General features: G+C 29.3%; 1 protein-coding gene across 1 annotated transcript; it reads left to right on the top strand.

Annotated features, from left to right (window-relative positions):
* The first annotated feature begins 29,532 nt into the window (after positions 1-29,532).
* On the top strand, positions 29,533-58,619 carry LOC107456153 (FMRFamide receptor). The gene is made up of 2 exons (XM_016073937.3): positions 29,533-31,902; positions 58,461-58,619. Exon 1 carries the CDS (start codon positions 30,729-30,731, stop codon positions 31,824-31,826), a length of 1,098 nt encoding a protein of 365 aa, XP_015929423.1. The 5' UTR covers positions 29,533-30,728; the 3' UTR covers positions 31,827-31,902; positions 58,461-58,619.
* Positions 58,620-72,089: the final 13,470 nt, after the last annotated feature.

Raw genomic sequence — 72,089 nt, 5'->3', positions numbered from 1 at the left:
TATCAGAGATTCAGGAATCAATACCAGAGGACATATCTTTCATAAGTCTGTCCAAATTTTCGCTTTTGCCGATGACATTGACATCATAGCGCGAACATAATCTGACTTAAAGCAAGCTTTTCTATCCATGGAAAAAGAGGCAGAAAAAATGCATCTCACTATTAACCAGGAGAAAACCAAGTATATGCAATGCACCAAAATAACTGATTCTACAACTCACTTGCAAATTGGTGAATACAAGTTTGAAAAAGTAAACAGTTTTGTTTATCTTGGTTCTGAAGTCAACGTTAATGGCAATATCGCACCCGAAATACAAAGAAGAATCAATAGTGCAAGTAAATGTTTTTATGGATTAAAGAAATATTTAAAATCAAAAGTACTAAAAAGAGATACTAAACTGTTAATTTATAAATGCTCAATCAGACCTATCCTAACATATGCCTCAGAAACTTGGACTACAACACAGAAAGATGAGAATTCCTTGGGAATCTTCGAACGTCGGATCCTAAGATCCATTTTTGGGGGCAAACAAGTTGATGGTACTTGGTACAGACGTTCAAACTCAGAACTCTATCGGGCCCTTAGAGAGCCTGATGTTGTCAAGTATGTAAAAATTCAAAGAATTAAATGGGCTGGTCACATCATTCGAATGAACAGAGAGCGTTCGACAAACATAATCTTTTCGGCTCAGCCCATCGGATCAAGATCCAGAGGTCGACCAAAGCTGAGATGGGCCGACTGCGTGGAAAGAGAAATTTCAGCCTTAAAAGTCTCAAACTGGAAGACAACTGCCAGGCAGAGGCAGGCCTGGAGGAAGTTGATTGAGAAGGCCAGGGCCCACCCGGTGCTGTCGTGCCATTGAGGAAGGAAGGAAGTTTTATAAAGAGGAATTAGAAAAACTAATAGTTGTAATTTTTAATGTAATGACAAATAATAGGAGGTTCATCTGAGTAAACAAATGATTTAAATTTGAAACATTATAAATGGCCCGAACAACTTTTTGTTTTTGATTGGTTTGAAATTTTTATTTCAAAACATTTAAAATGTTTTTCTTATTGTTTGATCAAACTCAAATGACAGTTTAAAAAATTGCGTTTGTGTTCTTGGAAAAACAATTATGAAAAATTTCTTCAACAAAATCAACTTTGTGAATATGAAAATAAATATGTATTGTTTATTATTTTTTATTTTAAAAATACATTTCCTTTCGCACGCAAAAACAAAATGTAATAAAGCTTTGCGAGTAAATTCCATCAAAATTATCCAATATCAATATCTAATTTATGTCTTATAGTATTAAAAATGCAGGCATATTTAAAATTTACGATATAAATTTGCTCATTTTATGCATTGTTTGTCTTTGTTTAGTTTAAAACATTACAAACTGATAACCACACCAAGTTATGTTTGGTTTATCTAAAACAACAAAAAACAAATAATAAATATTTTAGAATTTTGATCATATAATTGTAATTTGTAATTGAATGTAATTGATTTTTGATCATTGAATTTGTACTAAAAATTATAGGCATATAATCTTTATTTATTTGTTGAAAGATTGATTTGCTCTTCTAAAAACTTGCGATCAACTAACATTGCGGTAAAAATGAACTTCATAAATGAATAAAGTTCACAAGTGGCTAAATGTTTAACGTACCTCACTGCTTTTCCCTTTATTTTGTTCTCTCATTCACTCGCTACATCCAGAATAATTTGCATTTACCGTTGCTATTGAGAAAGAGATAATAAAAGACAATTGCTATAGGCTCACAATCGATAAATATCTCGATAACTATCTATCCGTATTTCCGTATCAATATTTTTTTTCCTTAAATTCTTATTATATTGCTCAACTTTAATTTACTAATTCATTAATTTAGTATAAATACTAAATTTTAATGCTTGATGATTCATTTGAAAGAAATCCGAATTATCGATAAAAATATTGTGCCATAAATCTCAAGTTAATTTTATACAAAAAATTCAGATTTAAGTGTATTATGAGGTTAAGAATAATGTGACAAAAAATATTTTCATATTAAGCTACAATTACTTGTTTAGAGAAAAACGCGTTCCTATTTGATGAAGGTTTAATATATAATTTTGTTTTTCTAAAAGTAAAAGTACTTGGTTAAATAAAATTGTTTATTTCTTTTTTCTAACGACACTTGAACAGGCCATGTTTGCCAGCAAATTAAGCAATTCGCTAATTAAGTCGAGAAGGTGCACCTACCGTTTGACAAGAATAAAAGGTGAAAGTCCGTCCCAGCTCTGAAATTGAAGGGAACATGGCGGATCTTCTCATTCAAGAGGCCATTTCCTCAGTTTAGACATTTATGTGCAAGGGAAGAAAAAATTTTATAGATACATGTACGCATAGTACTGCTCAGCGACCGACCACAGGACTTTCAATTCAACAGCATGTATATTGCATGTACTCAGTGGATCTTTGTAGAGCCAAGGATCGAACCCCAGTCTGATTCTCCAACCACTGGGCTACCACGACCCATTACTTCTTATTATTTATATAGGTAACCTACAAAGGGCTAATACAGACGAAAACTACAGAAGAACATTAAATGAATATTCTTAAGAAACTGAAGCGGTAAGATTTTAATTGAACAAAAAAGTTCATTGGCTTAAAATATATGTCGATAGAAATAAAAGTCAGCATGTTTCAAGAGCAGAAAAATACAGGGTAACAAAAAAATATAGGGATCATTTTTGAATGTTTATATTTCCAAAATTTATTACATAAATTCAGCGATGCTTCTCAATATTTTGACCTCCGGCATAATAGATTTGTCTACAACGTTTCGGCCAGGATTTTAAAGCCCGCAAAATGATTTCCTGGTGGATTTTCTTCACCTCTTCTCTAATAGCTCTTTGAAGGCCTCTCAATGTAGAAATTCTTCGCTTATTCAGTTTGTTTTTCAGATGTCCCCATTGGAAATAGTCGCATGGTGCAGCATCAGGACTGTTTGGAATCCATTGTTCTGGTCTCAGGAATTGCACTTGCTGATCTGTTAGGAATTTCTGGGTGACCTTAGATGCATGCGATGGGGCAGAGTCCTGATGGAACACAGCATCACCATTAGGGTACAATCTGCAGTAATCATCCTTAAGAAAGGGCTTTAATGTCTTCTGTATATAATACTCAGAATTTATTTTGGCCCCAGGTTTCACAAACCGAGGTTTGGTCACACCATGGGTGGATATGCCCATCCAAACCATTACGCCTTTGAGATGAGCCACAGTGGTTGATGGTGTCAAGTCTCACCTGTTCTGCCCGCGACTAAGATATTGAACTTTAGATTTGGCATTGGTATCAGAAAGATAGATCCAAGCTTCATCAGTTGTAATGAACATTCGCCACCTGTCCTTACGGAGAAGCTTGTAGAGGGACCATGAACGTTGCCTCCTAATCTGCACCGATCTCTCACTTAAATGATGACATTTAGGTTTTTTATGGCATTTTTTCTTTAACTTTAGTTTTAGTTGATAGCTTACAACTTGCTGACTCACGTTAAGAGCTTTAGCCATGCTTGCCTGTGTTGGTGGATCCGGTTTTGATGTCATCTTATCAAGCTTCTGCAAATCTGATTTCTTCAATTTGCTTGGCCGTCCACTTCTTTTTGGTTTTGCATTATTTTGCATCGATCCGTGTTTTGAATTCTTGATACGACTGATATGGCTGAGTGAAATCGCAATACAATTTAAAATGGGTTTGTATAATCCTGTGGCTGCAGCGAAGTTCTAAAAATGCTGATACTTGACCAATTAGCTTTTTGTCAAATTTCTTCAAAGGCGTTTTTGTGATTTTATGAAATAGTATTGAAATTGAAAGTCTAATAGCAGAGCTTTAGATCAGTAAGCTATATATGTAAAAAGGCTTTAAAATTTTGGTAGTAGATAGCCACAAAAGTGATCCCTATACTTTTTTGTTACCCTGTAAACACCTATTCTGAAGACTTGAAAGACGTAAATGAGAAGCAGCAAGATAGATTAAAAATATGAAGCGTAAAGTTGCCAACAACAAAAATAAAGGTTAGAAACACAAATACAAAAACCGTAGTAGCCGAGAGTAATTCAAAAATATAGATGTAAAAACAGAGCAAGTAAAACCACTGTCGTCGGAGGAGCAAATCAGGGTCAAATGCAAATGAAAAATGATTTTTTCTCCTCCTTGACTAAATCATTTTTTCAGGTGAATGTGGATTTAAAATATAAGTCCGTAATTCATCTACTCAATTTTCTCTGAAAACCCATTTTATTCTTAATTGCCCCTCTTGGCCGGCCGCAGTAGTTTATCTTGTTTTATTTTTGTCATCTTTGTTTTTGCTTCATTCGCGTATACTGTGATTTTTCAAGTTTTATTTTTCAGATTATTTTTTTAATTGTAACTTTACGTTTTATGTTCCTTACACTTGTGTTTCTTTTCATTCATATCTGGTAAGTCTTGAGAATGGGCGCTTATTTATGAGCACTTGAAACATGTCAACTTTTATTTTCATCTGCATATTTTTGAAGCCAATGAAGTAATTTAATCAAGTAATGTACTTTCGAAAGACAATTTTTCTATTCTTATAAGCCTAAGTTTAAATCATTCTTATAGTTTAAGTTTCTTAAAGTTTAAGTTTAAATCACTTTATTCTGAAAGTTTTTTACCATATATTTTATAGAATATACCTTAGATTAAAGTTTATTTCATTATTTATATATTTGTTTAAGTTATCCATGTAGATTTCAAGTACTTCCAGTATATAATAAAGTATATAATAAAGATTTTTTTTATCTATCTTGCCTAAAGGCCTTTGTTGCGGTGAATTTGAATTAAAATACAAGTCAATAATTTATCTATTCAATTTTCCCTACACTTTCTTTTTTCCGGCAACATAATACTCAGATAAGCCAAAATGTGAAAGAAAGCTCCTTAAAGTTGCCTATGATGAAAAACTTCTTTCGCTTCAAAAATATATAAATAATTAATAACAGTGGACAGGCTTCAAGAGCTCAAAAACAGGTGCCAATATTCAAGACTTGCCTGACTTGAATAAGAAGAAACAAAGTGATTTGAAATATTCCATTTTTCATTAACAGTTTCTTCGTTTTTTATTTCAAATCACTTTTTTTTCTTTTCATTCAAGTCTGGCAAATAGAAGCCTGTTTCTGAGAGCTTAAAACAAGTCGACTATTATCTCTTATTGACATAATTTGGAAGACAATGAGGTTTCTTATCATAGGAAATATCCTATCGCTTCGATTTCCGGGGGCTATTTACTATTCTTAAAGTTATTTGAAAAAATACTATTTTTTTAATATTTACATCTCCCTTTTAATTTGAATTCTATTGTTAAATAAATTATGTGATAATATTTCCCTTCGTCTGCTTGATTTGCGAATTCAAAATTGAAAACGAAGAATTTTAAGTTTATTTTTCCTTCGAAAAAATTACTTTAATTAGCATTGTAAGTAGCTGGAAGTTTGATCCTTAAAATTTAATCATCAGAGAAAACTATGTTGGTTTAATGAAATTTTTTTTAATCAGAATTTAAATTTTTTTTTTGTAATAACTGAAACTAAACTAACAGTTTGATTCATTAAATACTTTAAATATCAGCATTGACTTTTTTTAGCGTGCAAATTTATACACTTTAACTAACTCCTATTAATTTTAATCAGGCTGTGAAACTAATGAAAAAATTCAGTTAAAGCATTTCTTTCTTTAAATGCAAGTTTGACTTTCAAATTCGATACTCCTTAAGGACTTGAATTTTTTAGATAAATGTGATCTTAACAATTACGTTTGAACCTTACAGTTTAATTGAAAACATTTTAGTTCTTTTTCTTTAATTTAAAATAACGTTTCTCATTAGACTTAATCAAATAAAATTTGTTTAATTTATTCATTACTTGCACTGTAATTCTAGTGAAACTTTCAATTCTTTTTGAAATCTAAGTGCTTTTTCAAATTAATTCATTATTAACGCTGTATTAATTAGTTTATTAATATAACCCAAATTGTTGTGTATCAGCTTTGTTCATACTAAATTTTTGATTCAAATTGCAATTAATATTAATTTTGTTTTAAACTTGCAAAGATCACGTTTTCAGCAGATTGCTGACATTGCATATAAAAATTTCCTGTTAAAAATGGAGTACAAAATTGAATATAAAGACAAATTCATTCAGTTTCCAGAGCAGTAAAATATATGCAAAAACATTTCCTTTTTCCCTAAAAGAGGCATTATATCAATATGGCTCGTAATTCATGATGGTATATTATTAAACAAAAAAGACTGAACATAGACTTACCTAAAAAGTCTGAGGGAACCAGTCTGGTCCATCCCAGATCGTTTGGATGTAGATTGTTAGTATGTTAGTAAGTAGACATACAAAATCTTAAAATATAATCATGACTAATTTAATAAGAAATATATATATATATATATATATATATATATATATATATATATATATATATATATATATATAGAAATATATATATATATATATATATATATATATATATATATATATATATATATATATATATATATATATATATATATATATATATATATATATAGAAATATATATATATATATATATATATATATATATATATATATATATATATATATATATATATATATATATATATATATATATATATATATATATATATATATATGAATTAAAAATTGGAAAATCAGCAATGAAAATATGACTTGTTTTATCAACCCACACGAATAATATATCAGAAAAAATAACAAAAGTTCATTTGAATTCAGTTTTTCTGCTCATGGTTTAATATAAAAAGTTTTAAAGAGTAACTTTTTGAGAGTCTATTTATTTTTTTTTGCCGAAAGTCTGCTTCAAATTAAATTTGTTTAAAAAAAATTTGTTGCGCGATGCTTTTCCGTTACAGCTATTTAATTTCCTGTCAGCCTGGTGAAATTAATCATCTTTTAGACTGTTTAACTTTTTCCTCTACTTTAGTCTTTAAATAGATTTCATTTTCATTTTATACAACTGGAAACTCTAATTAGTTCTAATGTCAATATCCCGTAAAAATAACAGAATAAGACGAGATAAATTTTCCCCTGTACGACCTGTTTGAAATTATTTCTTTGGTTTTCTCGATTGATACCGTCGGCTGTAACTTATAGTTAGCTATAAATAGTATCATAGGGAAGCAGATGCTTATAAACCAAGCTAATTTTTTTTATTTCACTCAACAAAAAATGATTAAAAATTTAAATTTTTTAACTGCAATTATTTTATTGAAACTTTTAAACTCTATTTTAAATTTCTTATATTGATTCATTAGTCTCGTTTCTCTTTAATATACAACCTGCTTTTAGATATCTTTTCCTTTTAGATATCTTTTCCTTTAAGAAATTAATTTGTGTTATAATTTCCTTCTACACAATGTTGCAAATTGTCCCCAGAAAAATTAGTAGGAGAGATAAAAGCAAAGTTAGACTACTATCTCACGTTGCTCCACGCCACTTGCCAAACAGAATGTATGAAATCTCTTTCTCCAATAATTAAATGTCTTTAAATAACACTTCTTGATTTAGCTTTTATGGACTCGTACAGCCAATCGAGCCAACTTGTTAGACCAATTTGAGTAAGCAACATCAAAATATTGTAAGCAGAGTCTAAATAATGTGAAATGCAACGATCCGAGACTATTTCCTAAAATATCATATTTTTAAAATACTTATTTTTGTTTTTCCAGGAATCATTTTTTATATAGTTTAAACATAAGAGACTGATTTTCAATTTAATTTTAACACTTAATATAACTGTGGCAGTGTTCCTGCATTTCAAATATATTAGGTGTATAGATAACTTAAATAACATCAATTAATATTTGTCAAATATCTGTCTTAAGAATTGAGCAAAAAAATGTTTATGAATAAATTTAAAGACCTTTATCTGCATTTGTTTGTAAAAACTTGAATGCGGTAAACTAAATATCTGTAAAAGGAAGCGAAATTAATGTGATTTTTGTTTCATAGTCGTGGAAGATTACGAGATTGCTGGCTATCTTTTTTTATTATCTGATCCAGTTCGTACATTTTGACATTCCTTACTTGAGTGTTTCTACAACAAGAGCAAAGCTGAGCTGTAAATCCTTTACACGTGTTTAACTACTCCTTAATTTGCATGGTTTTTTGTTGCTTCCAGGTAATGTTCACGATAATTTCAAATTAAAATGTTTGAACTTGAATATTTTTAGACAATGGTTTAAGATAAACTAATGGTAAGCTGCAAACATTTTTTCGTAAGTGAAGAAAAAAGCTTTTCGATCACTGCTATTAACCTCAAATACGTTATTACATTAAAGTACAATTTTTTACAAATTTAAAAATTGACAACTTAGATGGAACCAAGTGAACAATATACCAATTAAATCATCTAGGCCCTGACGATTTTTTTTATCTAGTTAACTGAAATGTTTTTATAATGAATTTGTTCAAGTTCTCTATAAGAGATCTAGCATGGACCTGTTTTTACCCAGTTTGTTGCTATACTAGTAGATCGTTGATATTTATTTTAAAAATTTAAGTTAATTTTAGAATTATTTAAATAATAAAAATAATTATTTGTATCAAAAAAGAATAGAAAAAGTTATACCAAATTTTGTTCGAAAATTTAATGACATGATGAACTGTTACGTGATTTCTACATAAATTATTACATACATACGTAATTTTATATATAATTTATTACATAAAATTTTGATAAATTTTATATCAGTTTTAAATTAATATAAATTTTATAATAATTTTGATAACATTATGAAAATACATGTTGAGGACAATCTTTTTGGAGCACTATATATACTCAATGCATGCAATTTGCATTTGCACTTTGCTTAAAAACAATAAAGTTTTTTTTTATCTCAATTTATATGTCGGAATTGGGATTTTAATGTAGATGTAAAAATACAGAAATATGCTTGGGAAATACACACATGGAAAAGATATCGGAAGACATTAGAGGAAATCAATTATTATTTTTCCTAGAACCAACTGAAAGTTGAGAGGGAACTTATTTTTCCCTCGAAAAATATTTGTCTTTGTCGTTATGAATATCAATGCAAATAGAACAATCAAAAGCAAATGTTAGAAGCAGTGAATGATATATAAAATCTATCAAAGAATATTATTAAATTACTCAAACTGGCCTATAAGTTAGATGGTTTATAAAATGTTTTATACAAAAACTATGTTGTCGAGCGTATTTTCTTATACCATAAGGCAATATATATAATGTTTACTAGTAAACAATCCTTCTCAACTCTTTCAATATTGTATTCATAAATGTGTTATCCTATAATGCTCTATTTAAAGCCAAATTTCATTTCAAATAATTAAATATTCATTTTTTATGAAAATTGAAAAATTTGTTGCGTATCCGCATTTTTTAGCATCTTATAGTACGCTAATACTAAATTTTACTGTTTCCAATGTTTAAATTTTTCTTCATGATTAATTTTAAATAGAAAGTTGATGAAGATGAATATTTAAAGTTGATTAATATGCAACACATCTTAATTTAATAAAGAAAATTATTCCTATACAGTGAAATAAATTGCTTAATTTCATGGTTTAAATCTATTCACTCAAATTTATGCTAATTCTTTAAAATTTTTAAAGATCGTGAAGGCTAAATTTTAATCAGCAGTGCTGATGTGCAATGTTGATTGCGTTTCAATAATCATACCGTTAGTTATGTAATTTCGGAGATTTAACTTCTGTAACACCTTTGGCTCGAAACGGACTGTTGCAAGAACACTTTACATTTCCAAACAATCAATATTTCATTCCATGAGCAGCTTCAAGAACAGAAGTCTCATACGCCAGGCATTGATACTCATCGAAGTGACAGAAAATACCACAGCAACAAGAGCAGCCCAAATAGTACGCATATCTGTCAGTGCAAGGCCCCGAGTCATGCACAAATAGAGTGCAACATATTGGGTCGATGATTATAGGAAATCCGCGAGCATTTCAGCGATGAAATAAAAATTCACAAGATTACAGAAAGAAAAGGCTGCAGACTGGAAAAACTACCAGCCTACAGCAAGTTGAGCGCCACATGTTGATTCATGAACCAACTCGAACCGGAGGGCAGCAAGCATCGCATCTCACCAAACATTTATATAATTAAAATTATGAGCAATAAAACTAAAACGTAAGTCGCATACACGTGAAAAACTGCACAATTAAAATCAATAATACAAAGTGCATTACATAATGTCAGGAAAAGTTTCAATACAGTCTGAATTCGGAGCTAGCTTAAAACTAGACTGGGTATTTATACTCAGTTATCAACGAATTAACTTTGGAGTTGCTTTTGAATTCGCTTGACAGAGTAGCTAGTCAAACAATGGTTAATCTAAAACTTAGTTCCATATTTTATTGGTTTCCTTGCAATTGATACAAAAACTTTTCTGATTACACTCATTTTTCAAAGACTCTGAGTTTTCAGAATTGGTGCTATCATCTAGGTACTTAAAGTCCTAAGCATTGAGGCCGAGTCGGTCTATATTTCCTAAAGCAATGTAATAATTATTAAGGTAAGGAAATATTCTTAACTATTCTCTTATTTTTACTATTTTCTATCAAATTTTTTAATACTCTTAATAAAAATCAACTCTTTGACTCTTTTATTGAGTTCTTAGTATTTCTATAAAGGTTTAGAAGATAATTTAATTTAAAAATCATTCCACAGATATTATTGATGAGAATATTTAATATATAGATTTTAATTCGAAATACGCAATTGAGTTATATTATTATCTTAGAGATTTAACACGTCACTCAATAAGTAACTGGTCTGACACATAAATGGCAACACTGCTAATAGAACCATGTGGTTTCTGAATAGTAGCAATATTTAAATGATAACTGAAATTTCAAGACAGTCTGATAATTAGTTTAGAAATTACAAGTTGTTTTAGAGACCCTAATTTTGTATTTTTCAAAACAATTGATAAAAAAATGAATTTCGTGTTTTAATTAAGCATTGCTTTTTTATGGGGAAAAATACTTTCGAAACAAAGCAGCGGCAAAGTGTTGTGGAGACTCTGCACTAAGGAAATCAAATATTATTGAATTATATGTTGAGTTTGAACTCGGTCCTGACGACGCTGATGATGGTGAACTCTCTGGCTGCCCAAAATCAAGCGTTACTCCAGAAAATATTAAAAAAAATTCATAAAATAGTTGACCATTGGGTGAGATAACTGAAACCTTAAGTATATATCAGAATGTAGTGTGTTTACAATTTTACATAAGAATCTGAGCATGCGTAAGTTGTTTTCGAAATGGGTGTCACATTTACTCACAGCGAATCAAAAAAACAGCGCGGCAGCGATTCAGAACGCTGTTTAGAACTTTTAAATCGAAATAAAAAATGGTTTCTTTCATCGGCATGCGACCATGGATGAAACACGAACCCACTACTACGATCCTGAATCAAAACGATCTTCAATTGAATAGACAGCAGCCGATGAAATTCGTCCGAAGCAACCAAAATTTCAAAAGTCAAACGGCAAGCTTACGATATCCGTACTTTTGGGCACGCATGATAATTTATTCATCGACATTCATGAAAAAATTAAATTATCAATGGAGAATGTTACATGGCATTATTGGATCGACTGAAGAAGTAAATAAAAAAACTGTCTCGCAAGTAGAGAAAAAAAAGTCTGTTTCACCAAGAGAATGCCCCTTGTAACAAGTCGGAGACAACAGTGGTTAAATTGAATGTATTAAGCTTTGTATTACTTCCTCGCCCACCATACTCTCCAGATCTGGGACCTAGTGACTATTGGCTCTTCGCAGATCTTAAAAACATGATCCAGTGAAAGTTACTTTGAGAACGAAAATAAATCGTTCTACAGCAAAAAACATGGAAAAGTTTAAAGAGCGTTGGAATGAATGTCTTGAAGGAAAGTATGTTGACAAATTTCTAATAGAAGTCGAATTTCTAAAAAAAAATTGTTTTTCTAAGCTAAACCGGAGACTTATTGAATGAGTGTTACACATAACAGAAAAGGTATGGAAAAAAGTATTATTATTCTCAACTACAGGATTAGAATATATTGCTTTCGTATTTTTAAGGATATTTTAAATTGTTTTTGTAAGAAGGTTATTAAAATGCTTGAAAACTTATTGATTTATAGATGAAGCAAAGTGGTATTTGCAGAATAAAACCTATTTATATGCATATCGCATAAATGCCAAATCCAAGGATCTAATATTCATCAGAAATATTTGATATTCAAAAGATCAAAATGCAAATTACCCAGGCAAAACAATTGTTATTGAAAATCGACATTTTGGTTTGTTGGATTGAAAACAATTTTTTTTCTTTCTTTGTCTTAAATTTTGCGGTGGTGTTTTTACTTTTTGTTCAATTTCTTATCGCTTTTTCAAATTGCTTCTCCTTATTTTAAATGTAGTTTCATTTTTAATAAATGTGCATATATGAGAAAAAACCTTTTTAGTGGGTGTTGGATGTTGTAAATTTTTGTTTTGTATGTGCTTATGGGTGTTGTAAAGTGCTATAAAGTTCAATTGTTAGTCTGGGTGTCGTGAATCACTATAGAGCGTGATTTTTTTTTTAATTTTTGAGAAATTAAAAGCGAAAACGTTGAAGTTCTAGTGATGACTTTGAAACTTAACTGCAATGTTGGAGTTTTAAATTTTTATTTTTAATTGCAGTAAAGTAATGTTAAAAAGAAATTCATTTCATGCTATGACATATAATAATAAAAAGAGTTTGCTTCTGTGTCTCTTTTATAAATCCAGAACTATTTGTGTTATCATTTAGAAATTCAGACAGTTTTTTTAAGGACAATTTCAACCACAGATCCTTTAAACCCCTTAAAATTTTAATTAGATCATTTAGGAGAGATGTTTGAAATTTTTTTTTCTACTTTGGTTCGAATTAGCCATTGTTATGAATTAAACTATAGACAATTTCATTTTTAATATTATATTTACTAGTGATGTGTGATAGTGTGCAGCTTTGTATAATAAAACAAGAAGTTAATCACATTTTTTTAGTATGTAATAATTAATTATGTCAGTTAATATGTAATTATATCAGGCAATATTTAAATTAATTCAGGTTATCACAAGAATCAACATTTACAGTATATGATGACTGCTTCATCAAAATAGCATTTCTAAATTTGTCTCATACCACAAAATTATTTTGTTTACAGTTATGTCTTTGAAAAGTGCTTTTTTTAAAAAATAAATATTTCAAAATAAATGTTGTTTGAAATAAGAAAGATAAACTTAAACTAAAAACCAATATTAATGGAGAAAATATATTTATATATTTCTAGAGACTCTAAAGGAGCAATAAACCATTAATGACACCATTTTTGCTCAATCAGTTTTGGCAGTTATTGATGTCAGTATTGTGGTAATAGGTAATAAATAATAGGACATCTGTTGACAGGCTTCATAATCTATTTTTTTTAACTAAGTGAAAATGAAAATCTACTTTTTTAAGCAGAACGCAGCAAATCATACATATATATTTCATCAATATTAAATGCACTATTATTAAATGTTAGCAATATTAAATGTACGGTGTATTTATTTTATGTATGTACTGTGATAATATATAGAAATTATATGTAGAATCAAGAAATTATAGAAAATAATTTCTTGATCGTGCTAATTTTTACTAGCTGGCTTCTTGCAACCACATCGTGCCAAATTTAATGTAGTTAATTGTCTGAATGAAGCTTTCAAAAATTAGTTTTTCTTAATCTGATAATGTAAAGTTACTGGAATGCTTATCTAATAAAAAATTGGTTAGAAACATTGGAATTACATTGCGAAAAATTCCGGATTAAATTACGGTATAACTTTGAGTACAATATCAATAAAATCCATTTTTCGTAAAATCCATTTTACCATAAAATCCAATTTACAGCAAAATCAAATTGTACTGTAAAATCCATTTTACTGCAAAATCAAATTTAACAGTAAAATATTATACTATAAATTGTACAGTAATATATATTTAATTAAAGCGATTCAGTGATTATATGGTAATTATGATTGTAAAAATTAGTACTTGTTAGATTTTTCGTTCCGTAACATGCTCCTATTCAAATGGATTTTACTGTAAAATGTATTGGTTGCCGGCATTTTTTACTATAAGTTCATCCAAAACTTTAACACTGTGTTAAATTTTATTAGTTGTGATAGTACATGTCATTTTACTTTGTGCATGATTTCGTAGTGTTGAATAATACCAATTTATGATGATTTTATTTTATTTTATTTTACTTTACTTTCGAGTATTCAACTAGTATACAAATAAAATATCCACTTTCATTTTAAACTCAAAATAATCTTTCCAGGTGTCAGAAACAATTAATAAAAAGTGAACGAAAATGTAACAGACATGTCACATATTCAGCATTCTGCAAAAGAAATGAGATTTTTTGTACTTGTTTCAAAACTATTTTAAAGTTTAATAACATATGTCCCTACTAACTATGAAAAATCTATAAAGCTATATTTTTGAAATAATTGCCAATTTCAGCAATTGACGCAGTCTGAGAATAAAATTATCTGACGCTTTTGCAAATGTCCGAATTTAAATGATCCGAAAGGCTGCAAAAAGCATTTCCTTATAGCTTTTACAGTCAGCTTCACCATTTTTTAATAGGCTTCGTAACCTATTTTTTAACTAAGTGAAAATGAAATTCTCCTTTTTATGCAGAAAACAGAAAATCCTACAATTCAATTTTATTTGGTTTTTCTCCAACATATTCTTCGAAACATCCCCTGTTTTTAGAACACACGATAACTGCTATATTTTCATTTCTAAAATTTACTCATATATTTTGCTTTGTAATAATTCTCCTGTCAATAGAAAACATTATATAATCATAAATAAACGATAGATATTATATGAATAACTGTAAATTTATGAATATATTATATAATACATATCTTCACATGAATATATGAAGATAGATGTTATAGAATTAGGGTGAGAAAGAAAAATATAAATTGTGCCACAAAATTTTTGAACGTTCCTAGTGGTGCCTCAAAAAATTTTATGATCTTAAGTCTACAGAGACTGGGAAAAATTCTTACTCTTAACCCCTTAACGATTGGTTAATTTTCAAGGAAAGGTCATAAAAGTGTCTATTTTTCTGACTTTTGTATTTGTATTACGTATTTGATTAGTGCTGACATCCAGTTTAAAATAAACTATCTACAATTACCTTAAAAATATCCTGGTACTGCCATCAAGTGTGTAAAATGAGGAAATAAAATATTTTCCGGGCAAAAGAAAGGAAGTAGTTTTGTTCTTATTGCCTCCTTACTACTGAACACTCCAACCCGGAAATATCACGGGAGTGAGAAATAGAGGGTGAAATCTCACCCCGCCATTTTCGCGGGAGCAAGAAGGACTTAAATAGCGTAGATAGACATAAATTTCATCGTTCATTGGACCACAATATACTGTAAAAATTGTGATGCTCATCTTAAATTGATGTTTTAACGCACTGACGGTTCTGCACGTAAAATGTACTTTAAATTGCAGTCTTTTCTGCATAGCAAAACTGGCTTTTCTGTTTTATTAGATAAAGAAATAGTGTATTGGAGCAAAGCAGACTTCTAATTTTGCCCATTTGCTCAGCCGCCAATAGCTTAAAAATGGTAAAAATATAACTAAAATTTTTAAATTTCAGTGTTTAAAGACACAACAGTTAAACAGATTAAGGGCGCAACAGCTGTCCAGTGTTTAAAGAAAACTTTATTCTTACATGAATTTGTAAAATGCATAAAGAGGAAAGAAAAGATTAGAAAATGAAAACGTGCATGATAACAAATGAGGTAATCAAGGAATCTTTTTTTTTAACACAACAGTTTTTTTTGTAATATTTTGTTCGTTTTCCGTTGTTCCTGTTCAGCATTTTCATTAAAATGTCTCTCGCATCAGCGTAAACCAATGAATAATATTAAAACTTAAATAAAATTTTATAACATAACGTTCTTACATAAATAATACAGCAACTAACTTGAAACAAAAAAGATTGTTTAGATGAGCAGTACTCATTTAATTTTTCGTTCATGTCTATCTTTTTTTTTGCTACTTACGCGAGGAAAAAAATTCCATTGCTTTCGTAACCACGTAAAAGCATTTTGCATAATATAGATGTTTACAAATACGATATTTTTCGTTTATCTACAACAAACACGTCATATCCGTATTTCTTTCCAAAATCTTACTTTTCTTCTGCTCCGTCTTTACCGTTTTCAGAGAGATTAATTAAATACACCAAAGAAAAAGATTTAATTCAGTAAGAGAACTTCGACGGGAACATCGGTTGATAAAAACAATGCTTTTAGGTAATCAGTTCTTCCGATCAACTAATCTGCTTTCAATGATGAAAAAAATATTGAACCGCTTACACAACGTATCCGAAAGAAATTTTTTTCTGTGTTATTTATAGACTAAAGGTATGCCTTCAAATGTATATATCCTTTCTTTGAGCACCCAAGATTTAATCAATTTCCACAAAATTTGCAATAGAAAAATGAAATATAATTTTCGAAACTATTTCCTCAATTATTTCCAAAGTTTTCTTGCTTGACTTCACAATTTTATTCTGTGGACTTGCAGAAAAGAATTAATCTTCGATGCTTGGAAATGCTTTTCTAATACTATTTTTCAAACATGAAATCTTATTTCCAGATTTTGAAAATAAAACAAAAAAATGTAACTATGGCTTCAAACAAACTATAATTGTTCTGAATGTCAAGCATTTCATAAATCATTTAACATAAATTTAATAATTTATAAATATAACGAAGTTCACTTATTAAAAAATATTTCTTTAAAAAGTAAACCTTTACTGTGCATAAAATTGTGAATTATCTTTCTTACGAGCATATTCGTTTAACTTTTTCAGTAGTAAACATATTGTGTTGAAAAATTAATTTATAAAACTCAGAGCTCGAATAATCATTGCTAGTAGCCATTACAAAAGTTGTTAAGATCATTATACTAGAATGAAAAGCTTAAGATCATCATTGGACTAAGCTAGAATCATCATGAGGTCATAAGCTTTGCATGGTTCTTAAAAGTTATTGAGAGTATAAAAAAAATAAATATTATAAAGAAGGATTTTAAAGAAATAATTACAAATGGCGAGAGAAAAATTAATTTATAAAACTCAGAGTTCGAATAATCATTGCTAGTAGCCATTACAAAAGTTGTTAAGATCATTATACTAGAATGAAAAGCTTAAGATCATTATTGGACTAGGCTAGAATCATCATGAGGTCATAAGCTTTGCATGGTTCTTAAAAGTTATTGAGAGTATAAAAAAAATGTTATAAAGAAGGATTTTAAAGAAATAATTACAAATGGCGAGAGAAAAATTAATTTATAAAACTCAGAGCTCGAATAATCATTGCTAGTAGCCATTACAAAAGTTGTTAAGATCATTGCACTAGAATGAAAAGCTTAAGAACATCATTGGACTAAACTAGAATCATTATTAGGTAATAAATTCTGCATGGTTCTAAAGAGTTATTGAGAGTATCGAAAAATAAATGTTATAAAGTAGGATTTTGAAGAAATAATTAAAAATGGCGAGTGAGAAATCGAAGGAAATAAAGAAACAAGAGAAGAACACGAATATAAGCTAACAGTTAGACAATGTCTGGGATAACAATGGGTCAATTTTCCTGCATGGCTAGCATAAGATATGCGCAATATGAAAGTCAGACGTAAAATTGGTGAGAGTATCGAGAGAGATTTTAGGGAAGAAGCTTAAATCCAGTCACGTTTCTGCAGGTAAAAATGATCAATGAATGCAGATACTTTTTATTATAATTTGATCCGGAATTTTTATCTGCGTAATCCGCAATTTTAAATATTTATCTACGAGGGCAGTTTTTTATTTACCACGTTTATATAAACTTGCCTTCGTGTATGTCTGTCCGGGTGGAATTTTGTAATCAATTTTAAACTAACTTCCCGACTAGCTACAGACTTCAAATTTGGTACATAGTTCAGAATTGGATGACAATGCATGAAAATGAAAGAAAAAAGACATACAAAGTAAAATAAAATTAAAATTTAAAAAAAAATTATTTTCGAGATTGTCTTTTGTTGTCGATTCCATTATTTCAAATTAGTATTACATGTCAGGTGAAAAGATTTTTATTGTCGGAGTATTTTTATTGGCTGAAAAATCACGTGGTAGGATCCAGTTTTTCCTCATTCATTTCCAGATTGTTTTGGTTGTCATCAGCATAAGACTAATGAAAGTCGTAAAGGTATGGTTTTTCTATAAAGATTTTTGTATCCCTAATTTAAAATGAAAGTTCTATTATTTTAGTAGTGGTCTTGTAGTAGTCTTGACTACTCTTGACTAAGAAAAATAATCTAAATAAAAATATATATTTTTAAAAACCACGTTTTTTGCAGTGAAGAATAATAATTGAAAATTAGTAATTTTTAAAAAATATAAAATAAAAATTAAAAAAATTATAATTTAAAATAGAAAATATCAAAATAAAAAAATTCAAAATAAAAAATAATATGTTTAAAAATCACGTTTTTATAGTGGAGAATAATAATTAAAAAAAAATTTAAAAACGAAAAACGTGGGGCGCATGAAATACATAACAGTACATATACACATTTTCTTACTCATACTCATACACATGCACAGCCACATACATATGCCAATACACAAATATATTCCACATCCACATTCAGATACAATTACAATTACAGATATACATACACATATTCTCAATACACACACTAATATAACATTACTGTTATGCATTTCATGCGCCCCACGTTTTTCGTTTTTCAATTTTTTTTTTAAATTATTATTCTCCACTACAAAAACGTGGCTTTAAAAAATATTATTTTTTATTTTGAATTTTTTAATTAAGGTCCGTTTTGTCGTGTGCACTAATAGATGACACTTGCGTCGCAACGAGTTCATGCGGCGCGTCTCGGTATTCCTTGAGAACAACTGTACTCAGTTACAGATGTGTATGCATCCTGTGCGGTCATTTCTGTGTCTTTGAAATGTTCAAATTTAACAAATCACCCGCCGCGTATGAGGTATGGTCAGTGATGCGTTTTCAGTCGTCATAAAACCTGTCTGCTGCATACACTCACCGACAGATTTCTGAAGCTTACGAAGCTTACTACTGGCATGCTGAAGGAAAATTTCGCTACTCCATGACAATGACTCTCTTCACCCCTCAGTTCCGAGCTTGATTGGCTCTTTCGACTGGGAAGTTTTGGATCCTCCCTCATCAGCCCAGACCTTGCGCTAAGTGATTTTCATCTTTTCCGATGTTCTAAACATCGTTTTACAGGCAACCAGTACAACGATTACGAAGACGTGAAAACGGTCATAACCTCTTGGATATCGGAGCTGGCGGCAAGTTAGTATGAGGAGGGTGTTCTAAATCTAGTTGTAATGTATGATAAGTGTTCAAGAGCATATGTATAATCGACGAAAAGGGGGACAATTTTCGAATTTTATATAATTTTTTGCAATAAGGAACTCATTTGAAACTTGATTAAGATAAATATAAATGAGTGTCAATTCTTTCAAAAATATCCTTATGTGTCAAAAATTTGAACTCAAAATTTATATTAATTAAAAAAATTTTATTCTAAACAATGCTACGTTTCGAGCATATATAAAAATAAAGGAGGACAATTTGCGAATTTTTTATAATATTTCAAATGAGAAATTCATTTGAAACTTGTTTCAGGTGACAAAGTAAGCGTGAAAGCTTTCAAAAATACCCGTAGATTTAAAGAAAGAAATAATTTTTTTTAAAAAAAAAAAAGCATTTGATTAATCTAAACAATAGGACGTTGAGAGCAGATAGTAAGTAAACATAATGAAGGACACTTTGCGAATTTTTTTAAACATTTTCCAATGAAAAAAAATTCATTTGAAGCTTGTTTCAGATAAGAAAAGTTATCGTCAAATTTTAAAATATGAATATAAATAGTTTTGAAGAAATAAACACACAAAATTTTTAAGAAGCACTTGATTAGTCCAAACTATACTACATAAAGAGCCATGCTATATCATCCCTATTAAGAGGCTTATCAGTGGGGTTGAACTCTCATCCATACACAGGAAGTGAGGTGTAGTGCTCATCCTATAGACGAGACTCACCCTAAAAGTTGGGTGTAGCACTCATTTTTCCCTTGCTTTGGTAGAAAGAGAATACTCAGAAACAAATTAAATTTGTTTGTAATTCACGTAAACTCAATGAATTTTTAGGAGTGATCTTTGAGTAAAGTAGTCATTTTTTGTTGTGAAACATCTTTTATTTACGTACAATAGCCCATAATTTCCCATCGACATTCATTCCGTATCTATTTTAAAACGAGATATTATTATTTACTGAGTTAAGATTCCTAAAAGTTCTACTGGGTCAAATATCAACGTGTGAACACTAAAATATTATAAAACGTATTTATCACTGCCTAAAAAATGATTATTCATTTTCACGATTGTTGTACTTACTAATGATATTACATTAAACTTTGATAAAGATTTTGTAACTTATATATTGAAAACATTTGATAAAAAACATTTACTCAAAATCTACATTTTAAGTACTTTTATTGAAAAAATGTTGAAAAATTATATTTTATTTTAGACAATGAAAAATTTTTTATTTAATTTACTCAAATATAAAATCACTGCTTGTAAAAATAATATCATTTCTATTCTTATTTCGTGTGTGACTTCTATTATGACTTACCATGATGTTTAGGATATTTTCTTTTGATGTCAATCAAGCACAAATAACGAGGAAGACGTTTTATCAATTGCAATTTTCTCCTAAAGTAATAGGAACGGACAGTGAATTTTCTGTATTGCTATCGGATCGCTTTGGATTAATCGATCTGACATCTAATATGAGAACTTGTTATTTCGTACTTTCTTCTCCAGATTCCGTATTCCAATTTGTTTCTCATTTCCGAGGAGTTAACAAGAATGCTTATTGGACATATTGATAATCATTTTACTAGACCTGATCGAAATGTGTCTGATATCGATAACATTTTACATTAATTTGATGAATAAAATAAATTTACTGGGTTTAGAATATTATGAAAAAAAGATCTAAAAATAATTTTATAATTTGCGATTATATATATATATATATATATATATATATATATATATATATATATAAGTTCATAACGAAGACTCAGTTCAACCCCACTGATCGATGGGAACTTACTTTCTTCGTGTTTTCTTGTATTTGTTTTTATATATATATATTATATAAATTTTTCATTTCATGCATTTTATTAGGTAGGTAGGTACATGCATATCTATGCACTGCTGGCCATTAAAATTGCTGCACCAGGAAGGCTACACACCAGGAACGTGAAATTTGAAGGACGGATAAGGCATGTTGTGGTATCCAAATGATCAGCTTATCAGCGCATTTATGCAAAGCAGGTGGCCGTAGTGACGCCTGCAATGAGTATAAAAGAAGATATTTGACAGTAAGTTTCTCATATAGAAATTGAACTTGAGCGTTGCTCTTGGGTAAAAAAGTTTTTGTTATGCCTTGTGTAATAATGAGAAATGCCTACCAGCACGTGTATGAGTTTGATCTAGGTCGAATTGTGGCTTACTGGGATTGCGGTTTATTATATCGAAGTACTACTGCTCGCGTTGGTCGAGAACCCATGACTGTTAGTGGTATATGGAATCGATGGGTTCATGATGGTCATATGGAACGTCGTGGAGGATCTCAGTAACCCTCATCACTTACAGCCGGGAAGACAGACATGGTCTTAAGGGATCATACAGCTACGTCATGAGCCCTGAGTCAACAAATGGAGTCATTTGCAAAACAACAAGTGTCTACGCGAACAATTCGCTGATCAACGAGGAACCTGGAAGCAGGAATGACATGACGTCGTCTTTTCAGTCGAATCCAGGTTCTGTATACAGCATCATGATGGCCGCATCCGTGTTTGGCGACGTCATGGAGACTTGGAGACACCCACTGGCAGCTTGCATTCGACATCGTCATACTTATAGCTCATAACCTGGAGTAATGGTATGGGGTGCCATTGGATGCACGTCTCGATCACCTCTTGTTCGCACTTTGCCGGCACTTTGAACAACAGTCGTTATATTTCTGATGTGTTAGGACCAGTTGCTCTACATTATCTTCGAGGCCTCCGAATCGCTACGTTTCAGCAGGTGAATGCTCGACCGCATGTTGCCCGCACTTCCTGACCTTCCTTGACACAGAACATGTTTGCCTGTTGCCCTAGCCAGCACATTCTCCAGATATCACACCAATTGAAACGTCTGGTCAATGGTAGCAGAACAACTAGCACGCCATCACTCGTCAGCCACTACGTTCGATGAATTGTGGCATAATGTTGAGGCTGCAAGGAATGCTGTACCGGTCCATGCTATCCAATCTCTGTTCAACTCGATGCCGAGGAGAATAACTGCTGTTATTGTTGCCAGGGAAGGCTGCTCTGAGTCCTGATTCCCGCAGTGGACTGATCGTTAAGACACGGTTCCCAGCAGATCACCGAAGTCAAGCATCACTGGCTGCGATCAGTGTGCGGGTGGGTGACCACTTGGATTAGTCTGCGTAGGGACCGAGGGTGTGTGGTATTGGCTCTCGTTAAACTGCTCTACCGTAAAGTGCTCGACTTCGCTTGCAGGTCGTCGGGCTACCGAAGCGGTGTGCCATCCCCTCTGCAGAGGATCAAAATTGTGATGTCATGTCTTCGGATCATCCTCAGGGATGTTGCCCAGACCGACACCAATAGTTCATTGCGCAGCTCTAGTGTGACGTAAATTAACTGCAACAACAGCAATATATATATATATATATATATATATATATATATATATATATATATATATATATATATATATATATATATATATGGGGGGGGAAAAACGTCAAGAATAGATTGAATAATGGAGCAGATAATAAAATTGCAAGAAAGAAATCAAGGTAAGTTTCAAATGGGCATAGTTAGATTAATAAAATTGGTTAAATACATAGGAATTTAAAAATTAGTAATTCCCAGAGTGGACTGTTCGTAAAGACACGGTTCCAAGTAGAACATTGATGTGAAGCATCACTGGCGATGGTCAGTAAGGGGGTGGGTGACCACTTTGATCAGCCAGCGTAGGGACCGAGGCAGTGCACTATCAGTCCTCGCTAAACTGTTCTACTGTACCTGCGTACGAAGTGCTCGACTTCACGCGCAGGTCGTCGTTCTACAAAGGCAGGGGAGCCATCCCCTCCGCAGAGGATCAAAATTGCGATGCCATGTCTTCAGATCATCCTCAGGGGTGTTTCCCAGACAGTGGCCAATAGCTCATTGTGCAGCTTTAATGCGACGTAAATGAAATACCTTCCTACCTATAAAATTAATGCTGCCGTCTACATTTCGAAAAAGATTGCATTCTAGAAGATTAAATTTATCCAAATTAAGAAATGAAGGTAAATAGAAAAAATAATTAGTAATAAAGTGAAATAAAGCTTATTTGTTTAAACGATTAAAAAAACTTAAAGCGTTAAAACGTATTATTTAAGCAACTTAAAAATTCAAAATATAATTTAAAATCTAAATTAACAAAAACTTTCACACTACACACACATTGCAGTTTATGAGCAGTAAATAAAACTTATTGTGTTTCTTAATTTTCTTCGTGTTTTTTTTTTCTTTTTGTCCATTACGTGACAATCTTTTTCTGTCATCACTGCTACTACAACCAATCTAACTACAACCATTTGTTCTACCAAGATAAATACTCGTATATGGTTGCAGCCAGAGTAATTCCCTAATTCCCAGTTTCATATAAGTCTCATGACATAAAAGGATATCTTTTAAACTCCTTTCATATTATCACATATATAGAACGCTTAAAAATTTAGTTTTATTGAAGAAATCCTAAAATTTTAACATTAAGAAAGCAATTTATTTCGCCTTGTCTTATGCAAACATATTTTTTTTTATTTCTTTCAAATTTTCAGATTTTACATTTCGTTTACTTTCCATTTATCGTTATTTTTTTTCATGAAGAGTGAATAATTTTTTTTAGATCTATAGTTGTTGAAATCCCCAAAAGATTCATAGTTTGCGAAGATTTCTGTCGAAATAACTGTAAAAATAAAAAATAATAATCTCTTAAGTTAAGATCTTTACATTATATAAGAGTTATGAATTTTAAAATTAGGTAATATGGCTTCATGCTCACAGAGGATTTTTTTTTTAAATTTCCAACGAAAATTAAGATTATTTTAAGTTATTTAATAATAGGAACAACATATTTTCCTTTCAGATATTATTTTTTTATGTTTTTGGCGTAACTATGTATCACAAAGGTATTTTAGCATGAAACTGTTCATCTACTATATCATAACATATATTCTATATATTATGTAGCATATTATCTTTATAACCTTTTCCTATATACTTCGAAATATTTCGATGATGGGAATTGTTTTATACATTAATTAAATCAAATTTTGATTTTTTAAAATTTTTGCAAAATTTATAATAATTAAAGCGTTGTTAAAAGTTCCTATCTCAAATTTTGTTAGTTAAATTTTTTCAACATTAATTTCAAGAAGTTTTATTTATTCATTAAAATATTTTTTATTATCTGAGCGAACAAACTTCCAAGTATTATTTTCTGCAAACACGATAAAAATCTCCACTAATTTTCAAATGTCCTATTTTACTTAATTAATTGATCAATACCTCAACATTTTATTTAATTAACTAAAATTAAATTAAACATGAAAAGTAGTTTTAGATCAAGTAATTGCTACCTAGTTGCTGCAAAAATGACAAATCAAAGTACTAAATTAACTAATAATACTAATAATAAATTTTAAATAACACTCATAAATTTTATTATATAAAGAACTCCAATTATATTAGTCCCATATGTTTTTTTTTCTTCTGTTTTTGCATTCTTGTAATTTTACATCATAACTTACATAAATTGTTTTCATTTAAAGCTATATTTTATGAAATTAATGACTAAGTGACTAATGAACGTAAACTATTGTAAATTTATGATAATAGCAAATAAAATATATATTCATTCTTAAATATTACATATTTTTACAATCCAAGAAGAAGAATATATAATAGTAGCACTAAATTTTGCAAATAAGTTATCTTGCAATTCAGTGAATTATTTTGGAGTTTTGCTTTCTTTGAAAAAAAAACAATAAAATATAAGAACATATATTTTTAACCATTTGTTTCTTTACTGTTTATTCCTTAGCAGAAGATTTTTCTTTGGAAAAAAAACTGAATATTCTTGGCAACAAAATAGCTTTAAAATCTTTAAATTTATATCATAATCATAAGTTTTATATGTTCATTTTATGAACTCATAACATAATTGTGCAATTACTCAATGGTAATCACATTTCCAGTTACGAAAAAAAACACAATAATCTTGTTATAAAACCAAGATATACAATATTTTAACCATCCACTTGGAATTTTTTCTTTCATATAGTAACGGTATACCGGAAATTCCTGTTTTAAAAATTATAGTTCGTATAACTACATATTTGGTAAAAAATAAAAAAAACTGAAAAGTAATTTAAACAGAAAATTTTTTTTGTATGTTACTTTCTAATGTGTCACTATAAAATTACCACATTTTGCTAAATTTTATCGCATTTTATAAAAAAATATTTTTATAGTTCATTTACCCAAAATTATTACCTAAGCAATTTGGCAAAAAATTATCGACATTTTTATTGTTCCCATAGAGCCAGAAATACTGTAAATTTTACTATATTCTGGCAATTTTAACCATACTTTTTTTCTGAGCTTAGTATTTTTTCTTCTCTTCTAAAACCATTATTTGAATTAAAAAACTTCCCTTATTATTGTTTTCCTATTATTGCCTAAAATAGCTGATTTGTACGTTACACTCATCTATTTATGTTGTATGAAACATAATATTTATTCAATAGCTTAGTTTAAAGCATTTTATCAAGAAACAAAAAATTTGCTTTTTTACTTTCTTAACATTTTATTCTCCATACCGTTTTATAAATATTTATGTGAAGCAAAATGTATACTTTTCAGGTAGAATAATATTTTCCTTTTAAGCTTCCTTTTAAGATTTTTGTGCTCTAATCCACTAGAGATTTACAGTCTCTCAAAAGTTTTATAGTATTCACTTCAATCTTCTATAAAAATATATTTCACAAACTTTCTGGTCATGTCCGCGATTTTTTTAGGATTTCCTGTTGGATCTTTATTCTTTTAAATAGAATAAATAAAAGATGGGATGTAAGAATTTAGAAAACTTTTCGAAACTATTATAAAGGAAATTCGCGAGCCAAAGTTTTGGTGTCTAAGTGATTTATTTCCAATCTTTTATGCAAAACTTCGATCTTAGATTTATTATTATAGAAATTTACTATCATTGTCTTCAAATTAAATTATTTTTGTTCTAGAAAAAAATTTAATGAGCCAAGTAGACATTTTGTAAACTAAAAAAGTTTTAAGTAAGAAGTCTATGGGAAAAAATAGGTTGATTGAAATGTTATATTCATTTAGTAAACTCAATCATTTCTTGTTTTATTTTAGTATTTTATGATAAAATAAAATATAATTTAACTCATCAATGTTGTAAATAGCAACGACATAAAACGTGCTTTTATGCACTATTTTCTATTTTTTAATGATTTAGCATTAATCATTATCAATCATTTCTCAATCATTTCATGTTTTTTGTTAGTATTTTATGATAAAATAAAATATAATTTAACTCATCAATGTTGTAAATAGCAACGACATGAAACGTGCTTTTATGCACTATTTTCTATTTTTTAATGATTTAGCATTAATCATTATCAATCATTTCTCAATCATTTCTTGTTTTCAGTTAGTATTTTATGATAAAATAAAATATAATTTAACTCATCAAAGTTGTAAATAGCAACGACATGAAACGTGCTTTTATGCACTATTTTCTATTTTTTAGTGATTTAGCATTAATCATTTTGAATTTTCAAATTATGATGTTAAATTAAAATGAAATAAAAGGAATATTCTGATTTAAAAAATGAAGGTAACAAAAACTTGTTTAAAGAAATATTTGACTTTGATCTACGGTGATTCAGTAGCTATGGAACTACGCTTCAACTGTGAAAGAGCTGGGTTCTATCGTTGGTGGCTGTTTGCTTTTTTCGATGAGTATTAACTTACTTGAGAAATAAAGACACCCTCTGGTCGATGCTAACCACATTACCATCACCACGCCGTTGATTTCGAAATTACAAAACCTTAACCTTCGTGGGTCCTCTCGGTCAAGTATTGACTTTTTGTACTATATTACTTACTGAATGAATTTATCGTAATGATATAGAACGATATAATTTTCATTATATCGGTTACAAGGCCGGGATAGCCTGGCTGGTAAGGCACTGGGCCCATGTTCAAGAGTTCGTGGGTTCAATCCCAGAGAGCCGAAGACTACCCGTGTAGTAAATGGTGACTGATGCACGTTAAATCTGTCAAGTCGCAAAGTCCTCCATGCTCCCATAACAAATCAAAACCTCTGGGGGTACTGATCCTGGAGTTTCCATGTCTTCTGGATTGGTTCAAAAGTACAAGGCAGCGGAGATGAACATTGGTAGTCGTAAACCCAAAAATTGGGTCGGCTGTTCAACGACGGATATATATATATATATATATATATATATATATATATATATCGGTTACGGGTTTCAATTTTTTTTTAAACTATGCAAAAATTTACAATAAACTGAAATTTTAAATAGCTTGTACAGAAAAAAAGTCTGATAAATGAGTTATTTTCTGTTTTGCATCGTAGCCATTGTTGTAAAGTAAGAGATTTTTTAAAAAAAATATTTCAAAGATATTTTTTTTTTCGTTATGTGAGGTAAGATTAACGATAAAAGTGGACGGCACCTGAGGGCTACATCACTGAGTTAGTATTCCTAAAGTTATCCAAAGCCACATTTATATTTTCTTTTGTTATGCTTTTGAAAGTGGATAGTGGATTGGATCTCTGATCTAAATCCCATACAAATTTTTAGGGATGGATGAGAACAAAGATTACGCAGCTAGCCAAATCAACCATCTGCTGTGACAGCACTCAATTCAGCTGTGATGAATGCAAGGCGATTAATTCCTACAAACTCTTATCAAACACCTGTGGAAAGTTTCTGCAGGTGTGAGAAGTCAGTCACCTATTCAAAGAAAAAGGAGGACTAGAGAAAAAAAATTTGAATATTTAAGAAATGAACTTACAAAAACTTTAAATTCTTACATTTAAAAAAATCCGAATCAAAATTTATTTAATGCTTTATTTAAAATAAAAAAAATTCCCAAGATGCATTTTTTTGATTCATAGTAAAATTACTAATTATTGTATTTCATCCTACTTTTTCTCTATTTTGATACCCATTTATTAGCCATTTTTGTTATTCTGGAAACAATTGAGGTCTTAAGTAATTTAGTAAGTAGAATAAAATTAAATCAGTATTTATTAGTTTTAGAATGCAATTTTATGTACCATTGGAAAATTTTGACTTGATATTCCATAATCCAATAAATAATCTTGGTTTCCCTATCAAGCTATTTTTTTGTCCTTTATATTTATAGGAAGCAGGTTGTTAGTAAAAAGTTTAATTAACAAAATAATATTAAAAGTAATTCATGTTAATAAAGTAAACCAGATATTTAAAAATTAAAAAGGGACATTTTGAGACGATAATGGTATTTCAGAAAGCTATGAGTCAGAAATTAAACAATCAAACACTGGGAAGGCATGATTTGCATTAGACAATGCTTTTATAAGGGAACATAAGACTGTTCTATATTTTATATAATTAAACAAAATTGCGTTTTAATTTTTGAGATTTTAAATTTATGCTAGATTGTCATTCATTTCTTTTATATTTTAATTAGACTCGTATTGTGTAAACTTTTTCGTCTTTATCACAGAACACCACAATATCCAATATTCCAACAAATACTAATTTTAATTTCTCTCTTTATGCTATTTATCTGATATTTTTATATGATGGAGGAAACCTGAAATTAAATAGTTAGTATAGTAAAACCAAACGGATATTTAGAATTTTTGAATACAAATTTATGGATCCTCATGAGAATTTAAAATACAATGCCATAACACAATCAATCTTTTCCTTATCAAGTTATTTATTTGGCCATTTTAAATTTAGGATACAACGTCGTATTAAAAAGTTTTAATTCCTGGCATCTTTCCTCAAGAACTTCCTCACTGGTTATAAAAGGAACTTTCCTGAAACATTGATTCCTGTTTCACTTTCCCCCCTCTTCTCGGAAAAACTTTCTCGACCGCAGCGCCATCTGTCTTAACAGATTTTCCGCATCTCAGCGGAGCTGTTTTCCACAGAGCAAATAGATGAAATCTGTAGCGCTGAAATGCAAGTCGATGTTTTTGAAAGTTCTCACAAGTTCTGTTGGGGAAATTACTTTCGGTTAAAAATTAATTAATGATCGAGGATCAACAGGAGAAAGTGGAAGTAAAATTATTTTTAGTGTTCGCTTCTTGACGATTCATATTTAACCCATTTTAACTAATAGTTTATAAATATTTTATCTAATAGTTTTATTAGATAAAACCTGAGAATCAAATATTTCGATAAATATATTTTTATTTATAGTCCTAAGCAATTAATTAATTTATTACTTTTACCACATAAATTGTGATTACAATATGTTCCTTTAAGCAGTGGTGCTTTTAAAAATATTTAACGAAATTGGAAATGGTAGTGCAGATTGTAGAAAGAAGTAAAATGATTTAAAAGTAAGAAACACATAAAAGTAATTTTCATAAAACTGCTAGTTCTTTTTATGTTAATTTCAATCTTTTCTTTATTTATTGTTGTAAATACTTGTATAATTAATAGTTGTTAGTGTAAAACTATATATGTATTTAAAACTATTTTACAAATGAGCCCTTAGAAGTACAAAACGAAACAAGTTTTTTAAATAAATAAAATAATTTAATTTATCATATTTGTAGTACATCTGACAACAAGTATGTCATAAATTGAATATTCTTAAGAATTATAATCTTAAATATATGTTTGTTATTTTGCATGCGATATTTTCAGAATGAATATAATGTATAGTTTAATTAGGCATACTTATATAGAATGGACATTGTGAATAATGAAGCACAATTTTAAAAAATAATTTATTTTTCTGAATTTTTTTTTTGAAGTGTAAAATTTAACTCTCAGAAAATAATAAATAAGAGTTTTCTTAGTTTTCAATAAGAATTTTCTTCCTTGATTCAAAATTATGAAATATTCTTTTCGGATTAATTAGCACAAATCAAATTAGTACTCAAATTAGTGCAACAAGCGTTAAACAAATTCAAATTTATTTATTCCGAATATTGCTATATTTTTATAATTGTAAATGTGATTTAAAAATATTTTTACTTAGTTTGTTAGATTGACTAAAATGTTTTTAATTTAAAATAACTGTTTATAAACTCTAATTAAGCAAGGATCCCTTATGAACCCATTAAGGGAAAAATTTTTAAAAGGTATTGCACAATAGTTTTAATTATTGCCCAGCAAAAAATGGAAGTAAACGAATCCTTCATCTACGAAAATATAACAATCGTTATTCCAGAAATAACCATGTTCGAATTTATAACAGAAGGTGCAATATTAACATTCCTTGGGCTTTTGGGAATTTTCGGAAATGTCATTTCATTGATTATTCTATCCAGACCAGAAATGAGATCTTCAGTCAATTGTGGTCTTCAAGGGCTTGCATTCTTTGACACAATTGTTCTTATATCATCGATTACAATGCTTGGACTGCACAAATTAGGATACAAACTGGTCATTTTATATCGCTACACTTTTGAGATGTTCCCCTTTGTGGTCATGGTGGCTTACCCTATAGGCTTGATCGCTCAAACAGGATCAGTATGGACTACTGTAGGTGTAACAGTTGAAAGATATGTTGCAGTATGCCATCCTCTTAAGGCTAGATTTCTTTGTACTTATAGGAGAGCGAGAATCTTTAATTTGCTAATTGTAGTCTTTGCTGTATGTTACAACATACCCAGATTCTGGGAGATAGATGTTACAGAGGTGCTTGATCCAGGTTCTAATTCGAGTGTTTATATGGCAAAACCAAGTGAATTTCGTATGAACAAGCTGTATTATAAAGTTTACTATATATGGTTGTATCTCTTTGTGATGTACTTTATACCTTTCTTAACTCTTGCTGTACTGAATATTTTTATTTGGCGAGCTGTGCAACATGCCAACAAAGACAGACAAAGGCTTACTCGGAGAGAAGAGAAAGAAATCGGGTTGGCCATGATGCTCATTTGTGTGGTTGCTATCTTCTTTGTCTGTAACATTCTTGCCCTGCTGATCAATATATTAGAGTTGTTCGACCTTGTTGTCCCAGCTTTAGTCCGCGTGTCTAATCTTCTGGTGACATTCAACTCATCAATAAACTTTGTCATTTACTGCATATTTGGACAGAAATTTAAAAAAATGTTTTTGCACATGTTCTGTGGTTTCCGGCGCACAAAGAATCAGAGTTTTACAAGTACTTTGCAAGTCACACACACAGAGACTCTTCGCAGTGTTGTTGCACCCTCTACGAGATTCAGATCTTTGACTCCAAATGGTACTTCGGAATCCAGCAGTCTATAGATGTATTCATTTTTCACAGTTTATAATTCAGTGGTACATAGTAAAAATAATCACTCTGCACGGAACACCGAAAATGGTAAGTAACTTTCTAAGTTATTTATTCCAGTAGACCTGATTTTGAGAATTATACTTATTTTAAAGAATTAAGTCCGTACTTATAGTTAATTTTACTATTTATATTTGTGATAAAATATTAAGTTTCTATTTTTGTTATTATGTTGACTAAATTTCAAGAATTTTCCATTTATTTCTTAGTTTATTTTTAGTTTTACTTAATTTTAGGGTATTAAAATGTGATAAAAGGTTATAGGAAATTCTATGCTATTACAATATATGAAATTGTTTATCATTTAGTAAAATTGTATTCTAATTGACCTAGTTCAATTAACTTTATTATTATAATTTTTTTATTAGTTTTTTTCTTTGTTGTCAAAAATTATTATTTTCAAAGCAACTCTAAAACAATTTAATGAACTGCATACCTCCTAAAAGGAAAGTTTGCTAACATTTAAAAAAAGCGTAATAAATAAATAACTAGATTTCAAATAGTTGCTAAACATTTAAAGCTATTTAAAAAACTAATATAGATCTAAACTAAATTTTAAATTCGCTTAGATTGTAAGTTTATATTAACTATCAAATAGGATTCTATATTTATTAGAGAAGGTAGAAATTCCATAAGGAATAAGTAATTTATTTAAATGATTTGATTCATTTGTACAATTTGAACCAAAAAGTCCGAAATTGTATTTTTATATACATTTTAAACTTGGAAAAGAAAGTTTGAAAAATGAATTCATTGAAAAAATTATTATGAATCTATCAATATATATTTTACGTCATATCTAATTTTTGTTTCAGTTTTTCTTAAGACAAAAATTTGGTATACTAGTGTAGTGATTAGTATTCATTGATATGAATGCTAATTTTAACGGTAAATTAGAATTTCGGGAAATAAAGAAGAATGATAGATAAGTAGTCAACAAAGAGTGCATTCTTTTGAAGTGCACGACAGAAATCTCGCAAATAGTAGAAGTTTTATATTATTGGGGAGAATATAACGTCCGCACAGTGCACAAAAATTTGGTATACTAATGTAGTGATTAGTATTCATTGTTATCAATGCTAATTTTAACGGCAAATTAGAATTTCGGGAAATAAAGAAGAATGATAGATAAGTAGTCAACAAAGAGTGCATTCTTTTGAAGTGCATGACAGAAATCTCACAAATAGTAGAAGTTTTATATTATTGGGGAGAATATAACGTACGCACAGTGCCTTATAAATATAAGGGTTAAAAGTATAAGATGAAAAAGTTCGTTTTTCGCTTTTCTATATTGACACCAAAAATTAAAATTTTTCCATTTAAACCTTTTTCTAATGATATTTTAAATATAAACTACAGAAAGATATATTTTCCTAAATTAATCATTTTTAACAGTCTATAAAACTTAAATTTTTTTTTCTATCTTTACTGTTTAGATTTTGACTAGAACTCTAAATGAGTTATATTAGCGGATTTATTTCAATATATCATGCTCATTATATCACACCCTTACTGTTTGTCTTCATTTAATATAACTTAACATAATTAAACATAATTTATCTATCAATTACAGCATTTAATTTGCTCAATTTAATGCCTGCCTTTTCCACTATTTAGAGAGCACCGTATTATGTAAAATTCCGATCTTTTAGATTAAAAAATTAAAAAAAAACTTTATTTTTCATTTAATTCTAAAACTTTTTTCTGGTCCTATATCTTTAACAGCGCCCCAGTTTGTCAATGAGACGCCCCTAGTATATGTTGTAAAAGTCTTTTATTTTTATGTGTGATAGCAAAGTGTATGAAGTTTCTCTTTTTTGAATTCAAAGAATACTGTTGCAAAAACTGAAATTAAATGAAGGAAAATAATAAATTCTGAAAATATGCTTAAGAAAAGTATTAAGTTTGAAAAATTAAATTAGGGTAATGTAAAATATTTTCAGCAACAAATTACATTTCTTGCTATGTTACGATTAATACAAATGTTTAGCCAAGAGTAATGCAAATTAAAAATTATCTTGCAAACTGTTCATATTTTTTTCTCGAAATTATTACGCAAGAAACTAAGGACGCTGGACGTTACAACTTTCTTTTTAGATTTAATGCTTTACTCAAGCCTTACTCGCATAACTTTTAAGTAACAATAGGCAAATCACAAACTTCTCTCCCTGAGATGCTTTTGTATTATTTGGACGGCCACTAATTAAATGTTTAGCTAGCTTTAGTAGATAATGATAGAGTTTTGTCATCGTAAATACGTGTATTTTATCAAAACCGCAAGAAATGGTGCTCACGTCGAATTGTCACTTCAATTAATTGTACTTGCGACCAATTGTTCCTGGAAAGATCTGTGCTCTTGACGGAACGAGCCCGAGACAAGCTGTGCCATCTGTGAATTGTCACCAAGACGAACTGTGCCTGTGGCGAATTGCGCCTTCTACAAACTGTCAGCCTCCGTGAATTGTACAGACGATGAACTGTCGACCCGACGAATTATTCTCTATTAATTTCCCCACGATGGCAAATTGACGAGACACTGTGCATAATTTGCTTTAGTCTCGCAGTGGACTGATAGTAGAGACACGGTTCCCAGTAGAAAACCGAAGTCAAACATCACTGGCAGCGCTCACTAAGCGGGTGGTGACCACTTTGATCAGCTTGCGTAGGGACTGAGGGAATGCGGTGTCGGTCCTAGTTAAACTGTTCTATCGTAAAGTGCTGGAATTCACGTGCAGATCATCGAGCTACCAAAGCAAGGGAGCCATCCCCTCTGTGGAGGATCAAAATTGCGGTATCATGTCTTCGGATCATTCTTAGGGATGTTTCCCAGACCGTCGTCAATAGTCCATTGTGTAACTCTCGAGCAACGTAAATTAAGTACCTAACTACCTACTTGCACAATTTTTATTTTAAAAATAATATATTTTATTTAAAGAAATACATAATTATTATTTTAATAAAAGTCGACTATTTGCAGAATTTAAATAAAAGAATATAGTATCCTTACTTGTAACAAACTAACATCTGGGAAAACAAATTTTTATCGTATTTTTAGTAGCATTTTTAAGTAAAGTTGTTTAATTTATTGTATTGTTTTTTTATCAACAAAATATACAATTTGTCTGGAAATCAGCCTTCAAATCAACATGTGGTTAATATTTTTATAAAACACATTTACAAAAGAAAAAAAAAAAAAAAAGACAGGATTACATTAGTATGCATTCGACCTGTTGTTAGTTTTGTAATTAGAAAGGAAAAAATGCCAAACACATGAAAAAAGTCGGTGAATTACGCAAAACACATAAATTGATTTCGCAGAAGAGCAGAATATTTGAAGTAAAGCCGTCGTTTTAAGTATTCTTAAGTATACATTGCTATTTTTACTTTTTATAAAATTTATTGTCTTTTGAGTAATGTTTCTGATTCGAAATGGGTGTACGGTTTTTAAATTGTCTTATAACATAAATACATAATTGCTGTTGCTTAAATTTACGCTTTTATAACTGTGGCGTTTGTTGAACCAAAATAGGGTGTAAATTAGCTAAAACCTTAATAAGGTGTCATATTAAGGCACATTATTGCATAAAATAAACAGCTCAAACCTCTATTGATGGACTGAAAAATCAGCAGTGTCAAAATTACCAAAATATGATTACATTTACCGTGCTGTTACTCCCATAGAGCCAGGAATGACTCTACGGAAGCAACAGCACCTCAGTAATTGTTATCGAAGCACTTTGGCAATGATTTTAGTAAAATTAGCAATAAAATATAGTTTTATAATAAGTGTTAAAATTTGGTAGCTTTTTCAAGACCAATGAGCAATGTATGAAAAACATTTATTTAGTTATACTTGCATTTTACTTTCCTATTTTTTCTAAATGTGTGGCAATAAAAAGTATAATTTTGAAAACCAGAGTTTCCAACAAACTGATACCTTATGAACGAAAAAAATACCAAGAATTTTTTTTTAAATACCATATATTTAAGTTTTATTAACTAGAACTATGTTTTTTTTTTAATCAGGCATAATATAGTACTAGAATTATATTTTTTTTACTCGAATTTCATACGATAAAATTATTGGCACCTTTCCGTGTCGTTACTTTTTGCCATACTTTTATCCGGAATTTTCTTACAGTGTTAACCACCGCAGAGTAAACTGATTATAAGGCACAGTACCCTTCTTTTTAGTGAAAGATATAGCCATTGAAAACTCATTGTTACCAAATACATATTGAAGCGAATAATACGTCCTGAGTAGAAATCTAGAACTTTTGCTGCGAATCTTTTTTTATGCATTAATTTTACTTTTTAGTGATGTATTTTTTCTAAATGTGCAGGTAATAATATATTTAATATAATCATCTAAAAGTAACATAGATATTTTTACTTCCTGTTATCTTTGTAACTGAACGAGACAGAATTCATTTTCAGCTTGTATTTTTGTATGCGTGTTCAGTTTGTTCAACGTCTTATTCTCAGCTCTTGTCAAATATTTTCGAGTTACGTGTAAAACTCGCTAAACGCGCTTAGCGAGTTTTGCACCTAAGTAATTTAATTGGAAAAATGAAAAGGCATAACTTGTGTAAAGAAAACGAAATAAATCTATATCGAAGATATCTTGCGTTTGAATTCAATCATCAAATTTTTTAAGACTTTTAAGTGATTTTGAAATGTATAAAATATATGTTATATTAAATACAATATAATCACTCTATTGATTAAGCGCGTTTAGCGAGTTTTGCACCTAAATAATTTAATTGAAAAAATAAAAAGGCATCATTTGTGTAAAAAAACTAAATAAATCTATACCGACGCTATCTTGCGTTTAAATTCAATCATCAAATTTTCTAAGACTTTTAAGTGATTTTGAAATGTATAAAATATATTTTTCATTAAATACAATATAATCACTCTATTGATTAAAGTTGCGCGAACAAAAACCTTTCAAAAATTGTTTTGTTAATATAAATGACGTATTAGTACTTTTTAATGTATAAAAACTAAGAAAAGCACTTTAAACCTGATTAAAAAAAGTATAAAAATTAAATATTAATAGTGAAAATAAATTAAAAGAATTGGTTCTCCTATAAATCGTTTTAAGTTCATCAAAAGATTGTATTTATATTATAATTAATATTTTCAATAAATAATAAATTAGCAATGCACTTAAATATGTTTTTTTTTAGATTTTGTCGATTGAATCATAATGAATCTTTACAGACTGTCTTATAAATTAGAGATAATTTAAAAATTTTTTTCAATTGAATTTATAATTTAATTATTAAGAGCCTTTACTTAAGTGGATTATTTCATGCAAATTTTAATACAATTTGATATAATTGCATCTACTAAAAATGAAACTAACGAGATTAGTTTTAATTTTAAAAAGTCATTAGTTTTGCAGGAGGATTCATAGTTAAATATTCATGTTATCCGGCAATTCTTGAAATCTATTGTCTTTCCTTTTTTTCCATTTAAGCACGCTGATTTGTTGACAATCTAGAATTAATGAATATCAAATATAATATTAATAATCATCTTTTATAATGAAAAAATCACGCATTTATTTATTTCTCCGTGAATAATTAAATGTTTCTAATTTCTCCTAACTTAAATTTTTCTATTCGATCAACATCAAATTGAATTACAGAGATGATAGAAAGAAATTTAAAAATTAACTGTATCAACATTCATCTTAAAATCTATGTATGTGATATTTAAGTTTAAAAAATATGTAAACTTTAAATGAAAATTATTCAAGGTGAAAAAATATCTGGTAAAATTACCGTATTGTACGGTAATGACTTTTCAGGTTAAAAAAATTAATTCTGGTAATAAAACCGAAAGATGCGGTATTCCATATACTCTTTAGCAAGATATTCACTTGGTAATTTTTCGGTAACGGTTTACCAGAGATTCTGGTATTCAAAATTATAGTTTTTATTACCAAACATTTAGTAAAATGTACATAACTTAAAAGTATGCTTGACCAAGGAAATTATTTTTATGACATGCTTTAAATACCAGGATAAAATTACAAACTTTTGCTACATTTACCAAACTTAATCGCATGTTATAAAATTTTATTTTACCAATAATTTTACCAAAATCATTACTTAAGTACTTCGGCAAAGATCACCTATATGCTTGGAGTTCCAATAGAGCCAGAAACATGGTAACTTTACCATATTCTGGTAGTTTTGACCACAATTATTTTCTCAATGTCCGCTTTACAAATTTCAAATAGATTTTCTTTTTCAAATTCAACACCTTACGTTATCGATAAACAAGTGCATGAGCATAAATAGTAAATGCAAACAAATGTTAAATCTTCAATGTAATTTACTGTCTTTATTGCTATTACTCTTTATTGCCATCCCCATTACAATGACCCTTCCCTTATTACGATTGAGGGATAAAGTACTGTTCGTTATTTCATAGAAGTAATTTTGCTCTCCTGTCTTTACGGAAACATTTATTTCAATATATCAACAAAACTTCCGTAATTTTATTTCAAAAAAAGTTTCGAAAAAATATTTCAAAATTTTTTTCTTTGAAGATGCCACTCAATAAATACAAATCACTTTGTTCCCATTTGACTGAGAGAAGATTGACATGACCCCTTAAATTCTCATACTGAGTTCTAAGTAGTCGTTATTTATGGTCATTTATAATCTGTTAAATTTTCTTTTTTTAAAAAAAGAAGCAATAAAATATTTCTATAATACTTATTTTGTTTGAAAATTGTTTTAAAATTTTTTTTTGTTGAAATGTCAGACTTGTGTTTGGTTTATTTTCGAGTTTAAACATGAAATTCGCAGTAATCTTGACGTACGTCATTCATCGGAAATGGCAGCTCCCGAACCAGCATAGTATTTTTAAAGCATATTTCCCCCATCAGCCTATTAAGTATTATTTTATTAGTATGTTTATACTCATATACTAATCTTAAAAAAGAGTCTTTATTTTTCGGTTAGTTACCAAATTCTTATTATTACATAGATTTGCTAAAATTGTTTAATTATTTTTTACCTATTTTTTAATATTTACGGCAGTTTTATGCTCTCATGTTATAGCGACCTCAACAAGTTAAAACAAGCGCAGACTGTTTTTATTCTAAACAGACAGGAATGTTTTGTTTAATTTCTGTAGCTTACCATAATCAAGTAGCAGTAAATTTAAAACTTATCAATTTTAAAAAGAAATTCTGATTTTTTTGCAATAATATTTTAATGAAATAATTTTTAAAAAAACTAACCAAAATGTCAAATAAATAATGGTATGTTGTTTGGATACAAATAATGACAGATTCAAAATTCAAACTCTCGAAACCCCAGAATTTCGAGAGTTTGACTGCGGATCACCATTTGGGAACTGCTACCTATGCATAAGCATCGCATAAAAACAATTTATTCGGTTAAATTTAGTTTTCAGTTTTGTATTTTTTACAAAATGCGGGGGGGGGGGTATCAATAGCTATAATCTTGAAAACCAGAAATTTTGGTAAACCGTTACCGCCTATTATACGGAAAAAATACCAAAAAAATGGCTTAAATACCATATATTTCGGTTTTATTAACCAGTTTTATGTGTGTTTTCTTTTTATTAACTGAAGTGCTGTGGGGTACAACCATACAGTGGGAGAATTTTTCTAGAATCATTTTTTTCCGTGCATAAACCTGAGTGAGTAGATTCTGAGTGATGGATAATAGTATTAAAATATGTCATTTTTCACACACACACAATTAGATGGTTCATAATTTATTCACACACCGAAATTCATTTTGGGTTACAGATATAAAAACAGAAAAAATTTGATGTTGCTTGTTTATTACTTGTTATTTAACTAAATATTTATGTTTTGATAAATTTGAAAACATTATAACACACGAAAATTTCTGGTTTATGAATTCTGCTTTCTGTTTTAATGCCGATTTTTAGTATTATCTTTCTTTTCGAGGTAGAATCTAATTTCATACCTGATTGATGCTTCAGATGAGTATGTCAGATGTAATTTAGATATTTACAGGTAACAAAATATAACCCATACATCCTGAATAATACACTAAACGCTTTCATAACTAGTTAAGATCCAACATAATTTATGTAATGTAAACATTTCTGACTGTTACGAAACGGCGAAAAAAGAATTCTGGTAAAATTACCGTTCTGTACTCTAAAGACGTTTCTGGTATAAAAAAAAATGGTATAAAATAATCTGGTCGATAAAACCAAATTATGCGGTTTTTCCGTTATTTTAGTAATCTTCCCATTCATATGAATATATTTGTTTATACTTCCCTAATTTTAACCAAAAGATAAACAAATTTAATTTTGTGATGCTTGAAATAAGTTTTATTGAAATTTTTATTTTAAGCAGAGCAAAAATATTATCACTGTCGACTTTTAATTATAATTTTTTTTAACCTTCACTGGTTTATATATCTCATTTTAATTTTTTTCAACTCCACTTTAATGTAGAATCATTTCAATAGTGAAACTTTTGTATAGTTATTGAGAAAATATTTTGCCTTTAAAAACTTTTATTTTATAAATAGTTCTGAATGGAATAATATGCTTCTTATTAAGCTATGTTTTGAATAGTATTAAATGCCTCGTGTTTATCATACTCTGCAAAAATTTATTGGGAAATCACTAGAAGAAATACAATATTAAACGAGAAAATGCAAATCAAATTAAGCACGTTATCTACATATAATGTGATAACTTAAAATGATGAAAGTAAAAGTAAATTCTGCAGAAATTTAATATATAAATAATAGCGAAATAAAACATAACATATATTTTACTCTTAAGTTATTAGGAAAAAGTGCAAAGATACATTTAAATGAAATTCAAAATCAATCGTAATAAGAATAAAACACAAATACAAGAAAATTTATTGTAAAACGAGAAAAAGTGCGTTTATTTTACATATAATCACCTAAAACATTAAAAGCAAAAGAAAATGAAAAGTTAAAGCTTCAAAAATATAAAGCAGAAACAGTAACAAACAAGCAACTAAGAAATTTTCCATTCAATAAAAAATTAAACAACAAAAAAATGAGAAATATCATTATGGATACTACTTCTTCGTGCTGAGTTTGTTAAATATGAGGCATTACTAATAGACCGAAATATTTGTTAGTTTATTGGAACTATAATTTAACAAAAACTTCATGATTCGTCCTTTTAATAATGAAATAATCTTTCTCATTATTTACGCTTCAGCTTCCCCATAAAATATTCTCAACAACGATTCGTATACAAGGCACTGTGTTAGTTAAAATGGCGACCAGCATCCACCAAGCAGCACGCACCATAGGCGAGAAACAACATAAGCTAAGGCCCATGGGATACGAAAAAACCAATCCGAAGATCGTTTGAGCTCATGATTGGAACTCTAGTCTCTTAAATCGTGGAACTATATGGTTCCAAAAACTGTGTTGAGAATACAGATCCGGTAAATCGATCTTCGTTCCAAAAAAATATCTCACTCTCTAGACCTAGAGATTATGAAAGAAATTAGAATGTGGAATCAAATGAGAGCCTTTCCAATTTAATTCCTTCCATTTTTGCTTGATGCACATCCAATTTTTTTCCATACCAAAAGCATGAAAGACTTCCTTATATTTCTTTAAACAACTGGGATTTGCAAAAAAAAATAATGTTGCACATATGAATGAGATTGAAATAAGAATTTTTTTTATAGAATCCTCTTACTTTTTCTTAATTTTTATTTATTTATTTTTTTACATATGTGCTTTTATCAATGCGTTGGCCATAATGTTTTGGCACCACGCTGCTACAAAATTTTAACTACTAGTTAGATTAATGAGCTCACCTCTTCATTTCAGATTTTTTTTAATTGAATCTATGAAGTTCTTTGCAATAATTTCATCATGGTTATTTGTTTCATTTTAGATCTTAGAATTGCTTAGATTCTTTTTCTTCAAGGACAGCTTATATTAATGAAGACAAATGTACATTTCGCAAAGTAAATTAGGATTTATTTGAAATATTTCACTTTCACTGCATTTTTTTTGCACTTTAATTTATCTCTATGTTTAATAAGATGCATATTTTTCTGAACTACTGGCACCATTTAAGTTAAAGACTGAATTCCGAAAAGCGTTATTAATGTAGATTCATTTATTTTCTCTGTTTATGAAAGAACTTTTTATATGACAGAATGAAATAAACATCAGCGTACAAAAATATAAAAATATCACAGAAATGATTTTTACATATAATATAATGAAAATCAACGAAAAAGTATACAAAATAGTTTAGAAAATTTTATATTTCTAAATAAATGCACAATATGGAATAATTTCGAAACACCAACATAACATCACGCAAATCTATCTTAGTTCTATAATTGTTTAAATGAATGAAGCTAAAAAAAACTTTAATTTAGAACTAATCACAATCAGAAAAATACCACGCGGTTAGAGAAGTGCCATTTAAAATATAAAAATCATTCATAATATAATCTTTCAGAAATGAACAAAAATATTACAGAGGCACTAACCGAAGCATGTCAACTAAATAAATCTACTGTATCAACTAACCGATACATTTAATTGACGCTAGAGGGTGCAGCGCCCGTATGTCTAGAAGAAACTTATAAAAAAGCGTCATGATGACGTCAGAGTAAATTGCCTTTAAGTATTATAATTCATGATCTGAGCATTAGATTCGTTCACTTGAACTTAATTTGTCATTAACTATTCAAGTTAAGCTTCATTTTTTCATGTTCACTGAACTATAAATATAGTAATATAAAAAAGAGAAAATGCAAATCAACTTTTAAGAGATATATAACTAAAAGTTTTCATAGTCCTCCTTGTCAGAAGAAAAATAAAGCTTTCAGATAATTAGACATTTATAAAAAGTAACCAATCTTCATAATCAATGTATTGAAATTAATTGAATTTAATTAGCGTCGTTTCAGTATATGATTTAAAGCACCGTTGTCTCATTTTTAAAATTTCCAGTCTTATTTAAACTCTAAAAAGAGCTTGTTATTAATCAAATTTTAATGAGATATTTCTAAGCATTGTTTGAAGAATAAATAAAGTATGAGAACCTATGAACTGTACATTAATTAAAGTATATTTAATGATATGTATTAATTAACCTAGTTTTTCTTTAGCAGAGACATTATACAAGTTTTTAGTCTACTTCAGTTACTTCAATTTTAAATATCAAGGAGACGTTGCATTTAAATGAATATAATTGCCATTATGTTCTTTCTGACTAAAAATGTATTAATTTGATTGAAAATTTGTTTAGATTGTTTCATATAATAAAATTTCTAAAAACTTAAAATATATATTTTAAACAAAATTTAAAGCTTCAAGCTCAAATTAGTGTATATTCAACAACTAATAGAGTAGAGTGTAAAATGTTTGCGTAAAGCTTTTTTCTCAACTCACGCGAATATTAACAGCATAAATCAGCTGTCAATGTTAATCCTGTTAATTAGTGTTAAGACAAGAACATATGGTGAGATTTAAAAAAAATAACATAATTAGCAACTTTTCAAGTCTTACAACATATTAACGACAACCAGTGTACTTACAATGATAATACGTTCTATTATTGAAGAAAATATGCAAAGGAAATTAAATTACATACCAAAAATTTTTTCAAGTTCTTCAACTTGACTGCCATGCCCGCACTATCGTGAAAATAAGCATGGTGAGTAAGTAAGATGTGTTCACATGAAATTGCTTGCTAGTATCATAAATAAATTAAGTACTTGTAAATTTCAGAATCATTAATAGAACCAAGTTCTATAAATTTAGCACTCGAATCATTTTTCCAAGTATCATTTGAACAAAAGAAGATCTTTCAGATGATTTTATCTAAGAAAATAGAAAATACAAGCTTTGGAATTAAATAGTTTCAGCATTGTTGTAGAGATGCAATACACGAAAGCTGAATAACTTTTCTCATCATCAACCATGTTTAGTTACTTGGAATTTTGATTTCTTAACAAGTGAGTTGCGATTTTGGTTCTCACAAATGACATCTTATCATTTACTCCAGAACTGTTCCAGAGAATATTCAGTCCGTAGAACACACAATCCAAACTATCGACAGAACATGCGTGGAAAATGATATCATTACAACTTCTACATTATTGATGTCCCGCAGTGGACTGATCGTTTAGACACGGCTCCCACCAGATCACCGAAGTCAAGCATCACTGGCTGCGGTCAGTGTGCGGGTGGGTGACCACTTGGATCAGTTTGCTTAGGAACCGAGGGTGTGCGGTATTGGTCCTCGTTAAACTGTTCTACCGTAAAGTGCTCGATTTCGAGTGCAGGTTGTCGGGCTACCGAAGCGGGGGTGCCATCCCCTCTGCAGAGGATCAAAATTGTGATGGCATGCCGTCGGATCATCCTCAGGGATGTTTCCCACACCGTCGCCAATAGCCCATTGTGCAGCTCTACTGCGACGTAAATGAACAACAACAACATTATTATACATTATTGGTAGCATAAGTGGTACACGATGTGATAACACTGGTGGTCACAGTGATGATAAGTAAACATTGCTCTGACGAATCTCTTTTGTGCACGTTTGCAAATAATTAGTTGTTATTATTATTCTAGCTCTTATAGCAATTATTATCTGCTCAGTGCTGATGAAAAGTAATAAAATTTTCGTCTGTAAAAATTAGCGCTAGGATAGCAAAGTACTTTTTCACAAACTATTTGTCCATACCAAGAATTAGAGTGCACGAACGAAACTTCTGCATGCAAAATATGTGATTGTAGAATAATAAAACAGAAATATGTAAAATTAATATTTAGTGGATATAATACTAATATTTTTTTACAAACTGGAAAATATTTTAATGTTAATGTAGTATTCTTCTAATTTTAGCAAAAAATATTTCAGAGGATATAGAATGGCACACAAAATAAAAAAAAAATGCTAACTGAAGAAAGTAAAAGAAAATGGACAAACACTACAAGAATCGATTTTTCTATCCATGATCCTCTTTAACGATGGTTCTTTGCATGCTATAAATATTCGAAAAAGTATTTGACACGAGTAATAAATTTTAAATTTAAGTGGTATGTTGCGTAAGCGATTTATCAAAATAAAAATTCTGTCGAGTTACCTTACCAAACTCATACATAAAATATATTTGGCAACCAACGTCCTTGTAGAGAGTTAAAAGAAAATACTGGGAGAGGATTTACATTGTGGTGGTGTATAAATATACATACATGAAAATATGTTATTTCTTTAAACCTTAAACTAACAAATTATAAATTTTATTTAAATTTGACACGGAGAAAAAAATTATGGTAAAATTGCCCTACTATATGGCAACGACATTTAATTCTGCTTAATGAAAGCAAAATTTACTATAATTAATCCATTTATTTGGTTATTTTTCCGATCATATGAAGTTTACCAGAAATTCTTGTTTTCAGAATTATTGTTTTTATTTTTACACATTTTTTAAAAAAATGCAAAATTTAATCTAAAATTTAACCGAATTTTTATATCAAGCACTTAAACGTCATGATAAAATTATCAAATTTCATCACACATTGTAAAAATATATTTTATTTTTAAACTAAAAACAATCATTATCGAAGCTCTTCCGTAAAAATTACAGAGGTTTCGGTGCTCCCAAAGAGCCAGAAACATGGTAAATGTTACAATATTCTGATATGGTTAACCATGCTTTATTTCGCAGTGTATAAAGAATAATAAGATTGCAATATAATAACTCAAGAATCATGGATCATTCAATAATAAATGCAGTTTTATTTAGTGATATTATTCTAGTAAAGTATTTATGTTTAAGCATTTAATTTAGGAACTACGAAGTATTTCCATTTATAACTAATTTAATTAACTGTTATTCATTTCTTTTGTTTTATTCCAGAATTATATATATCAAGAAATATTTAAGTATAGTATTTTTTACGTCTAGAATTATTAAGTTTTCGAAATATATAGACTAACAAAATATTGAGTTTCGTTAAATGAATTATATTTTTTATTTTGGACTGTAAAAATAAACATTTGTAATAATTTTATAAAGAGTTAACGCAACTATTAAAATTAGCATTTGCACACATTAGCATAAATTTCACAGTAAAATATAGTTTCTCAGTTATCTTGTTAAATTTTCGCAAAATTAGTGTAATTTCTCATGCTTTTGTGTATTGATTCATAATAATCAAGAGAACTTGATTTCAGTTAAAAGAACTTAACAGTTGAAAATAATAAGGGAAATGACTATTAATTGCATTGTTTTTAATATACTTACACTGAGAAAAAAGTATGGTAAAGACTACCAGAATATTGAACAATTTACCGTGTTTCTGGCTCTATAAAAACACCAAAAAGCTTGGCAATTTTTATCGAAGTGCATTAGTAATGATTTTGGTAAAATTAACAATAAAAAATAGTTTTGTAATAAGAGATACAATTTGGTAAATGTGGTAAACTATGGTAATGACATCATGATTCCTTCGAGCATGGCATAAAAACCATTCATTTGGTTAAATTTACTTGATGAGTTTTTTTTTTTCATTTAACGTGTGGTAAATATTGCTATAATTTTAAAACCAGAAATTCCGATATACCGTTATCATTAAAACAGAAAAACTACAAAATGAATAGTTAAAAAAATACCGTATATTTTGGTTTTATTACCCAGAATCTTATTTCTTTTACCAGAAATGTCTTCACCATAGAGTTCGGTAATTTTATCAGATTTTTTTATACGTGTATAACGTATTGTATTAAAATATAATACTATTCTTCTTATTTTGTTATTAGCTGAGCTGTAGTTGTATTTTAATATTCTGCTTCAATTTAAAAAAATTTAATAAATTTTTGTCCAAGTAATGAGTTTGACTAATTTTGTCAAACACACTGGTTGCAACTGGCCACACTGGTTGTAACTTTAAAACAAATTTATATGTTTATCAACAAAATTCGCTAAAATTAATTGTATGATAAATAAATTACAATATATTTGTTAATTTGAGCATATATTTAATTTAATTTTTGTGAACTCATTCTAATAATAATCAATTCTTGTAGAAAAACATACAAAATAATATTTGAAATGTTTAGGGGATCTCAGACAAGTGCGGGCCCTCAGGTCTTACGACAAATTTGGCCTGGTTCAATTAATTACTTAAGTGAGCGCGAAAACGAACTGCATAAAAATAAATTGGATATTTCAAGGTAATAAAAAAATTAAAGTTCAGGGGGAAAGAACGGTTTATATCCATTTTCAATAAAATGACATTTGGATTGCGATCTGTCGCATTTTGAGAATAACTTAGTTTTGACAAGTGCCGAACGGCATGTGTAGGGATCAGGGAACTCGCCTTGCATCAGAAAGGTCATGGGATCGAGTCACGGGTAAGGCATGGATGTTCTTCCCTTCTCTATACTCTCTGTCCTTACTGTGGGAACAACGTCGGCCCACTTAATATGGTGCCCCTAAAGGAGTGGCCAACAAATATGCCCCCCAAATGCAAGTATGACAAAAAGGTCATTCTCCTGGAGGGCTTAGAGAAAAAAAGTTTTGACAGATCAATTAGGTGGACGAACGGTTCTCCCTAAGAGTTATGATGCAGTGAAACTGAATCGTGCTGTGAAAATGTGCTTGAAAAAAATAATAAACTTTTCCTGTCCACCCATGAACAAGAAGAGCAAGGAAAAGTATAGTGAGAAGCTGACGAGAATATTAGTGAAGTATTGATAAGGGAGGACTGTGGAGGAAAAACTGTATTTGTCCAACCCAAATTTTTAAATTTTATTTTTCTCAACTTCAAAAATTATAAAATTTATTGCGAAACTTCAAAGGAAATTAAAAAAAAATGATTGTACAGTCGAGGATATTTTTATTTTTGCGACATCAATCCTGAAAATTGATCCCGAATGCTTGTTACTGAAGATTTTCAAGCCACCAAAATCGCATTTCTCAGAAACATCTTTCATAGAATTAAACCGTTTTCTTCCTTGTTTTTCAGTTATCTTGTTAAATTTACACAAAATTAGTGTAATTTATCATCCTTTTGTGTATTGATTGATAATATCTAGGAAAATAGCTATATTATCGACATAAACTTTGATCTTTTCGAACGTAAACTAAATGTTCAGTACTTATAGAACATTCTTTTCGATCTAAGGTCATGGATGGTTCGTTTGCTTTGAAAGATAAATGAATGATGATGTTTTAGCGTAATCTGTCAAAATAATTTACTAATACTTCATGTTCTCAGTTTTAAGATAATTGAATATTTTTAATATTCTTTCATATATTGAATTTTTAATTTAATTTTTTTTCCACTTGGTTTGATAATTAAAAACTTCCTCGCGAATTAAAAAAAAAAAAAACTATTCAACTATGCAGTATTTTTTCTTTTCTTAAAAAGTATAAGGAGAATTCATTTACGGCGAAAGAAGACGACTCGGTTGTTCATGAAAAAGAATTTATGAACTTTCATGCGTGATGATTATTTAGGAGCGTTGGTTTAAAAAAAGCGAAGACTTCTTGAGAAAAAAAAGGAATTAAATTGAAAAAAAAAATCATTTCAATTTTTTAAATGTAAATGAAAATGCATATCGTAGAATAATGATAACACGCAAATTCATTTTAAAAATATTTCGACTGAAATTCAATTCTTTAAATAAGACAAAAAAACAAATTATTTAATTTAAACGCACAAAATAATGAGTTTTAATTGCTTTAAATAATTGAAACATAATAAATTATACTATCTTTATGAGAGCCATGTCAGCACAGGGGATAGAGCTTTCGCCTTTCAATGAGGTGAACCTGGTTCGAATTCCATCCATGACTGGTCTATACGAATTCCGCATCCGACTTGCACGGACCAGAGTGCTGACCTAAAATATTCTCAGTGGTAGACGAATCACGTGTTAGAGCCCCTTTACCGTCAGTCTAACCGTGGGAGGTTTATGTGGTTTTCCTCTCCATGCAATGCAAATGAGTGTTAGTTCTATGTAAAAGTCTTCAACGAAGGCAAATTTCTCCTGATACTTAACCCAGTAGTTCCATTGTCTTTTGGAATGGGTTCGAAAATACAAGGATACGGATTTGAGCATTGATAGCCATAAACCCAAAATTGTTTTTGGTGTTCGGTGACTGTTATAAAATAAAATATCTTTACGAGAACCGTGGTGGCTCAGGGATAGAGCGTTCACTTCCCAATGAGATGAACCTAGTTCGAATCCCAGCGATGGCTGATTGAAACGAATTCTGCTCCCGTTCGCACGACCACAGTTATAGAGAAAAATACACGGATCATGGATTAGAATCCCCTTGCCGTTAAGCTATCTGTGGGAGATTTTCGTAGTTTTCCTCCCCATGTAGCACGAAAGTGATTAGTTCCATCACAAAATGTCTTTTGGGTTGTGTTCAAAATTACAAGGAAACTGAATTGAATATTGATATTTGTAAACTCAGGATGGAATCCGCTGTATAACGCTGTGTAAGCAAAATAAAATGGAATCGTTTCAAAAAAAATTATAAATATGGTAAAAATATACGTTTTTAGTCAAATTCATAGCAAATATATGACTGATTGGGAATAAGTGGTTTAAATATTGATGCATATTTATTTTCTATTTCAAATTTGAAAATGATGCAAGTTTCTTTAATCATTTTGTGGCATTTTTATCATTTTGTGGCATTTTGTGGCACTACATCATTTTGTGGCATTTTTATTTACTTGAATCCCGCTTTCCTGTATTTGAAGACCCTAGAAATTAAAATTTCGTATTTCAAACTACATACAAAAAAATAATAATAATAATCGTATTATGGCACTGTTGAAATCAATATTTTAATAACCTATAAAATATTTACTGAAATCACTCAATTTATTGTACAAAAATTATTCCATGATCTGTTTTAAAATAAATACCTACAAATATATGAAAGTTGTCGAAAAATTTTATTTGTCTATTGTTCCATTTACACTGTATTATAGAGTTATTAAAATACAGGAAATCTGTACTGCAATCTAAAATATAAAACCTTAATTATTTACGATTTAACATTCTTTTTAAGCAATATTTTTGACAATATTTATTTTATAAGCAATATTTTTGACAATATTTATTTTATAAGCAATATTTTTGACAATATTTATTTTATAAGCAATATTTTTGACAATATTTATTTTATAAGCAATATTTTTGACAATATTTATTTTATAAGCAATATTTTTGACAATATTTATTTTATAAGCAATATTTTTGACAATATTTATTTTATAAGCAATTTTTTTGACAATATTTATTTTATAAGCAATATTTCAGAAAAAAACGTGAAATTTTGCTTTTCCCCTCATGATTCATAGAGAAATCTGAAAGCTCTTTCTCTATTTTTTATTGGTTTTCAAACCATTATTTTTATGTAACGAAATGATGCAGACCTTAGTATGCTCATGTATTAACTAGACTTCCCGAATTTAAATAAAGGATGTAATGTAGCATTAAAATAAAGATCGAACAAGGTATGAAATATTGCAGTTGAGGCACTCGGGTGGTACTCATTATGCCAGTAATTTTTACCGTAAAACTTTTCAGAACAAGAAACTTGATGTAAAGTAAATTTTACAGTAATGTTTACTGCAAAATCACTAAACTGTAATTAGATTAACATTGCTGTAAAAATTACGGTATCACATTTTACGGTAAAAATGACTACTGCCGCAAAAATAAAAATACTGCAGTCAGAGTGATCCGGAAATTTTTACAGTGTATATCTTATTGAACTTATTTATAATTAATAAAATAAACAAAGTTAGTTTTTTCTTTACAATTGTATGTCTCCCAAGGTAATCCGTTTTATAAAGTCATGAGAATTCCTTCCCGATTTCACCTAATATATTGTTATCCACATTGTTAAAAAATTCATCAAATTAGGTAAAATGTCCTGACACTTGGGGTGCCGGTAAAATCTAGTTTTAATGTAAAATTTTACGAAACAAAGAATCAGATAAACTGATATGACAATATATTAACTGTTGTATTTACTATAATATACTAAGGGTGCCGGGATAGCCTGGTTGGTAGGGCACTGGGCCCGTATGTCAGAGGAGCTCGAGGGTTCGATCCCCGCCGGCCGAAGACTCTCCGAGTTATAAAATGGTGACTGATGCACGCTAAATCTGTCAAGCCACAAAGTCCTCCATGTTCCCATAACAAATAATACCTCGGGGGGGGGGGTTTCCACATCTTCTGGATTGGTTCAAAATTACAAGGCTACAGAGTTGAACATTAGTTGTCGCAAACCCAAAAACTGGGTCTGCTGTTCAACGACGGAAATAAAATATAAAATATAATACACTAAACCACTCTAATTAAATAAATATTACTGTAAAAAATTTAAAAAATTGCGATATAAAATTTTACTTTGAAAATGGATTTTACGGATGGTGTATTTTGGGTGCCAGTACTTTTCACCCTAAATTGATCTGGAATTTTTTTCAGTGTAGCATCACGAATAGAAATGCGAAAGAGTACTTATTTTGATCATATGCCTGTCTTAACCTAGTTCACTGTATCTTTGTTTTAAAAGTACTTGAAAAACTCTGGATGTAGAAACTTCCACAAAAAAAGTATACATTTACGAACCTTAAAGATGATACAAGTTCATCCGCGTATGTCTCTATAATCTCTCTTCAGTAAAAATCTATACAAACTGTTTACTGAACGAGTAAAACAGTGAAAAATATATAATGTAATGAAATACGGGGCTAGAAAAGTAGCATATTTGAATCTTTAATAAATGTGAAACAATTTCAAGGATTCAAATTTTTATTTCCAGGAAGGAAATTACCGTAGGCATAGTTTTTACTTAAACAATTTTTCCCTAAATAAAAATAAACAATTTAGATTATAATAACACTCATCTTTAACCATGTTAATATTTGAAAAAGATTGTTAATCGAAAGGTTGTAAGCTATCTAGACGGTGAAATATATTTTCCCTTTTTTATAATTTTGTAATAGTTTACTATTTTTCTTTCACTTGTAATACTTTATCTTGAAGATTGAAAATTTGTTATGAATAAACTTTTAAAAATAGGTATGCACTTTTAATATATAGAGATTTATGCGAGTCTTTTTTGTGAGTATTTTGTGATTTATATGAGCTTTATTAAGCCTTCTTTGTTAAATCTGTAATATATTTTAACGTCTGGAAATTTATTTAAAAGAATTGATTTCTTTAGACAATCTCGAATAAGTTATAATTTAACAAGTTTATAAATTGTTAATCTTTAAACATTTTGGATTCTTTGGATTCATTCAGATCAGTTTTGAAAATATGCGATTTCATTTTTATCGCTTTCAAAATTTTTGTTTTTATTCGGAATTTTATTATTCATAATTTTTCATTGGTCATAAGGTAGATATTAGATTTTAAATAAAAAGTTTAATAAATAATGGATAAATATTCCAAAAATGATTTTTAATTTTTAATAACATAACAGAAATAAAATTATTTTAACATGTTGATTTTGGTACTACACAAGTCATTCATTGACTTTAAAAATTCAAAATTATATTTTTTATGTTTTATGTTTTTTTTAATATTATTTTCGAATATTTGACAACAATGTATTGTAAGCGTTTGGAACTTTAACACATGAAGTTGGCTTTACATTTCGAATTTTTAAAATAGTAGCAATTTAGCAATCTACTAAAAACTTAAAGTTTAAATAGAAAAATATTTTTATTATAAATTTAATTTTTATCAATTGATAAAATTTCTAATTGTTAAAAATTACTTCTCTTAGTGGTTTCTTTTAATCTTTAATCCATTTATTTTATCGACTCAGACTTTATCTCATTCAATTCAAAATAAAAAAAAAACCATAGGAAAATATACCTTACATGCTCAGAGAGTTAATAGATTGTAATACAAAACGTGCACATAAATATTGTTAAGAGTAGTACTTAATCTACGCAAATCTCTTGCAACGTTAAACTATTCGTTATACTGACTCGTGTATAGTTTCTTCCGATTTAGTGTAATGCATAGGAAACATTGCTTTACTTATTTAGATTGCAATGTCAGAGGCTTATATTTGTATGAGTAAAAAAGTATACTTATTGCTCATAAAGACTTTATAACTTATAACCTATTAGTTTGATCATCTCGATATTGCTCTCATTTGATTTAGCGTAAAAAAAATCATAAATATATCATATGTTCAAGCAGCAGAATGTAGGTTTCTACTTTCTTTTCTTCAATAAAATCCGAGAACTTTAAACTTTTTATTCTTTCCATGAAGAGAGTACTTAAAAATTTGTTATAAATTTTTTTTCTGTTCAAAAAATTTAAAGTTTCATTAAAAAGTTTATTAGTAAAACTGTAAAAAAACTCTGAGTTGCAACAACGCTTGCTGCAAAGCAAGGACTGAACAAACAAGTAACTGTGAAAATAATTTAAATTTGTACACAATACAAATATCCGCTGTTTTTATCCAAATTCTTCAGTATATTTAACGGTTTAAAGTCGTTTTGATGACTAAACGCTGTTTTTTTCCATTTTTCATGCTTATCAAAAACGGGTTAAAACCGTCAATTGAAATTCTAGTTTTTGCCATGCAGTTTTGCGTTTCGTAATATAACTTTACCTTTTTTCCAATCATTGCACGATTTTCTTTACTTGCTCTTACTTTTAAGCAATTACTTTGTGGTTTTCATCAACATCACATAAATAAAACGGTAATTAAATTTATTGAAATCGATTCAATATTGAACAAATGCCAAATTTATTCTCATTATCACAATTTCTTCTTACTAAAACACTTGAGCAGCAGTGGCTCAGGGGAAAGAGTGCATGCTTGTCGACGAAGTGACCCAGGCTCAAATCTCAGCAATGACTAATCGATACAAATTCTGTTTACATGAAATCTTCACAGAAAAATCTTGTTCTTGCTCTCATATGGTAAGACTCTGTTGAGACGACAGGTTTAGTTTTACCGTAAAAAACCAGTCTGATTACGTATTTTCTTCGCAATTGTTACAAAAAAAACTTGTCGAAACTTGAAAAAAACCATCGAGGCTACGGATTTAAGGTTTAATTTCACGGTTTCGAACAATCAACTGATCCGCCGGCTTAAAGCGGTAACTCTTAAGCTATTTATTTTTATTTATTTATTTACAGTGTATGATCTGACGTACGAAAGATGTAATAGTAAAACATAAATCTGCGCTGTTAGTTAATATTATGGGAAATTATATAGAATAAATTATTTAAAATAAGCATTAATATTCTAGATTCAACAAAATTACGTACTTGAAAGTATCATGCAAATCCAATCAATAAATAAAAATAAATTTAAAACCATTTTTCGGATCGAGGTGCATATTTTGGAATTTTACCAAAATATCTCTTCCTAAATTCTTTCAGGAAAACAAAAATAATACGAAAAATATTATCACTTATAACTACAGATTCTTAACCACCATTTTCTAAATTAAACTAAACTCCTTACAGAACAATAATTTCAAAAATTCTAAACTACAACTTAACTGACAACTTATAAAATACTATAATTTCAATTAAAACGATCTATATTTTGAATACATAATAAAAGATTCCTTTTAGAAATAATCCTTAAGTTGTGTAATTATAATAAATTTCTACATATCGCAAATAGTTTAAATATAAAAATTATATATGATAATTCAAATTCTATTTAGCTATAGTTCTCATGATTACACTTCAAAACTGCCGTATTTTTAGTGTCTATCACGAATGTTTCATTCTTAAAGTTAAAACAACATTAATATACAAATAAGTATTACCATTCAAATTTAAATGTTAAAATTTCCATGCTAATGTGTGAGTAAATTTGACAAAGGCATATGACACTCACACAGCTTCTAATTTATTCGAAACACGCTGTTCCTTTTCGAATTGAATGATTTCTATAGAGGGATCTGTCGGAAAATTATGGTAATTAAAGTTCACAAATGATTTCTAACAAGCTGCTTTTATCACCTCACCTGAATAATTCAGAAGTTCTTTTCCCAAAGCATGAGAAATGGCTTGTTATTGTACAGACAACACGTGACATGTTGCTTTTGAAAATGAAGTTCTTAATCAGGATTAAAGACAGAATATTCTTTGCCTAAGGATTAGGAGTTAATTGAAAGGGGAAATATAAAAATTTTAGTTTTAATTGACCTTTTGACACAGAATTAAAAAAGATATTTCTAATATAAATATTCAATAATTCCTGTATTGTACTCAGGATGTTTCAATACATTATTTGCAAGCAAATAAATAATTATATTACGATTTAAAATGAGTTAGTTTTAATTAATTACAGCTTTTGTTCCTGTTATGTTATCAAAGGAATTTTAATCTCGTATCTTATTGAAGATGATTAATACTGACAACTGAATTAATTTTTGTCGCATAGCCTTTACACATGTAATACTTCAAAAGAGTCTTACATTCGATATATTAACGATTTTTATTCATTATTTAACATTTTAAAAAACTGAAAATGGCACTGAGGAACAAATTTCTGCATATTTTTGTAAATGGCACTTATAGCTTCATTTTGTTGAAGTTAAAAAACAATCATAACATTGGACTGATGGAAACAATCATAACATTGGACAAACTTCAAGGGGAGATAGGAAATATAATCAAATTGCATGGTAACCAATGCACGGAAATGTCGTCATACGCGGCTAGGGATGCTTTTCTATTATGACTTGTTCAGAAACATATGAAGAAATAGCTTATAATTAGGAAGCTACACTAACGGCATATGATGAAATCTCCAGGCATCGGTTTACATGCAATTTTATTCTCGTTGATGTGCACTTTCTTTCCTAGAAGTTTGTAGCACATTCATGAAGCCCCCTGTTACTTATAACGTTTTTACACTTACATTTCCACACGAAAATAGACTGAAATTGTCATTTGAGAAATGTAGCTTTGTGAGAGAGCATTTCTGCTTTCAGCAATAGCTTCTTCAAACGAAAGCACCTAACATAGTTATTTTTATTTCACGCAAAATATTTCTTTGATTTTACTAAAGTGCCTTACTGAATTGTGAATTCTATTTCAAATTTACTTCAATATGCCTTAGTATAACCAGGGAAGAAAAGCTTAAAGAATAAAAGTGGATATATTTTTTACTTGCTTCGATTTGAAAGGACAGATAAAATGGTATATTTTCTGCTTTGTCCATTGTTGCCGCCTTTTTTACAACTGTTCCATTTAAGACCTTTTTTTTTACGTTATAAGGTAAAAATGTAAAAATAAGAAAGAATATGTTTTAAAAAGGAATTTCTTCTGAAAGTTTTCAGTTGTTAAAATCATTAGAGATTTATATGAAGTTTAAAAGTATTACTTAATAATATTATTAATTTTTAATGTTATTGTTAATATTTTTTTAATAAATTGAATTATTAATTTTTTTAAACGAGGCATATTTCTATACATATATTGTAAATGCTTTATTGAAAGAAAAAAATAAAATATGGAATAAGCTGATTGACGGCAACTGTTAATAAATTATACCAAATTTAAAAAAATATGGTTAACATATTTCTAGATGAATGTTTCCTTTATTTAAACCGCCTGTATAAATATATACTAGATATAAACATTTATAATGATATGCTGTAAAATTCCTTAAACTATTATTAAATTCAGGTTTTATCAAACTATTTAGCTCTTAGATAAGGAGCCCATGGCAACTTTTGAAACATTCGCATGACGTCATGACAATTTCCTAACATATTTCATCTGTTTTAAAATATTGCAGACAGTTTGATGGGTACGGGGTTGAGTACTTATTTAGTACTCAGAGAAAAAAAAATATGATCGAAACTACCAGAATGTGGAAAAATTTACCGTGTTTCTGGCTCTATGGGAACACCAAAGAGTTTGGTAATTTTTGCCGGAGCGCTTTAGTAATGATTTTGGTAATATAAACAATAAAATATAGTTTTTATCATGTGATAAAATTTGGTAAACGTTATAAAATGTGGTATCTTAGGTAGGTAGCTTAGGTAGTTAGGTAGCTAAGAGGTATCTTAGGCCATGGCATAGAAGACATTTGTTTGGTTAATTTTACTTTTCCGCTTTGTATTTTTTACGAAATGCTTGAAAATGGGAATTATAATTTTGAATAATGAATATCTTACTTTTTATTTACTGGAGTTATGTTTTTTTTTCTTTTTTTGCTAGAAATTTCACTATCTTACAGTACGGTTCTTTACAAGAATATTTTCGCCATGGAGTTAGGCTCAATTTTCGGTGGTCATTTATTGATACTTTTCTTTCCACGTTTTGTTACGGTAAATATTAAATTTACTTTAATTTTATATATTAAGCATCAAATTTAATTCAAATATTAAATTTTTTTCCTACATTTACTAAGAGCTCTGATTATCGGAAATTGCACGAAATTCTTTCAGGTTTTTATGATAATAGAAAATAATATCAACAATGGTAGTGAGTAACCACTTTAAATACATTATTTAATTACTTTATTAAACTTTATTTTTTTATTCATTTTTTTTAATATTCCTATATAGCTGTATACAATTAGATTTAGCATAATCTAAGTTGAAGTTCAAGTGACGAAATGAAAGATTAACTATTCATATAGTCCGACCAGGTGGCCGAGTGGTTAGCGTGTCTAATTGCGGAACCATTAGCCGCTGGTTCGAATCCTGCTCAGGGCATGGATGTTTCTTTCTCTCTCTGTGTTCTATGCCCTCTCCTCTTTGTGTGAATGTGACCCGCCCTATAAGCGGGTTTGTAGTTGTGTGGCGTGGGCGGCGCTGCTCCGCCGCCGTGGCTTCGCCACAGGTGCCCACTGGGTAACGAGAAGAGAGTAACAGTTCTGGCATTTCTGTAGCCAATGGGAAAAACTCCAAGTGCCCGCCATTAAAAAAAAAGAAAAAAGAAAGAAAAAAAAACTATCCATTCAGTATTATTCAAAATTTAACATTCAAAACTTACCATAATTTCTCAACGACTTAATAGATAACTCAATCTTATTTCATTAGTTCTTGTTGAGTTTTCACTAATTAAGTTCATAGAAACACGCTCTAAAAGAGCATTAATATAGAAAAAGAAAGCGCGGTTCCATGTACTTTTTTAAATACGAATTCAGTGACTTCATTCCCATTCGAGTAATTATCGGCATTGAGTTTACTTGTGATTACCTAAGATTAACAAATTCATGAGAACAATGCGATGAAACTAATTTTTCAGATCAGAATCGATCAGAATTGCTGATTTAAAGTAGGTTCAAGCTCACACATACTTTTATATAAACATTTCGTTTTATATATTTAGATTTTATAACAATACATTTCTATCCAATAAAATGTCATCAAATTTAACAAAACAGGTTTTCTTTGTACTTAAAATTGAACTGAATAATAGTTTGATATAAATTAGTAACAATAATTATGTATCCGCTTCATGCATGCAAGTAGTCGTTAACGTATTTACATGATATTCAAGATCATAATATTGTTTATTTCCTTTTCTTTCAGGTTTCAATGAAGTTGCACCATTAATGGAATTTGTTTGGCTTCATGGTCTCTGTAACCAAATTTAATGTTGTTATGAATATTTTTGCACATGTGATGTTTACTACATATCTTTCCATTGATGGCGTTATTGTGAAAATAAAATTTGTTATTGTGAATGTACATAAAGTCTTATACTAGTTTTAATTTTTATAAACAATTTGTGATTCAGCTTGGTACCACTGTTGCATCGAAAAGATATACTTATCCCCAATATTATATTAATCCACTGACAATTCTAATCGTAAAATGTCTCATTTCAACCAGCAGTCTTCTCTTAATAGCAAAACAGGTTTTTCCATGTTAGATAGGGAAATAGTGCATTGGGGAAAAACATTCTTCCAATTTTGCCCGTTGGCTAAGCCACCAGTAGGTTAGACATGTTTTTGATTTACAATACTGTTGCTAAATTTTAAAAAAAAATATATTAAAAAATTTTTAAAGGGAAAATGTAATCGAGCAAATTTAAAATAATTTCAGACTTATATTGCAAGTCAGAATGGTATGAATATCTAAAATTTGGCAGGCATTATGTGATAGAGCGAGCCATGTAATATTTTTCATTGTTAAGAGAAACGTTTGGTTTTGTCAACTTATTTCATAAGAAGTATATTTGTCTTTAAATTTTTTTTCAGAAGTTTACACTATAATTTTCAAAATCTATGTTGCATTTTACGTACGTAATATGTTGGTTTATGGCAGCGCTCATTTTGAATTGAATTTTATTAGTTTATTTCAGACATGATTTTTTTTAGGATTTTTCTTATTTTTCATTTTAAAAGACTGTGAAAGTGATACTAAAATCAGTTGATGAAACGCTTTTTCATCATACGAGACGATTATCAAATCGGTAATGACATGACGGAACGATACTATTGTTGTCGGAGGGTTCGACTGACGCTTTTTCTGCTGACCGTAGTAGATTACGTTTTTTTTTTTCTTTTTCGTTTTTTTTTTTGTTTGTTTCTTGTAGCAGAATTATTATTTTTTTTGTCGTATGCCTGTTTAGGCAGTGGGGTTGCGATTGTTCCTGTTTTTCAGTGGCGCCATCTATGCCCAGGAATTCGACTTTTGCCACGCTATTCACACAACCACAACCCGTTTATAGGGCGGGTCACATTCACACATATTAACAAACAAAGGAGAAAGGACATAGAACACACAGAGAGGGAAAGAAACATCCATGCCTTACCCGGGATTCGAACCCAGGACCTTTCTGATGCAAGGACAGTTCCATGCCCCCTACACAGACCGGTCGATCAGAATTATTATTAAAACCTTCCATGAAGAATTTAAGGAAGAAGTAGAAAATAAAATGATTTTCTTAACGAATTTTAAAAGCAAATTAATTTATCAATTAATATATATATATAATTTTACAGATAATCTATATAAGTACAGAATAGTAGTAGTGCCATCTATGTTTATTAATTGAAAATAATTGTTGAAATTTATCCAAAATTTAAAGCATAATTTCACGCATCGTGGATACTAAACAAATTATATTATTTGTAATTAAATTATATATTTCTTAAAGCAAACAAATACGAGTTAATTTTAACTAGCACTGATATCTTAGTAAAATATAAAACAGAAGAGTAAAAGCAGATACAAAAGGTAAAAAAAAATATCGGCGCGATTTGATGGAATACATGGGTGCTTGTCGATAAGTCATTTCCATAAACGATATCGTATCGTTGAGTGGGAAAATTCGTATGCTTCTGCAATGTATCTTACTAGATCCTGTATCATGAGACAACCAATGCCTCCGTTTTCTCGGTATCATGTCGTGTAATGAAAAAGCGGCCTTACTGTAACTGAGAAAATGAAGAAATGGTCAGAAGTGAGAAAGCAAATCAACTAACTGACAAATGGCTTAATTTCTGAAAAAATTAACCGATTAAAAAGTATATAAAAAGAAATGAATTAAATGAAGACGAAAACCACAAAAACTTTTCAACAATAAATTGTCTTTAACCCATGGTCTGTCTACGATTGGGGACATTTTTCTTCAGCATTGTAGTCAGTTCGAGACAAAAGCGTTTTGTGTATCAATCGAACACCTCATATTCGATTGAAGGGCAAATTATTTTAGTCTTTATTTTTAACTTGTGTAGATGCGAGATTATTTCTAGTTTATTGCTAAGAAGCCTAATTTTTGCGTTTATCCATTTAGTCGAACAATTATTATTGATTTGTACTATCTGCAGGCAAATATGTTGAAGAAAGTATTCTATGACTCCTTTTTTTACTAAATTCATTAATATGTATTATTTTTTTTAAATATCAAATAGGATAATTTGATTCAAAATACTATTTACAAAAAATAATTTAGGATAAACTAACCAGTGAAGGAACACTTAGGCTTCGCTTGCCTTTTAAAAAATCATATTAATTTCAAAATTCGTAATTTTAGTTATATGACAGTGTCAACATATTTGTTACTAATTGCAAATTGTGTAAAAGTTTTTTTACAGAACTTGCATAATATTTTTTTAACGTTTTGGAGGTTCAAATAACGAGTGGTAAGAAGATCAAGTGATGGAACAGGTTAGAAGTTGTTTTTCGTATTTTTAACATATTTTTGATGCAGAACATCACTAAAGGTAAAAGAAAATTAAAGTTTATTTTTTATTTTCATTAAGTTAGAAAAAAAACAGTATAGAAACACTTGTTCCTTCACTGGTTTTTCATCGTTTGGTGATCCAGTGAATAAACACCCCTTATCTCAGTACTTTATTATGCTATGATGCTTAAAAAAATAAAACGTAGCTTCAATAACTATATTTTGAATTCTCTTTTTCACAGTGAGAAAAATAAAACTATTACATGCAATTAATTCCACTTCAAACATATAAATACAAACAATCACCTAATATTTTTTTCAAAGAAACAAGGTGTTGCAGAGATAATAACAAATTCAAAAAATTTTCCAGAGAAGTCTATTTAATCAGGTAATCCAAAACATTGCTAGATGACTTCCTATTGTTTGGCAGTAAGCTATTGTTTCCAATAAATCTAAGGAAAAACTTTCGAATTCTTATTTTTAATCAATATATATGAAATGTTCCTTCACTGGGTAGTGTTCCTTCAATGGTTGGTTTACCCTACTAGTTTAAAAATAATTTTCTAATTAATATCAGTTTTTTTTGTTATGTTGCATATGCAACTAAGTTAACTACTCAGAAGAAATGAAGTCATGAAGAAAGTTGGAACTGGTCCAAAAAATTTATCTTTTTAATAGCCTTGGAGAAAATAGCACACTCTCAAGAAAAATATTGGCACGAAAAATGCTATAAATATCTTTAAAAAGTATGGTAAATTGGGTGATTATGACAAATTTTGAATATATTTTATATGAAAGGTTTATTAAGAACGAAAAAGATTTGCAAAGAAAAAAATGTGGAGTAGACGAAAGAAAGCTACATTTCTTTTTTACAGACTTATAAACCGAAGTTTCTCTATTAACAAATTCTAAAAAATTTAATTGCATGGAAAACTGTTCAGGACTTGTCGCCCAGATACTGTTTTAAATCTGCCACCAGATTGTGTTTTTCGGAGCGTTATGAATAGCGATTTAATTAATGAATATTAAATTAATAATTAAGTGAATTAACAAATGCAAGTTACATAAATATTTTTCTCTTACTTTTTATTTAAAGTAGCACCACGAATTCCTTCTCGAATTTTCTTAAAGTTGCATCTTGAATTTTTAAATTTTTATTTCCTTATTTCTCTCATTCTGAAATAAAATAATTTTTTTTAAAAAAAAGAACATGATTTGTACATGGATTCAACTCAGAAAATGTTAATCCCTTTCATCAAAATATTTAATAATATTTAGTTGAATATACTGCAGTTACCTTTTAGTCTAACCAAATAGTTACAAAGGACGGTGAACAATTCCTTAGAACACTTTCTGTTCATAGAAAAATAAATTTTTATGAAGGACATAGAAATTCAAAGAATATACATCATTTATAGTAAAGAAGAGACGTGAAGTAATGAATTAAGCTATAAATCCTCATTTATTTTATTTCAAAATATAAATTATTCCAGTTTCAAAATTATCAAGGCAAGCAAAAATTGAGTTATTGAGACTACTTTTTAAAGTAGAATGGTAGGGTAATACCTTTAGTAATGGTAAAGTTTTGTTTCGAAAAAAAAGGAAAAGCAATTAATTCTGTTTTTGACAGATCATTTGTTTTAACTCTTGTTTCTTCTTTTGTTAAAATTTGTGTGAGAGTAAAATTTTGCCGTAGAAGACTAAAAAACATCATTTGAAACTACAATTTCTTGAAGGATACTTTAAATTTTTCTTTTATTTATGTCTTTATTTAGGTTAAAATTTAATAGTTTCTTGATACATTTAAAAATAATATGAATTATGATGAACCATAAAAGAAGTTAACTAAACTATTCAGTGAAACTTCTGCAATTTTTCTTTATGAATTCAGAAATTAAAAATGTTGTAGAATGTGAAGGATTATAACTAATGGAGCAAAAATTGTAGCTAAAATAAGATATTAAAACTACATAGTCTGCTTTGATTTTATCCTATCAGCCTGTACGCATATGTACTTACTTGTACGTACGTATATGCATGTATTCTTATTCATCGACCCGATTAGAATGTAATGGTCAGGGAGCTGACCTCACATCAGAGAGGTCCTGGGTTCGAATCAAGGAAAAAGGCATGGATGTTCTGTCATTTTCCGTACTATCTGTCCTTATTATGGGAGCAACGCTGGCCCACCTAATATGGTGCCTCTGAAACAGTGGTCAAAAAATCTGCCCTATGGATACCTGATTGATGAGTATCAATCAGACAGGCATTGGAAAAAAATGTTTTCAAATTCTAATCAAATTTGGCCGAGCCATTTTTTGGCACAGTGACTTAAAAGTATAACCAAAACAGAACTGATTATTATAGATTATTCTTTGAGGACATATTAGCTAAAAAATGCATAAAAAATAATATAAAGGAGGCAGTAGGATTTTAAAAGTTGGTTGTATCAGTATAAACAAGACTATATACGAAATAACTAATGACTGTTTCGCAGTACTTAGAACAGCAAAAAATACATTTTAATAGATTTTAAAAAAAGGTGAATTTGAGATTATATTTCTGATAGAGTATAAATAAGATTATTATTTGCAAAGGAAGAAATTAACACAAAATTAACTGTTTTCTTTATTTCAGTCATTTTTATTTAAAAGATGCACCTTATCAACTGGAGAAAAAGTATACTTTGCCTTTCTTTGCCTACAAAACAACGTTAATAATGTACAAATAATTGCACGGAAATAGAAACACTACAGCTTCGGGGGGTATAGAAGCAAGAACCTATTATAAGAAAGCTTCTATTTATTTACCTTAACTCCTTCTGTACAGTGTTCACATAAAGCTGACCACGCGATGTTCCCTTCATGGTCTTACGGCGTACAGTATGATATGCGAAACGCGCTTTTCTGATTCTAAATTGTTTCTTTCTCCATCCAACGGTGCAAAAGAGGTAAAACAAAAAGTACAAAAAGCATTTATTTTTGTAACCAAAAGTCAACTATTAAATTAAAAGCATCTCCCAAAAAAATTATTGATTGTTTTTAAAGTATAGCCTGAAATACATGAAACGTTATTACAATGTTATTATTACTAATATTTAATTTTTATTAAAGCTATACTTTGATTTTATTATTTAAGCACCATTTTATAAACAAAAAAAAATTGCATTAAAGATTTATAGCTAATAAAAGAATAAGAAAAGGTGATAGAAATTTACGCCCTGCAGCATTATGCGTAGAAAACCAAGATAAATTTTTACAAAATGTGAAATTTATTTATAAATTTTGTCAACAAATAGCGTGATAACTGGGAAAACAATAAAACAAGTTTCTGAAATGCGTATTATTTTCAAAAATAATGTAAAACAGCCTAAAAACTGACATCCGTGCAAATAATTCAATTAGAATTATCTGGCATGCATCAGAGAATATATCTTATCCATTGATCATCATTTACAGACGATAGCACCATCTGTGGACAAAAAAATGTGATTAATAATAAAACTTAGAGAAAAAATAATTAGTTTCGTGAATAAAATCTAGCACTCCCTTTCTGATCTTACAATCCCTTTCAAAATCTTTTAATTAGTTTAATTTTCTCTTCTTCTAACAAAAATGACGATTAGTATCACTAAAAAAACACGTCAAATGCGAATTTTGATATTGCTAGATATTGAGCTTCAGAGTTAAGCATTGTTATGTACAATTCCGATATGGAGTAAATATTGAACAATAGATTTGTATAAAAATCAACTGATTATGAAAAAATATCCCGACATGGTATAAAATAAATAAATAAATAAAAAAATAAAAAACAATATAAATAATCTGAATTAATATAAATAGCCAGGATATATTTGGAACAAGTTTATTCGAAAGTGAACAAATCACTGAGAAATCTTAGAATTACGAAGTAAGCTATTTTTTTTTATCATAATGTAACTATTTCAAATTATTTTAAAAACAATTATTAAGCAAATGAGATCATAAAAATATACTTTACTACAATTTTAATATGATGAAAAATTTGAAAAAAAAAAAAATAATATTTCAATAATATCAAATTAATAAATGGCATGAAACACATAAAAACCGCTATAAGTTTTAAACTCTAAAACCTGTAGATTTTACTTTGGTTTCGCTTAATTCATTATAAAAATTACATCGGAAACAATGCTTCACTTGCCTTTGGTGAAGAAAATCAATTCTACTCCTAAACCAAAATATTCTTCCCTTTAACCTTCAGACCCCAAAGTGGGAAAGCTAAGGTAGGAAAATAAGAGTGTTTCAAGACATCATTTATAATGAACACTTATAAATATAAATCTTGGGTATTAATTTTGCAGAAAAAAACAGCCTTTTTCTTACTACAATTACTGGACTAATAATAAAGGAAAGAGGAAAATAGAATAGAAGACGGTGAAATAGTTACGGAAAAAATCAAAAAGCTATTTTTTTTTTGTATTCCCAATGATTGCTTTCTTTTCGTTTTTGAACTTCATAATACACATAAGTTAAGTCCATGCCTTGAATTTGATTGGTAACATTTGTGTCTTATCCAATTTATGCTGCAATAAAAGAAACTGAACTGTGTTTGTGACAGGTTATTTGTTTTTACTCATCGAAATAAACTTTTCTAGTCTTTTCATTACGATTATTTTTAATTCTGGGAGATTTTAAATTTTGCTGTTTATGACAGAAACATATTCTATACTTAACATTTTGCACAAAATAATTTAAAAATGCAATAGGCTCTTTTTTTTTTGAAGAAATAGGAAGTTATACAGATTTGTGTAATGTAGATATGAAATATAATAAGAATAATACAAATACATTACTTATAAATAAAGAAGAATATGTTCCAGAACAAAATTTATCCATGCAATCTCTCCATGTTTATAAATGGAAAAGTCTGAATGTTTGTACGTTAATTACTCGAAAATGACAACACAAATTGAAATTGAGTTTTTCCTTCAGTTCTTAGATTTTTTTTCCCGACTAGTTAGTAAATAAGCTCTCTGCGGTATGTAGCTTAGGAGAAATTTCGAAAATAAGAAAATTCATTGTTGAAACTCAACTTTCCGTAATATCATTTGAATGGCCTCACTGATTGTCATGGAGCTTTTTGTAAAAGAATGCTAATATATATTTTAGATCATTTGCGATAATTTCCATCTCTTTGCGTTTAGTTGTTCGCATGCAATATTGTTGAAGAAGTACTATTTTTTCAACGTACGTTGCCATGGAAAGAGGTTCGTTAAAATGTAATTAAAAAATAGGACTAAACGAAAACTTTTCATGAAATAAAATACCAAATTAAGGCTCATTAAGCTCATAGTTTAAATGCTAAAATAAAATTGTTTACTAAAAACAAATACGGCAGCTAACACAAGGCAACAAAAATTAAACAAATACTGTATTTTAATATGTAATTTTAAACGTAATTACGTTTAATCTTATGCGTACATGGGGAAAAATACGATTAAAATTACCATATATGCATAGTAATAACATTTCTGCTAAAAAAAAGAAGAAAAAAATTAAAATGGAATAAAAAATATTATTTTGGTTAAAATAAAATTAAACAGTATTTAAACCATTCATTTGGTAATTTTTCCTTTCATATATTAACGGGTTACCGAAACTTTAGGTTTTCAAAATTATAATTCTTATTACAATTTAGTAAAAAAATACAAAAGTGAAAAATTCATTTAATCGAATACTGATGTCGTTGGACATTAAGGTCTTGATCCTGTTTTCCTGTAGCACCATCTATGGCCACGAATTTGACTTCTGCCACACCCATACGTCACACCCGTTTATAGAGAGAACACATTTATTTCTCCACAGATCGTAATTTTGACCTGAACCACAGAACGATCAATCCAATCCCTCAGAGGTAAATTTTTTTATGGGATCTTGGAGGAACATGGAGGACTTTGTGACCGGACAGATTTAACCGAATAAAAGGCCCCTCTGTGAAAATTACCGAGTTTTTCGGTATTCCTATAAAGCCAAAACACGGTAAATTTTGGCTCATTCTGTTTATTTTGAGAATACTTTTTTCTCAGTGTACAAATGGCATTTCAATTTCAAGGCTTTCTAATACGAAACATATCTGTTGTCAAATATTAAAAATAATTTTCATTTTAAAATCATTTACGTGCATGAATTTCTAATTCTCAAACTTAAGAATATTTTTTTAAATAAATTATAATATTTATACCAAAATTTTTTTTTTCTTTCAAAAATGTGAGGATGGTGCCAACAGAGGCTAGCTGCACTGAATTTAAGTGAAGGGTATGTTTGAATACACTCATTTAATACTTAGATCAATTAAGTATCAACTTCTGAGTCTAACTATCGAGAAAAGAAAACATTTAATAGCAGTACTCGTTTGCTTAGGTTTAGAAAAATAAAATAAAGCTGGTTGGCAAGCAAAGTACATTTTAATTACCAACTAAATGTGTCACTGAAAGCTTATTTTAATTTTTTAATGCAGCAACTCATTCATTTAGTTACTCAGTCTTATGTCAGTTATACTGTCAACTTTTGCTGTTAACTTTTGCTGATTACTTTTTTTAAAGTAATTTATTTAACTAAAAGTTTTGATAAAGGCATTGCACCATAAAAATATCGATCATTAATTTTTTAAGCGTAGTAAATCAATTTTTATCCTGTTTTAAAAGTGCCTATTTGTAAATTAAAACTTATTGACTAAATTTTACACTTATACATCTATAAGATTATTTTATTCATTATTACGTTCTTAAAAGAATATTTTATTCCAGAACTATTATTTTAAAAGGTATTGAAAAAAAAATCTCACTTGTAAAATATTTATATTAAAATGATGTTCTTTAAGGTTTTATATTTAAAATATGCATTTAATAATGGATTCTCTGAAAAAACCAAAACATATCATTTCAGGTTTTATATTTATCTGATGCGAAAAGAAAAATAATTCATCATAACATTTTCTAAGAGAAAAATCAAATTTTGTTTTTATTCAAAGCTTTAAAAAAATTATCGTGAAGGCCGTTAATACTTTACAACTTACTTACTGAATACAAATAATCAATATTATGGATTTTGCAAGCATTTAAGCACTTAACGTAACAAACAAAGAATTTTTTTTAAAATTAAGCAAATGCTTTTAAAATTCAGAATTCACTTTAATGCTCTGTAAATATCCCAAAAATGGTTCGAACTTACTATTAAGTGCTTTAAAACCATTCAGTTAATGACATTCTAATGATTTTGGTGAATTTGTTTTGTTCATAAAGTTTCATAGCGATTTTTTAAAACGTTTTCTCTAAAGCAACAACTCTAAATAAATGGATAAACTTATTAAACGAAATGTAGTACTCGTTATCTTAAAAGGATGCTGTAAATATTATATTTATATGTCGATTATTGAATATCAATTTGAATAAAATATTCAAAATTTTGAATTATGGTATATTTTCGATTTATTACATTTAGTTTTATTAGAATGGAAAACAAGAAATTGAAACAAAAATATAGAAATAAAATTATAGGGATTCAAGAAAATACAATCTCAAATAAAATTTTCAGATTTTACAAGATGGCATTTGTAGGTAGGGGTTGGTGAAAAAAAACACATTTTCAGAAAAAGCGATAAAATGCTTCAATGAACAGTGCTGTAATTAAGTGGAAGCTTAGAATACATAAAATATCTATCTGAAAGAAATGAAAAAAGATATGTTTCATGTAAAAATGTCAACTTCGAATAATATATACTAATTTTTATGCTGTTTTTCAAGCAAAATATTTTCTCTCCCCCCTCCCACTTTTAATGAAATAAAAAAAAATTCACATTTTAGAGATGGTACGAGTGTAATCAGTTTACATTTCATTGTGTTAATTGGTTAACAGTTAATTTAAAGGAAAAGTATTACGTTTCCATTTTCCCTCCACAGGAAAATAAATGTTAGGATGTTCACTTTTGAACTGAAGAGCCATGGTGACTCAGAGCCTTCCAATGACATTTGAATCCCAAAGACTGCTGATTCGAATCAATCAATTTGATCCATCATCCAAATCAATTTGATTCCAAAGGCTGGTCAATGCGAATCCGCATCTGGCTTGAAGCGGAGTTGTTTCTTAATCTTTTCATATGACAGAATATGTTGTATACTTTGTCTAAAATAAGAACTTACCCAGACATTCATCTGGACCTGTGGTGGTGACTATGGTAACGAAGTATGACTAATTCAAGTAGGGGTGCGGGGTCACTGTTTTGGAGTGGTTTCAGCTCTGTCGGCAAGAGAAAGGGAATCTATTTCTTCGGTCTATTGTGTTAATCCTAGAGTGAAGCTACCCTCCCTAAAATGCGCCATTCTTGTTTCCATTGCACCAAACGGCCTCAGGCTTTGTAGCGGGTGGAGTTCTTAGCTGAGATAAACTATATTAGCATTTCGAGCAACCATTGTTACGAAACTAGCAACCGTTCTTGATCACGCTTGCTTCACGGACTCTTAAAATACCTTTTATTTTCTAAGGGTAATAAATCCTATCGTTTTTTGTCCAAAATACAAATAGAACCAGAAGAAGTATTTGAGGATTCTTGGGAGATTTCCTGCTTTAAGAACTTTTTCAGTCAAATCTGGATTAAAACGTTTTCCTCCCATCTTGTTACCGATTTAGTGAATGGTAAATTCTTAAATCTGGTCTGACCCCATCAGACTTGGTTGTGTCTTAGAAATATCAAATAAAAAGCATACTGAGCGAGTAACAAGCTTCAGAAATATTCTAGCACATTACGCTGCAAAACGCTTAATATCGCAAAAGCAGTTGCAATTTAAAAAGGAAACTAGTAGAACGCCAGCAGATATTGGTAAGCAGTAAATAACTTAAAAAGGAATATCACAATATGATTTTCTTAAAAAAATACTTTTATTGTTCTTAAGCAGCTGATAATAAAACCCAAATGAATATTTTTGTTTATTAAAGAACATGGCATGTAATTTACTTTTAACATAAAAATGTCCATGCTACTTAAAACCGTATCAGACTTATCAGAAATAATATAAGACACAGAAAGTGCCTTTATAAATAAGAGAAATATATAAAAACAGACTTGAGAATAGTAGAAAAATGTTTCCCGTTTCCAAAAATAATAATAAGAAATCAAAGAAAGCATAATATAGAGACTACATGAAATTTCTTTAACACTGAAGTTGTCTTCAAGTTGGAAAGTCTTAAGAAAAGATCTAAGAGACACGCTTTTGATTTATCTTGCATGAGAGATGGATAGCAAGCGCACAAGATCGTGCCTTTATTTACAGTTGTTTATTTCTTGAATGGGAAATGTAGAGTACTTCCAAAATGAATTCAAGATAGATATTTTTTCTCAAAAAAATCAAAACAAACTTATATAATAATATTATAAAATGAAAGGTTTATTTTTCTTTGTTAGGAATTTGTATGAAGCTGCACATTTAGATATGAAACTTAAAAACACAATTTTTTTGACAAAATATTCAAACCTCTTTGAAACTTAAAAAAATGGATAATCTATTTTACTTTCCAAAAACATTTAGTTGACATGTAAAGGGTGTCCAAAAAATTGGAGAATATCAGATGCCTCGAAATAAAAGTTTTAAATCGAAAATCCAAAACTACACGAGTTAAATATTTTTGAAAAGTGTATTTAATGATACAAAACGCGAGCCTTAAACTTCTTTTTTATTAGTAGTGCACATGGGCGGCCTCAAAATCTTAAAAAAAGAGACCTCAATACTTTATTGAAGACTTAGATGCTCCCAAAATAGTCCCCAACTAAAACTACTGATTTTGTTTTTTACATTTCGATCCCCAGATAAGTGGCTGGGTGACTCAGTTGGTTTGTCGCCGGCATTCTGAGCCCAAGTCTGCGGGTTCGATCTCCAGCCCAGACATCGGATTTTCGAGATGCAGAAAATTCTCAACGGCCACGTCGTATGAATATGTGGCATGTAAAAGATTCCTGGAGTGCCTTATTGGCTCTTGGCATTTCCAGCAAAATTAAATTCCTAGTGCACTTAAGCATCCAAATAGAGTCTCGGTGCTGCCATCTAGTGTGGCAGAAACTAGACGTCCAAATTAACATGACCAACGGTATCTCACCCATTGTGGTGGTCCTGAAAGAGTGGATACCACCTCTGGAGAACGCACAAGTTCTGCTCATCGACAAGACCGATTGTGCAGCTCATTGGAATTTTAAAAAAAAATCCCCAGATATAGGATATTTTGTGAAAAATATATGAAACACGTCGGTTTTATATTTTTCGATCTGAGATAGGTTTCTTGTTAATCTCAATTATAAACAAGTAAACCATTTTCATTTTATAATTACAGCTGTCATTTATAAATGAAATGCAAAACTTGTTATAAAATAGGACATTTTTATGAATATTTTTTATCTGAATCAGACAACAGAATCAAACCTCACTGCCATAGAAACTTGGTTTTTCATCATTGTGTGCGTCTTTTGAGCATATTTCACTCATATATACTGAGATTTTGCTGCCAGATTTGTAAAGATATTTGATTGTTTCCATTTTTTCGGACACCAGACGTACGATTTGTAAAAGAGATAGGTTTTGAATAATATCAAACGTATTTATTTTTAGGTATTATTTTTAGGCAAACGTATTTATTTATTATCGGAGATCTTCCCGAGATATCTCTATTTTAAACAACCCATTTGCATTTTGCAACAATAGCGCCACCTATGAATTAGCCTCAAAATCTGTTATAAAATAAGGGATTTGATTTTTGCAGGATCAAAATATGGGATTTTATTCAAAGCCTCCACTTAAAAAAATTGAGTAATGCAGTATTTGATACGTCTTATGAGAATATTTCACGATGCATGCATAATTGGATTTTTGATCCAATGTGTATTTCTAAAGATCACACATTCACACATGTATACTGGGATTTTGCTGCCAGATTTGTAAAGATATTTGATAATTTCCATTTCTTCGGACACCAAGCAAACGAGTTGTAAAAGAGATAGGT

Source organism: Parasteatoda tepidariorum, chromosome 9 (assembly GCF_982258835.1).
Source record: "Parasteatoda tepidariorum strain Cologne lab strain chromosome 9, Ptep-v5.0, whole genome shotgun sequence".
In the NCBI taxonomy this organism is placed as follows: domain Eukaryota; kingdom Metazoa; phylum Arthropoda; class Arachnida; order Araneae; family Theridiidae; genus Parasteatoda; species Parasteatoda tepidariorum.
Note: the sequence above shows the minus strand (reverse complement) of the source record. Positions and strands in the feature narration are given on the sequence as shown.

Coding starts and splice junctions, on each gene's coding strand:
- LOC107456153 (XM_016073937.3), top strand. CDS start 30,729: ATGGAAGTAAACGAATCCTTCATCTACGAAAATATAACAATCGTTATT.